This window comes from Dendropsophus ebraccatus, chromosome 2 (genome assembly GCF_027789765.1).
Source record: "Dendropsophus ebraccatus isolate aDenEbr1 chromosome 2, aDenEbr1.pat, whole genome shotgun sequence".
Classification (NCBI taxonomy): Eukaryota; Metazoa; Chordata; class Amphibia; order Anura; family Hylidae; genus Dendropsophus; species Dendropsophus ebraccatus.
Genome location: NC_091455.1, coordinates 116,071,315 through 116,143,403, shown reverse-complemented (window position 1 = coordinate 116,143,403; position 72,089 = coordinate 116,071,315). Strand labels below are relative to the sequence as shown.

Sequence of the window (72,089 nt, the reverse complement as noted above, 5' to 3'; positions counted from 1 at the left end):
GGACGTGAAAATGAAAAAAATGGTATTTTTTATTTTCACGGCACATGTTCTACACATGTGCCCATCACTAGTGGGGTCCATATGCTCACTGCACCCCTTGTTAGATTCCTTATGGGGTGTAGTTTCCAGAATTGGGTCACTTGTGGGGGGTTTCTACTGTTCTGGCAGCACAGGAGCTTTGTAATTGCGACATGGCCTCCATCCCCCATTCCAGCCTCTAAATGGCGCTCTGTCCTTTTGGTGACTTGCCCTGTGCCCATATGGCAAATTATGTCCACATGTGGGGTATTTTCGTACTCAGGGGAAACTACCCTACACGTTTTGTGTTCATTTTCTTTTTTAACCCCTTGTGGAAATGGAAAAAAATCAAGGCTAGACCAACATTTAGTGTAATTTTTTTTTAATTTTTACTCTAAATCATTGATCTTGTCTTGATTTTTTCATTTTCACAAGGGGTTAAAAGATAAAAAAAAACACAATGTGTAGAACAATTTCCCCTGAGTACGGAAATACCCCACATGTGGACATAAAGCGCCATGCGGGTGCAGGGTAAGCCTCCAAAGGGAAGGTGCGCCATTTGGTTTTTGAAGGCTGGATTTGGATGGAATGGATTTCGAGGGGCCATGTTGCATTCAAAAGGCCCCTGTGTTGCCAAGACAGTTAAACCCCCCACAAGTGACCCTATTATGGAAACTACACCCCTCAAGGACTGTAACAAGGGGTGTAGTCAGCATATGGACCCCACTGGTGACGGGCACAAATGTGGAACAATGTGGCGTGAAAATGAAATATTAGATTTTTTACACTATAATGTTGGTCTAGCCTTGAATTTATCATTTTCACAAGGGGTTAAAAGAGAAAAAAAAACACAAAATGTGTAGAGCAATTTCCCCCCGAGTCCGTAAATACCCCACATGTGGACATAAAGCGCCATGTGGGTGCAGGGCAAGCCTCTGAAGGGAAGGAGCGCCATTTGGATTTTAGAGGTTGGATTTGGCTAGAATGGATGATGAACGCCATGTCGCATTTACAGAGCCCTTGTGCTGCCAAAACACTGTAAACCCCCCACAAGTGACCCCATTCTGGAAACTACACCCCTCAAGGAATCTAACAAGGGGTGCAGTGAGGATATGGACCCCTGGATGACGGGCACATTTGTGCCATGAAAGTGAAAAAATGAAAATTTTCACTTTCACGTCACATTTTTCCACATTTGTGCCCGTCACCAGTGGGGTCCATATGCTCACTGCACCCCTTGTTAGATTCCTTGAGGGGTGTAGTTTCCAGAATGGGGTCACTTGTGGGGGGTTTCCAGTGTCTTGGCAGCACGAGGGCTCTGTAAATGCGACATGGCCCTTGAGATCCATTCCATCCAAATCCAGCTTCCAAAAGCCAATTGGCGCTCCTTCCCTTTGGAGGCTCGTCCTGCGCCCGCTTGGCACTTTATGTCCACATGTGGGGTATTTCTGTACTCGGGAGAAACTGCGCTACATGTTTTGTGTTTTTTTTTTCCTTTTATCCCTTTGTGAAAATGAAAAATTGAAGGCTAGAACAACATTTTAGTGTAAAAAATACTTTAGTCTTTTTTCAAGCCATATTGTTTGGAAAATCTGTGAAGCAACTGTGGGGTCCAAATGCTCACCGCACCCCTTGTTACATTCCTTGAGGGGTGTAGTTTTCTAAATGGTGTCCCTTTAGGGGTGTTTTTTAGGTTTTGGCACCCAGAGCCTCTGCCAACCTGAAGTGGTACAGTCAAAAATGACCAAAAATAACGGAGCCATTGAAATTCACTAGGCGCTCCCTTATATCTGAGGCTTGTGGTTGCGTCAAATAGCGCAATAGGGCCACATATGGGGTATTTCTATAAACTGCAGAAACGGGGCAATCAATATTGGGGTGCATTTCTCTGGTAATAAGCTTATAATTATGAAAAATATTGGATTACAATAAAATCTCTGCACAGAAAATTAAAATTTTCAAATTTCTTACACACTTAGCTTTTATTTCTGTGACTCCCCTAAAGGGTTAAAAAACTTTCTGGATGTGCTTTTGCAGAGTTTAGGGGGTGCAGTTTCTGAAATGGGGTGCTTCGTGGGGCTTTCTAACACACAGTCCCCTCAAATACACTTTAATTAAACCTGAACAGTTCCCTAAAAATATCTGATTTTGAAATTTTACTGAAAATTTGGAAATTTGCTGCTAATGTTTTAAGCTTTCTATTGTCTATAAAAAATGAAATATAGTTTAATAAATGCCGCCAACATAAAGTAGACATGTTGCTAATGCTATTTAATATATAATTTATGTGGTATAACCATTTTCTGTATAAGCAGAAAAGTTTTAAAGTTGGAAAAATGCATTTTTTCACAATTTTTCACGCTATTTTGGGTTTTTTCATAAAGATTCGTTATAAGTATCGACTCCAATTTACAAGAAATGTGAAGTACAATATGTCACGAAAAAACTATCTCAGAATCAGCCGGATAGGTAAAAGCATCCCGAAGTTATTAAGGAATAAAGTGACACTGGTCAAATTCATAAAATTTGCTCCGGTCCTTAAGGCCATTTCAGGCCCGGTCCTTAAGGGGTTAAGGAATGGGTGAGTGCAGGGGGCTAGCTTTGTTGGTTACATATCACTTGGAGCGCGAAGAATGACTTGTAAGTGAATAAGATTGAGCTAGATAGTTCTGTGACCCTATACAATATAGTGCCTTATAAAGCGGCACTACCAGCAGGTTGAGCAGTTACGGGCAGCTTCCTGCACACGTGCCGTTACAAGCGGCCTAGCTATGCATATATGAATATGCTTAGTGGGCAGGCCGGGAGGGGGCAGGCTAGGTGGGCCGAGCAGGTGCTCTGGGAGCATGGGGAACGCCCCATGCCCATATTTATTGTATGTTAAATGATTACTATTAAAGTCTATGACACTTCGCTGCGACAATACAGTGCCATAGCCATGAAAAACATAACTAGCTGCTGTGACACAGAATTAATAGACCATGCTTACCTGTACATGCACTCCTAATTGCTCTGCCAATCACTGGCTGCGGTGGGACAGTACAATGTCTGTTTTAGAAGCAATATGGGAATTTGCAAAAATGTAGTCAAATATGTAACTTAAAATATGAAATCTGGTATGAAAAAAAAACCATAATTTTACGTAAAATCTAAAGTATAATTAGATTGAAAATGTATTCATTGCATCTTTTTAATGGACCAGTTTACATAAATTTCCTCTTCTTCTTAATAATCAATTGCATGGTCATTTCACTGTGAGATTAAAAAAATTATTGTTATTCTGAGTTAGGGATGCTTTCAGGAATACATGGAATTGCTACTTTGAAATTGATGCTGCTGCCTGGGTAGTAAAATTTATATGCTAAAATTTCACTTTTAGGGTACAAACACACACGGCATATACACTGCGTATTTACTGCTGCGATACGCAGCAAATACGCACCAGATACGCAGCAGATTAGATCTAAATAACTGAACACAGCATCAAATCTGCACCATCAAATCTGCTGCGTATTTGCTGCGTATCTGCTGTGTGTGTTTGTACCCTTAAATGTATTTGTAATGTTCTAATATGTTTAAAGTGTTTCTGTTCATGTCCCAGCAGACATAAAACAAAGATTTTCGTACTTGCCTGAAAACATAAATTGATGAGAAGCAACTTAAACTGGTAAAAAAAAAATCTACAAATGTGATTAAAGAACATTAGGGTCCATTTACACAGTAAGATTATTTTACAGATTATCTGCCAAAGATTTGAAGCCAAAGCCAGGAATGGATTAGAAAAGAGGAGAAATCTCAGACTTTCCTTTATGACCTGATCTCTGTTTATAGTCTGTTTTTGGCTTTGGCTTCAAATCTTTGGCAGACCATCCTTCTGTGTAAATGGACCCTTAATAGTAAATTAAACGGGTATTGAGGTAAGGTGAAACTACTGCACTATATAAATAAAGTATTTAATATTATTATAAAGGAATTATTCATAACAATAACAATAAAATAACAATAAAACAATATTTGATTTTAATCTCCTGAATCTGTATAGATTTATTGAAAAGGAAAAAAGAGTTACATACTTAGAATGACATAAGTCCATTCAGTTCAACTTATCCTGCAGTGTTGATACAGAATCAAAAGACTCTTTGAGGCAGAACAAACTTTATCCAGTGGATATGCCATAAGTAAGTGTGTAAGTGTACACCAATTTAATCCAATGAGTAAAATCAATTTAAATCTAATCAGTTAAAAAATGCATATTTTAGACCATATTTAAAGGACAACTCCGGCGAAAAAATTTTTTGGCTTATTTAACACACATTACAAAGTTATATAACTTTGTAATGTGGTTAAATACCCGGTCTGGCCTCCTTCCCCCACTTTCCGACCCCCGACCCACCACCCCGGAAGTTAAAGAATATATACATTACCTATTAAGGTCGTCACGGTCCTCTTCTCTGGTGTCGAGTGACGTCAGAGCTGGGGGACGGTCCGGGTCTTTTTCCTCTTCGGCGTCTTCATTGAGAGTGAATGGGAGAGAAAAGGCTGCTGGTGCACATGCGCACCAGCAGCCTTTTCATTGGCTGGAGTGCATCACATGGCTTCCAGCTTGCTCAGCCCTGATTGGCTGAGCTTGCTGGAAGCCATGTGATGCGCTCCAGCCAATGAAAAGGCTGCCGGTGCGCAAGCGCGCTGGCAGCCTTTTCTCTCTCATGGACCCGGAAGAAGGAGACATCGCTGGACAGCGGACGCAGGTGACGGTGAGGCGGACGGCGGGCGAATGGAGTGGCGATCGTCACCGGAGGGATGGTGAGTATGGTGTCTGTGTGTGTCTGTGTTTTTTTTTGGGGGGGGGTCCCGCCAGAGTTGTCCTTTAATAGATGGTATAGCCAAGTAGAAACAACAAAAAACAATAAAAACATAAACAAAAAACTACAACTACAACAAACTACTCTTCATTCTGTAACAGAATTCCTGTTCCTGCTTACAAACAGCTCTACCTAGGAATTCAACCAGCTCTATCAACCCCCCATTGTGAAACGGATCATAATCAAGAAAGTGTGGTGTAGTAGGGAGATTGAGATGGCTTATTTTCTGGCTAGGGTGTCTTGTAGGCAGGAACAGGAAGTTCTTTACAGGATGTACACCAGACAGGAAGTTGTGCTGCAGACAACAGAGCAGACGGTTTGTATGAAAAGCAGGCAGGAACTATGAAAGACTACAGAAAGATATTAAAATAACCTTCTTTACCAATATATGTTTATTATAGTGCTTGAAAAAGCACTATATTATGATCCGTATTTGTCTTCTTCTGCTTCTTCTTCTTCCAGCCATTCTTCTGCGATTAATACCGCCCAAACCACTTTGTGCACAGACTGCATTTCGAAGCCCTCGGCGGTGACAGGTGTGCTATCTATTTCTGGTTTCGATTGGATTTGTCGTTTTAAGACCCCTAATTTCCCATAGGAAATAATAGTCCATTGGAAATAATGGCCACACTGTAAATGCTAACAGCCAATCACAGCACATATGCAAATAGCTGAAGTATAGCAGCCAATAGAAATTCAAGTCTTGTCAGTCAATGTATCACAACGTCCACACAGTCACATGTCCACTATTGGACAATAAAAGATGTAGAAGTTGGAAGGTCCTCAAAGATTTTGTCTCACTGACATGAGCAAGATTGTCATGGTAACCGAGCAAAGATCTTTACCATTATAAGTTCAGTCAGTAAAGTAGCAAAGCTGAGCCAGCCCGACACCCGCACTACGTAGCAGAGCTGAGGCATCCGTGTAGCAGAGCCGACACCCGCAATACGTAGCAAAGCTGAGCCAGCCGTGTAGCAGAGCCGACAGCCGCACTACGTACTTAAAGGGACGGTACCCAAATTGCTCTTAAACGGACGGCACCCAAGTCGCTCTTAAAGGGATGGTACCCAAGTCACTCTTAAAGGGATGGTACCCAAGTCACTCTTAAAGGGCCAGTACCTAAGTCACTCTTAAAGGGACGGTACCCAAATCGCTCTTAAAGGGACGCTACCCAAGTCGCTCCTAAAGGGACGGTACCCAAGTCGCTCTTAAAGGGACTGTACCAAAGTCACTTTTAAAGGTACTGTACCAAAGTCACTCCTAAATGGAGGGTATTAAGGGTTAAAGTTTCTCTTAAAGGGAAGTCACTGTTAAAACCGCGCTTTTTTCAAGCACTATGTATTTCCCTGGAAATGCAAATCTAGTTAACCATGATGACAGGAAACCCACCAATTTTTGTTAAGTGAAGTCTTTAACCCTCATGTTCTGGTACAAATACAGCCAACTACTCTATTCATCAGAGCCTCCAGTCAAACCTTGTACTACACAACCCCACAATATAGCATTCAGGGTCAGACACTCCCATCACATTCAAGTGCACTGTACTGTCAACCTCATCCAAACACAAGATGAACATGTACAGAGACATACACCAATGCTTTCCTTAGTAGCAGTGGCGTAGCTACCATAGAGGCAGGGAAGGCGGTTGCTCTGGGGCCCGTGGAGGGAGGGGGCCCAGGGAAGATAAGAGCCTCCTGTGTCCTTTTGCTTAACCCCTTATGTACTGCAGTGTGTAAGTGACCCAGTGTTCTCTTACATGCTGCAAAACAAAAAAAGGGTTAATAAAGAAGACAACTAGCTCTCTGCCTGACTACTCTGATAACCTCTGTTCTCTGAGCTCCTGCAGAGGTTAGGGGTTATCAGTGCAGGAGTAGTGAAGGAGAGAGATAATTGTCTTCTGTGTTAACCCTTTTTTGTGTGGCAGCATGTAAGAGAACACTGGATCACTTACTCACAACATATATATATTAGTGTGTAGGGGAGGGGGGCCCCATACAATTTTTTGCTATGGGGCCCCATGAATCCTAGCTATGCCCCTGCTTAGTAGCCTACAACAGTTACACATATTGAACTATTTACATGTAAATGCAGAGATATAAAACCAATAAACTTGTAAAAATAACTCCCAAGGGTGGTAGCATAGATTCTTCAGCAAGAAGATAGAGCAGCAAGCATAATTGCTGAAGTACTTATTTTACAATATAAATACATATATACAGCATTTTAGGTTGTTAGCTTTGGGTTAGGGTTAGCTCAATCTATTCAGGTCCTCTCAGTTACTGCTACATCCACACCAACTCACAAGACAGGAATTGCACAAGAGCATATATTATTTTTCTTAACAACACATTTCTAAATAAGCTACTTACGTTGGTTTATGCCCCACTCAAAAACCAAATAGAGCAGTAGCAAGCCACAGAGACCTAAAGTCCTAAATCAATAATTATGTAGAAACTGGCAGCATTCCAAATAATATCAAAGGAAGACAATCTCGGTGTGAGCGAATAAAGAATTTCTTTCTTTAATAAAATTTGGAGTATTGCCAATTTCAACAATAATTTATGAAGAGAAACATGGTGAGCAACTTTGATAAAGTAGTCATACTTGAAAAGCACACCCCATTTTCTAATCCAAACACGAATATTCATTGTGTTGGAAAATTAAATATGACATTTGGACTGGTATCTTTTCAGTGTAATTACACCAGAAAACAGGCACAATATCACTGATAAATCTGTAAAGCAGATGAAAGCACCCTAGGACTATACTGAGACTTTTGTAGTATTACTGATTCATTTCTAACTAATTGATGTCAGCTATAGTCAACCCATCTGTAAGAAGACAAAAATTCTCAATGTAGTCCTAGCTTAAATGTTGGGCAGGATTTATGAGCTATTTTCACACAAAAAAATAAATAAATAAAAAAATCGGTAAACCCAACCTAATGGCCTAAAAAACATCCCTGCTCTGTATTTGTTTTTCACTTCTTAAAGCTGGGTTGTCATGGAGCAGTGACACAAAACACAAAGGTGTCCAATACCAAAATGCTATACAAATCATTGCAGTTTTTAACCCCTAGACGACCCAGGACGTAGAGTTACGTCATGGAAGTCTGTCACCAGACGACCCTGGACGTAACTGTACGTCCTGGGTGGTTCTCCCGCTATGAAGCGCGCTCCGGAGCGGAGCGCACTTCATAGGAGGTGGGGGCTGGCTGCAGTGAGCAGCCGGGACCTCACCGGTAATGACACGCTGCAGCGATCGCGCTGCCGCGTTTCATTAACCCCTTAAACTCCGTGCGGTCCAATCGGCGATCTGCTACACTGAGCCTGCACAGGCAGGCTCAATGAGCAGATCGCCGATAACACTGATCAATGCTGTGCCTATGGCATAGCAATGGTCAGTGTAGAAATCAAACTAGTGTATGTAAAAGTCCCCCAAAGGGACTTCAAATGTGTAAAAAAAAAAAAAGTTCAAAACACTGTTACACTACCCCAAAACCCCTCCCCCAATAAAAGTTGAAATAACCCCCCCTATCCCATTATATAAATAAAACATATAAAAATAAATAAATAGATAAATATATAATATACCGTAGAGTGCGTAATTGTCCGATCTATTAAAATATAACAAGCGTCATTGCGAACGGCGTACACGAAAAGAGGGGAAAAAGTGCGCAGATTACCGATTTTATGTTACATTATATATTTAAAAAAATCAATAAAAAGTGATCAAAACGTCCGATCTTCACAAATATGGTATTAATAAAAACTAGAGATCATGGCGGAAAAAATGACACCCCATACAGCCCCATAGGTGAAAAAATAAAACTGTTATAAGTGTCACAATAGGCCCATTTTATTAATATTTAATTGCAAAAAAAAAAGGATTTCATAAAAAAATATGTATATAACATGAGAGAATCTGTGTAACCTGCATATGGTTGTGTTCAGACTGACCTATAGAATAATAGTGTCATGTCGCGGTTACCATATAGTGCATTACATAGACACAGGAACCCCCCAAACGTTACCATATTGCATTCTTTTTTACGATTTCACCTATTTATATCTTCATAAATAATATATTTGGAATTCCATCATACATGTTATGGTAAAATGAATGACGCCATTACAAAGTACAACTATTCCTGTAACAAACAAGCACTTACATGGCTTGTAGATAGAAAACTGAGAGTGCTAGAGCTCTTAGAAGGGGAGGAGGGAAAAATGAAAACACTAAGATCAAAATTTGCGCGGTCCACTGGGTCATTTTGGGCCTGGTCCTCAAAGGGTTAAATTCACTCATTGAGCAGTTTGATGCCATGGCCACCAGACAGCCTAAACATGGCCTGCTAAAGGAAGGTCAGTGTGTGCACCTGCACCAGCAGATTTCCTGCATCTCAGTGAATTGCTACATTTCAGCTAGTTGATAGTTTCCTTGTATGAATGTGTATTTAGCCCATGTATAGCAAAGTATAACAAAGCCAGACTCTTGGGCTCACCTTGCTTTTAAAGACACACTTAATACAAAAACAATTAGGGCTCTCAGTCAGCTAGCTAGTACATCAGTACCCTGTAAGTCAAAAATTAGTCATAGAATTACAAAAAAAAAAAAAAAATAGACATTCGGCATAAAACATAACATTTATTGGAACAATAAAAAAGGACCCAACACTATACCTTGCATGAAAATGGAGACACCACTACTGGTTACTGTACAAATAGTACAAGGGGAAATAAATAAATAGTGGAAGGGGAAGGGCAGGAAAGTGCACTCAATGCTTTTATTGATACACTGTCCCTGCCTACACTGTCCCTTCTTAGAAAGGTGGCCCTAACCACGGTGGTGTTCCCTTTCTAATCAAGGATAAAATAATAAACACCAGGTGTCACACACAACAAATGAAAATCCTACCTGCAACTTAAACTATTTACATAAAATGTCTGATCAGAAAATTCCAAAGGCTACTATTGTTCCAACGCATTTCCACCATCTAATAAATGGGGAACCATAAGAAACTGATCATTCAATATCATAGGTTTTACATTAGTTATAGACAATGTAATAGGCTTGCGGGGTAAGACTCTACAAACCCCCAGATTATAGACCATCCATCTTGTGATCCTTGTGTTGAATTGTGTTGTTGTGATAAATATACAGAGTGTAAAAAGGTAGTAAATTCTAAGATTGATAATGTGGAGCTGTATATAGATACTCAATGATATATATATATATATATATATATATATATATATATATATATATATATATATGCAGTGGTATCTCCATTTCAGGAAGTGAAGTGATTTACCTAACATGAGATCTCACCCATCAGAAAAGATAAACACAATGGGTGATTCTACATAGCTCTAATGATACAGCCCTCGATATAATGAACCAACCACAAAACAGAAATGTGTACCTTATATATACATTATAAGAAGCGCTTTCCTCCATTCCTTCATTGATGACAGAGACGCTGACATACTTCTGCCAGAAACTGGAAGAGGAGAATTGAGCTTATTCCTAGTTCTGAAACGAATCATGCACTCCTCCCCAATGTCTAGAAGCGGTCAAGTAACTGGACAGTATAAATGAGTTGGTCACCAGCTCCTCCTTAAAGTGACACTGTCACCCACTTTTTGCATTTTGACTGCTCTCCTCAGGTGTAAAGGGTAAATGTTACAGCTTTCATTACTTGTTTTATATTATACGTCATGGTGCTTGTTCTGGTAAAAAGTGGTATTTATCATCTGTGGATTGGGATATGTGGACGGGGCTTCGCGGCCTACGCGGCCCACATCGCCCCGCCCCATCCGTGACATCAGCACCACATAGACCCCACCCCTCAACAGACATTGCAAGGGCCAGCCTAAAGATCTAGGCCCCTCCCCCCTAGATTGACCCACACCAATGGCCACTGAGGGGGCGGGGCTATGTGGTGATGATGTCATGGATGGGGACGGGTCTAAGTGGCGCTAGGGGCGGAGTGATGTGGCGCTTAGGCAGCGAAGCCCCGCCCACATATCCCAATCCACAGTTGATAAAAAGCACTTTTTACCAGAACAAGCACCATGACGTATAATAAAAAATAAGTAATGAAAGCTGTAACATTTACCCTTTACACCTGTGGAGAGCAGTGAAAATGCAAAAAAGGGGCGACAGTGTCACTTTAACTAAATAAAGCGGGCATAGAACTATTGCAGAAAACCCAATAAGATGTCAATCTGTTCACACAGACTGGTTGCAAACAGGGCGCATTTATACCATGTTGCTATACTGACTATGAAACACAGTCATATAATGCACCTAGAGAAGCCAGTTGCCAGGCAACTGGATGCGCAAGCGCATTCCATATTGGTAAAATATCAGTTTAAACCAAGGACACTAATAAATGAAATAGAATATATTAAAAGATACATTGGACCGCAAAGTTACAACAGGATGACACAGAGTAGAGACTTACAGAATCACTGTTTAACTTATTAGCCAGATTTAACATGTGCGATTTTTTTGCTTCTGTACAAAAAAATTGCGCAGCAGTACTCCACTCCTACCCTGACATAGTTTTTAGCCAAGTTCTGTTAACCAAAAACATTGTGCAAAAACATTCAAGAGCAGATTATTGCAAATGCAAAAAGGACTGAGATTGAGAAGAGTCTGGAGGAAATCCACTGGATAACCAGTATTAACCCCTTAAAGACAGAGGCTGAAATGGCCTTAATGACAGAGACAATTTTTATGAATATGACCAGTGTCACTTTATTCATTAATAACTTCGGGATGCTTTTACCTATCCGGCTGATTCTGAGATTGTTTTCTCGTAACATATTGTACTTTACATTTCTGGTAAATTGGAGTCGATACTTATAACGAATCTTTATGAAAAAAACCCAAATAATGTGAAAAATTGTGAAAAAATGCATTTTTCCAAATTTGAAACTTTTTTGCTTATACAGAAAGTGGTTATACCACATAAATTATATATTAAATAGCATTAGCAACATGTCTACTTTATGTTGGCAGCATTTATTAAACGATCTTTCATTTTTTTTAGACAATAGGAAGCTTAAAACATAAGCAGAAAATATCCAAATTTTCAGTAAAATTTCAAAATCAGATATTTTTAGGGACCTGTTCAGGTTTAAAGTGTATTTGAGGGGCCTGTATGTTAGAAAGCCCCACAAAGCACCCGATTTCAGAAACTGCACCCCCCAAAATCTGCAAAAGCACATCCAGAAAGTTTTTTAACCCTTTAGGAGAGTCACAGAAATAAAAGCTAAGTGTGTAAGAAATTAGAACATTTTAATTTTCTGTGCAGAGATTTTATTGTAATCCAGTATCTTTCATAATGATCAACCTATTAGCAGAGAAATGCACCCCAATATTGATTGCCCCGTTTCTGCAGTTTATAGAAATACCCCATATGTGGCCCTAATGCATTGTTTGACGGAACCACAAGCCTCAGATACAAAGGAGCGCCTAGTGAATTTCAATGGCTCCGTTATATTTGGTCATTTCTGACTGTACCACTTCAGGTTGGCAGAGGCTCTGGGGTGCCAAAACGTTAAAAACACCCCTAAAGGGACACCATTTAGAAAACTGCACCCCTCAAGGAATGTAACAAGGGGTGCAGTGAGCATCTGGACCCCACAGGTGCTTCACAGATTTTCCCAACAATATGGCGTGAAAAAAGAAAAAATAATTTTTTACACTAAAACGTTGTTCTAGCCTTCAATTTTTCATTTTCACAAAGGGATGAAAGGAAAAAAGCCCACAAAATATGTAGCGCAGTTTCTCCTGAGTACAGAAATACCCAACATGTGGACATAAAGCGCAATTTGGGTGCAGGGCGAGCCTCCAAAGGGAAGGAGCTGGATTTCACTGGAATGGATTTCAAGGGCCATGTCGCATTTACAGAGCCCTCGTGCTGCCAAAACACTGGAAACCCCCCAAAAGTGACGCCATTATGAAAACTACACCCCTCAAGGAATCTAACAAGGGGTGCAGTGAGGATATGGACCCCACTGGTGATGGGCACAAATGTAGAAAAATGTGACGTGAAAGTGAAAATTTTCATTTTTTCACTTTCACGACACATATGTACCCGTCATCCAGGGGTCCATATCCTCACTGCACCCCTTGTTAGATTCCTTGAGGGGTGTAGTTTTCATAATGGGGTCACTTGTGGGGGGTTTCCAGTGTTTTGGCAGCACAGGGGCTCTGTAAATGCGACATGGCGTTCATCATCCATTCTGGCCAAATCCAACCTCCAAAATCCAAATGGCGCTCCTTCCCTTTGGAGGCTTGCCCTGAGCCCACATGGCGCTTTATGTAAACATGTGGGGTATTTACGGACTCGGGGGAAATTGCTCTACACATTTTGTGGCTTTTTTTTTCTTTTAACCCTTTGTGAAAATGAAAAATTCAAGGCTAGACCAACATTAGGCTAGGTTCACACTATGTAACTGTGCGGCTGTATTTTTTATGCGGCTGTAAATGTGCGGATGAAACTACGGCCGTGGGAAAAAATAGACATGCGGCTGAAAACATACGGTCATTTACTTGGAAATCTAGTTCAACTAAAAATAACAAATAAAATCTTAAGAAAGTGATGCAAACACCTCTGGATGCATCTGGGAAAGCAGGGAAACAGTTTACATGAATCGCTATTACCGGGGTTTGCGATCCTCTGCAGTATGCCGATGCCGATGCCTCTCATGTTTAATATATTAAATTAATAAAACACATTTTCGTTGTAATAAAGTCCCTTTCATTGTTCAATAATTAAATTTAAACGATTCCATCATTTTGCAATTAAATATACTGTTAAAATAAATATATATATAAATAAATGTATATTTAAATATATATTTATTTTTTGACAGTATATTTAATTGCACAATGATGGATTTGTTTAAATTAAATTATTGAACAACGAAACTGATTTTATTTCAACGGAAATGTGTTTTATTAATTAAATATTAATTAGTACAGGAAGCTCCAGTAAGCCGTTAATTCATATTGCCGGCAATAGAGCATTCTGTACTAATCATCACTTTACTTTAATTAAAACATCAAATGTTTCTTCTAATTATGTTATCACAATAGCATTATTAGAAAAAACATTTTGAATTATATGTGCGCTCAGCTGATTGGCTGATCGGCTGAGCGTACATATAATTAGCGGGTCCGCAGCACAGTGACTTCATTGTGCTGCGGACCAGCGAAGAGGACACATCGGGGTGAGTATAGAGCTCTCCCCACCCCTTCCCCAGCACTGCACCCCTCCCAGCAAGTAAGGGGGGTCACTTAACCCCTTCCTTGCTGGAATGGGTGCAGTCTGACATCAGTCTGGCCCCCAAGGGGTTAAGGGGGATACAATACATCCTCCCTTAACCCCTTGGGGGCCAGACTGTAAGCAGCGATCTGTAAAGATGCTGCATACTGTAAGGAGCACAACACCGCTCACAATGATGGGTGTTGTGCTCCTGTTTGTGTGTTTTTTGTGTTTCTCCCTTTTTGTTTTTCAGATATCGGTATCCTGGGGATTACGTCGGATTCCGTGGACTACGTCGATGACCAGCAGTTGTTTGTTGTTTTTTTTTAATAAAATGGTCAATGAGGGGTGTGGGGGTGTTTTTATTTGAATTGTTTTTTTTTTAAATAAATAAATAATTTTAAAAAACCGCATAGGGTCCCCCCTATTTTTATAACCAGCCGGGTTAAAAACCAAACGACAGCAGCCTGGTAACACCAGGGTGGGAAGAGCCATTGGTTTAGGCCCTCCCCAGCCTAAATCTTACCAGCCTGCTGCCGCCCGGTCCAGGAGCGCCAATTTTGACGCCCCGGGACCACTGGCACCCGGCTCTTCCCAGTACCCCTGGTGGCATTGGGTACTGGGGTAATAATGGGGGGTTAGTGTTAGCCATTTTATACCGGCTAACACTAGGCCCCAACTTAGTAATGGATTCCGTCTATTAGACGGCTTCCACTACTAAGTCTATAAAGTAAAGAAATAAAGACAAGACACAAGTTAAAAATTTTTTTATTCAAATAAAAACACCCCCACACCCCTCATTAACCATTTTATTAAAAAAAAAAAAAAAACAACCGCTGGTCATCGACGTAGTCCACGGAATCCGACGTAATCCCCAGGATACCGATATCTGAAAAACAAAAAGGGAGAAACACACAAAAAACACACAAACAGGAGCACAACACCCATCATTGTGAGCGGTGTTGTGCTCCTTACAGTATGCAGCATCTTTACAGATCGCTGCTTACAGTCTGGCCCCCAAGGGGTTAAGGGAGGATGTATTGTATCCCCCTTAACCCCTTGGGGGCCAGACTGATGTCAGACTGCACCCATCCCAGCAAGGAAGGGGTTAAGTGACCCCCTTCCTTGCTGGGAGGGGTGCAGTGCTGGGGAGGGGGTGGGGAGAGCTCTATACTCACCCCGATGTTGTCTCTTCGCTGGTCCGCAGCACAATGAAGGACCGGCTCTTTATATGTGCGCTCAGCCGATCAGCCAATCAGCTGAGCGCACATATAATTCAAAATGTTTCTTCTAATAATGCTATTGTGATAACATAATTAGAAGAAACATTTGATGTTTTCATTAAAGTAAAGTGATGATTAGTACAGAAAGCTCTATTGCCGGCAATATGAATTAACGGCTTACTGGAGCTTCCTGTACTAATTAATATTTAATTAATAAAACACATTTTCGTTGAAATAAAATCAGTTTCGTTGTTCAATAATTTAATTCTAACGAATCCATTATTGTGCAATTAAATATACTGTCAAAAAATAAATATATATATAAATATACATTTATTTATATATATATTTAAGTATATTTAATTGCACAATGATGGATTCGTCAGAATTAAATTATTGAACAACGAAAGGGACTTTATTACAAAGAAAATGTGTTTTATTAATTTAATATATTAATTATTAGAGGCATCGGCATTCGGCATCATTGCCGGCTATTTTTGAAGTACTCCGTACGGACCGCCTGTCAGTCCACGGCCGCATTTCCAGCCGCAAACAATGGTCTTGTTCATTTTTTACGGGTCCGTTTACGATAGGGCCGTAGATTCATACATAGTGTGCACTGTGCAGCCGTATATCGTATACTTTCCAGCGTACGCATAAACCACCAAAAATACCGCCGCACAATTACAGCCGCAAATACAGCCGCACAGTTACATAGTGTGAACCTAGCCTTATAGTGTAAAAAATGTAATATTCACGCAATATTCATTTTCACGCCACATTGTTCCACATTTGTACCCGTCACCAGTGGGGTCCATATGCTCACTGCACCCCTTGTTACATTCCCTGAGGGGTGTAGTTTCCATAATGGGGTCACTTGTGGGGGGTTCAACTGTCTTGGCAACACAGGGGCCTTTTAAATGGGGTATATGGGCCAGTTCTCTAGAATTGATCTGAACCAAATTATACCTCCCAGCAAGGTGTGGGTCGAACACACAATTTTTTTTTTTTTATTAATGTGGGGGGCCCAGACACTTTGGTTGTATGGGGCCCCGAAATTCCTGATGGCGGCCCTGAATATGACATAAATAAACAATTATGTGAAGAGCAGTTCATATTCTCTGTTTAGTCCATTGGGTTCCAGTGTACCCAGGGTGTGGATCTAGTAGGCTTCACATTCTTTGAGTCTCTGGATCCTATTGCCTCCTCGGCGAGCCAAGATATTTGGAACCGTAATTGTGAGATGTTATGTCTTGCCGTAATGAGGTGGGCTGGTATGGGTAGAAGTGTCCTGGCGCACCTAATGGTTCCCTAATGTGTTATGTGGTTTCCCCTTCGTATCCAAGGCCGCAAGGGCACTTGATGTTGTAGATGACATATGTACTGTCACACATGAAATAACCCTTAATGGAGAATTGTTTGCCTGAGTGGGGGTGAGTGGCATAAGGGCCTTTGGTGACATTGGAACACTGATGACAATGTAGACAAGGGAATGTGCCCTTCTTCTGAGGTGTAAGAAGAGTTTGTCTGGCAATTTTGGTTGTTGGAACGATATCTGCCCTGATCAGGTGGTCATTGGGAAAGAATCCCCCAATATCGTTAGAAGCTGTTCTGTATGAGTGGTGAGAATGGGTGGTACTCATGACCGTATTTACCACTAGGCACCCGTGGTCCGGTGCCTAGGGCAGCACATTTCATGGGGGGCAGCCCCAGGAATCAGGGAAAAAAACAATTTTTTTTTTTTTAGTCTCCCACCTTCCATTCAGACTTGCCAGTAAATCTGGTGTCTTTTCGGGGATAAATATATTGCTATTAGCCAAACATCCCTATTACACTGCAAAACAAGGATTTATAGGGCTGAACAAAAGATGTGATCAACCGATGTGCGGCCCATGATAATTGGCCAATGTAAAAGGGCCCTTAGTTGATATCTTGACAGGGGCAGGTGAATGACTTGTCTCAGCAAGTTTGCATTCAAATCCCAGTATTTGTTTGGTTGGGAAAGCACCAATGCTAACCCTCTGTCTCAGAACCCTAGTTGGCCCACCATTAATGACGGGGAGGAGAATGAGAGGATGGGTACGCTGCTAGTGGACTACCGTCAAAATGGTTGCACCATCAATGCAAGGTAGCACATTGAACTTTTAGACCAATTGAAGGCAGCTCAGAAGGCCAAAAGGCGCAAAACTGTCCAAAGAAACCTTGTTACTGCAAGACAGCACCTCCGCTCACACTGCTCAAGCGACCACGGTGGAGCTAGACTTCCAGTTGTTTGACCACCCACCTTATTCACCAGATCTAGCTCCCTCCGACTATGATCTGTTTCCAAACCTGAAGAAACACCTCAAGGGTACCAAAATTCACACCATTTCTGTTGCAATGGCTGCACAACCGAAATCCTTCTTTTTGCAAGGTTTACTGAACTTGGATGATAGGAAGATGGTGATGTAGGCTGCAGGGGTTGGTTACAGGTGATGACAGCACTCAGGGGCAGTGCTGTATTTCATACCCATGATCCAGCTAAGCTTCCTGAGACAACACAGGGTCATGAGTAATGTCACGGAATGTAAGGTAAGGAATGGAAGACACCAGACAAGTGCTGCCCTGGTACTGGCACCCACCCGAGCTGTCCTTGCCTACTTGCTCTGACTGCCCTAGATAGCAGCGGACAACTGGGTTGTGTTCCCTAACTTAATCAAAGTGTTACACAAAACGAAGACAGGGCGAAAAAACACAATAAGGGGGGGGTCAGTGGTCGAAGTAAAAAAAAAACAGCCGGTCAGCGAAGTACAGAAACAGAGTCCAGAGAATAGTCGAAGTTCAAGCCAGAAATCAGTTTGCCAACAGAATCAGTCAGAACAGATGCTAGGTCAAGAAAACACTAATGAGGCTCTATCGCAGGCAAGGTACTGAGACAGGGGAGGAGACTTATGGGGCCCGGAGTCCCAGCCCCATGGCGTGATTGGGGCTAAAGCTCCAGGTCCTGCCCAGATACTGACAGCTGACTATTGAGTCAGCCATCAGTCAATATTCAATGAACTCACTACATCTGATCTGCCAGGGAGTAAAGCACTGACCACTGCTACAACCAGGAATAGCAGAGCAAAGCAAAACATAACATGCAGTCTGGCTGCCATGGATGCCGAGCCAAACGCATGGCCCGAGTCCTAACAAGTAATCTTGGGACAGAGGAAGGATCCAGGGAGGTGTTGAGACAATACCACATTAAAAAAGACTATACAACTTCATGTCATGGGAATTTCAAGTGAAAACTTGCTAAAGCCAGTATAATTTGTGATAACACTATATAAGTAAGTTATGTTTTTTTAACCCCTTAGTGACCGCCATGCTGCCTTTTCACGGCGGCCACTAATGGGCTTTATTCCGATGCGTACACCTTCCAGACTCTTTCCGACTTTGGAGCTGTTTCTGGTTTACGCATTAATCAGTCTAAGTCGGAAACCCTCTACTGTAATGTGCCTCTCCCGCAACAGCAACTTATCCAGCTGAACTTTGGTTTCAGGCCCCAATCCAAATCTCTTCCCTACCTTGGGATTAAACTTACCCCCTCTCTGTCCTCTCTTTATTCTTCTAACTATCCTTCTCTTCTTGCTGCAATCCGGTCTGACCTACGTCGGTGGAGTGTCCCACACCTGTCATGGTTTGGCAGGATAAATGCGGTCAGGATGGTGATACTGGCCAGGATCTTGTATTATTTTAGATGCCTGCCAATACCCCTGGTGCGTTCTGATCTAGATAGCTTGCAACGTGATGTACTAAAATTCATCTGGAACAGGAAACACCCCCGTATTTCACGTAAGATCATGTTAATTCATAAACGGGCTGGTGGCCTGTCAGTGCCCCACTTTGGCCATTATTATATGGCTGCTCGTATGGCCCAATTTCTATTGGTACACTCTACTGATCATCAACCCCAATGGGTGAGTCTGGAATTTGACCAAGTGAGACCCTACATCCTTGCCGCCCTGATGTGGTCCCACTTGCCCTCCCTACCTCGACTACATGCATCTGCCCAGATTGTGATGTATTCTCTAGCTTTGTGGCGTAGAGTCCGTTTTAAGAAAAATCTGCAATCCTATTTTTCCCCCCTGTTACCAATTCTGGGAAACCCCCTGTTTACTCCTGGCCTCTCCCCTATCCATTTTCATTGGTGGTCCTCTAAGAACCTCACTAGACTTCATGACTTTTTGGGCCGCAAACACCTACTTACCTTAGATGCCTTTACTAGACAATATGAGCCCCCGGCAGCTGAATATTTTCGCACACAGCAAATTTTTTCTTTCCTTAAATCATATTGCCTGTTGGGTACTGACTGTACACCCACTGATTTTGAACGATTGGCCCTCTATACCCCTGATAGGAAGGGTATGCTATCCTTACTGTACTCCTTGTTGGCAGCCCCACTTGGGGATTAGAAACTTCCATACATGGTCCAATGGGAGTCTGATCTCCACATCACTCTAACTCCACTACAGTGGCGGATGAGTAGTGAGGTTCTCAGCAAGGGGAGCTGGCAGGTATCTCTGACTGAAACAGCTCTGAAAGTATTACATCGGGCCTATTATGTCCCAGCCAGATTACATGCCATATACCCTGAGGTCTCCCCACTTTGCTTTAGGGGCTGCTCGAGCCACCGGGTCGATGCACCATATCTGGTGGTCCTGTCCTGTAGTCCAGACCTTCTGGACGGCGGTGGTTCATATGATTACGAGCATCTTGGGCCGAGCATACCCTAAGACTCCCCAAGCATGTCTTTTTGGGGTCAAACCCTCTAGACTCCCCTTGAGCTTTCAAATTAGCACAACATATGTTGCTTGCTGTTAGAATCCATATTGCATCAAATTGGAAGCAATCTTCCCTGCAGTTGGATAAGGTGGTAGACCGTATTAACAATATCCTATTATCCGAAAAGATTTCAGCTGTCAGGGGGAACTCTGTGGCGGCATTCGAGAGGCTCTGGGCGCCCTGGTATACGTCTGCTCATGTAGCGGACCTATCGTATTATATCACTATATGTATTACCTCATGAAACTACTCTGTCTCCTCTCTTCCTAATCTGTGTTGTTGTATTGTGTTACATGTTGGGCTCATGATATGTATAATTTAAACCTGATTGTCAGATTGCGCTCTGACACATTTATTTGACTGTTTATTCATACAGGCCATGTTTAGGCCAAATTTTTGTACTTTGCATTCTTCTGCACTATAATAAACTTAATTTTTTTGACACTAAAAAGTCAAGTGCCCTGGATTACCTGTAACCACTCCGCATTACTTGCAACCACCCCAGAATACCTGTAACCACCCCACAATACCTGTAACCACCCCAGATTACCTGTAACCACTCTGCATTGCCTGTAACCACCCCAGATTACCTGTAACCACCCCGCATTACCTGTAACCACCTCGCATTACTTGTAACCTCCCCGCATTACCTGTAACCACCCAAGATTACCTGTAACCACCCCGCATTACCTGTAACCACCCCAGATTACCTGTAACCACTCAGATCACCCGTAACCACCCCAGATTGCCACAGGCTGCCCATAACCACTATAGATTGCCACAGATTGCCCGTAACCACCCCAGATTGCCCGTAACCACTCCAGATTGCCTGTCACTCCTCCCCCAGATTGCCCATCACCACCCCAGTTTGCCTGTGACCCCCCCAGATTGTCCATCACCACCCCATATAGCCAGTAAACACCCCCAGATTGTCCGTTACCACCCCATATAGCCAGTAAACACCCCCAGATAGCCAGTAAACACCCCCAGATAACCAGTAAACACCCCCAGATAGCCAGTAAACACCCCTAGATTGCCCATAACCACCCCAGATTGCCCATGACCACCCCAGATAGCAAGTAAACACCCCAGATTGCCACAGACTGCTCGTACCACCCCAGATTGCTCGTCACCACCCCAGATTGCCTGTCACCACCCCAGATAGCAAGTAAACACTCCAAGGTTGCCCGTCACCACCCCAGATTACCTGTGATCTCATTTAAAAAAAATTTTTAGCAACTGTGCTATTCTAATAACCGATACTAGCTGTGGTTTTGCTCCAGCAAAATGACGCTCCTTTCCTTCGGAGCCCTACTGTGTGCCCATACAGTGGTTTATGCCCACATATGGGGTACCGTTGTACTCAGGAGAACTTGCTTTACAAATTTTGCGGGGCATTTTCTCTCCTGTTTCTGGTGAAATCGAGAAATTTTAAACTAAACAAACTAAATAATTTTTTTTCATTTTCATTTCTAATTTTGAATCCATTCCTCTAATACCTGTGGGGTCAAAATGCTCACTGCACCCCGAGATGACTTCTTTAAGGGGTGCACTTTCCAAAATTAGATGACTTTTGGGGGGTTTCTCTTCTGCAGACATTACAGGGGCTCTGCAAACGCACCTGGCGCTCAGAAACTTCTTCAGAAAAATCTGCACTGAAAATGTTAATTGGCGCTCCCTTCCTTCTGAGCCCTGATGTGTGCCCATACAGTGGTTTATGCCCACATATGGGGTACTGTTGTACTCAGGAAAACCTGTGTTACAGATTTTGGGGTGCATTTTCTCTCCCTTTCCTTGTGAAGTTGAGAACTTTCAAACTAAACAAACATATTAATGGAAAAATTCTAGTTTTTAATTTTTACTGTCTAATTTTGAATACGTTCCTCTAATACCTGTGGGGTCAAAATGCTCACTGCACCCCAAGATGACCCCAAGATTGCTGATGTGTGCCCATACAGTGGTTTATGCCTACATATGGGGCAACGTTCTACTCGGGAGAACCTGCGTTACAGATTTTGTGGTGCCTTTACTTACCTGTGGGGTCAAAATGCTCACTGCACATCTTTGAGGTTAACTTTCCAAAATAGGGTGACCTTTGGGGGGATTTCACTTCGCTGGCACTACAGGGGCACTGCAAACGCACCTGGAGCCTGAAAACTTGTACAGCAAAATCTGCACTGAAAATGCTAATTGCCGCTCCTTCCGTTCTGAGCCCTGCTGTGTGCCCATACAGTGGTTTACGCCCACATATGGGGTACCGTTGTACTCAGGAGAACCTGCGTTACAAATTTTGGGGTGCTTTTTCTCTCCTGTTTCTTGTTAAAATTAGATACTTTAATCTGTACGAACATATTATTTGAAAATTTCTATTTTCCATTTTTTCCGGCCTAATTGTGAATACTTTCCTCCAGCTCCTGTAGGGTCAAAGTGATCATTATACCCCTAGATTAATTCCTTAGGGTGTGTATTTTCCAAAATGGGGTCACTTATGGGGGTTTCAAGTATACAAGCCTCCTAAACCCACTTAAAAGAGAACTTGTCCCTAAAACAATCAGTTTTTGAAATTTCATGAAAATTTTATAATTTGCTGATACATTTCTAAGCCCCGTAACACCCAAGAGAAGTTAAATATGTTTACGAAATGAAGCCAGAATAAAGAGGACATATTGGTAATGTGACCTAGTAACTAATTTATGTGATATGACTTTCTTTTTTTAGAAGCAGAGAATTTCAAAGTTTGTAAAGTTTTAAAAAATTTTCATGATATTTTAATGTTTTTCACAAAAGACACAAAAGATAGTCACCAAATTTTGCCACTAACACAAAGTACCATATGTTTAAAAAAAAACAATCTCAGAATCGCTAGCATATGTTAAAGCATCACTGAGCTATAAGCGCATAAAGTGAGACAGGTCAGATTGTGAAAAATGAGCCTGGTAATTAAGGCCCAAAGGTCCCTAAGGAGTTAATACAATTTCATGATGCCAGAACACCCCTCTAAGTTACTATCATGTTAAAAGCAAAGTAAAAGAATTATGAAAAATAGCATTCAAAAACCACCCAGTAAATGCAAAAATAGAAGCAAGACTTCCAAAAAGGAGTTGAAGTTACAAAATAAAATAGAGAAATTTAAATTCACTCAATAGCCAGAAAACATTGTAAATTTGTAAGGGACTTTACAACTTTTTCTCTATTGAATTCTTCATCACGTGATAGAGGAGAGGGAGAGATAAAGGCCAGGCAGGCAAAGAGATGATGAGGTGTTCACCTTTAAGCCCCTTGGGCTTTATGCATATCACCCAAGTGGGTATCAAGTCTTTAAACGGCTAGATGCTGATATTTCTGGTGGAGAAATAAAGGCTGCAAGCCAGCTAGGATAGTCTGAAGGGGATTCTCCTACGTAGGGGCCCGTAGAGAAATGTCAAGACCAGGTGCAAAGTGTCCATCACATGGTACATGCTTTTGTGGGTGGGGTTTTCTGGTCTATTTAAAGTGGCTGGCCATTTTATAAAAAAATGTTTTGTGTGTAGTATTAGTAAGTGTTTTCACATTACTTACTGACAGCAGCTCCTTGTATACCTCATAGAGCTAAAATCAGATTGCCCTCCTCCAGGTTGTGCTGTCCTTTTCTGTAGTGAGGCTGTCCATAAGATGGCCGACATGAAGAAGCATGTGACCATGCCCCGCCTCCAGTGTCCTCCATAGGCATATACAGGCTGAGTCATGGAAACTGGGGGACGAGGCAAGGTCACATGCTCCTCCATGTCAGCCATCTTATGGACAGACTCACCATAGAGCAGGACACCCAGCCTGGAGGAGGGGTACACAGGGAGCTGCTGTCAGTATATACAGTGAGTACACTTACTAATACTGTACACTGAACAAAAGGGCCAACCCCATTAAGTGTTTCCTAATTGACGAGGCGTTCGTTTCCATTTTTGGCAGTTGGATGGCCCATTCAGCTCAACTATCAGATAACAGTAAAAAATGGATATGTGTGTGTTTATTCATTGGTGATTTTCTTCCTTTTCTTGGATGCTTAAAAGAATAAAAGAAGGTTCTGCTACAGATGCCACCATCAGCTGTCTGTGCTAGGCACTCAGGGTTGAAGAGAGTCCAAGTGCTGCCACTGCCACCTCCAGGTGTCTGTTCTAGGCCCCTTGGGTTTGAAAAGAGCCAGAGTGCTGTCGCTGCCAACTCTGGGTGTTTTTTCTAGGTCCCGGAGGATCAAAGAGAGTACCAGTGCTGCTGCTACCACCTCCAGGTCTATGTTCTAGGCCCCTCAAGGTCAAAAAGAGTTGGAGTGCTGCCGCTGCCACATCCAGGTGTCTGTTCTAAGTCCCTCAGGGTCAAAGAGAGTTCAAGTGCTGTCGCTGCCACCTCCTGGTCTATGTTCTAGGCCCCTGAGGGTCGAATAGAGTCCGAGTACTGCCACTTCCACCTTCAGATCTCTTGGTCAAAGAGAGCCCGAGTGTTGAAGCTGCCACCACCAGGTGTCTGTTATAGACCCTCTCTGGGTCTATAAAAGTGCCACTGCTGGTGCTGCCACTTCCAGGTGTGTGTTCTAGGGCCTTCTAGGTCTAAGAGATTGCCCCTGAAGGTGCCACATTAGAATGCCTACTGCTGTCCTGGGAGAAAGCGTTGCTGATCCACTGGTGTCCATTAATGCCATTGGAAAGAAAATTTTCGCCACTGATGCACCAACGTTCAATGCTGTCCAGGGAGAAAAGGTAAGCATACACTGCTGACCCACCAACATCCTTTGCTGTCCTAGGAGAAAACTTGATTTGATGATACTGATCCACCAATGTCCACTGCTCTCCTGGGAAAAAGCATAATTTTACGCTGATGATCCGCCAATGTCCACTGCTATCCTGGGGGGAAATTAATTTAACACTACCAATGCACCAATGTTCCACTGCTGTCTAGAGCAAAAACTGATGGTTTTCAAAATTTGACATTTTCCAATTTTTGGCACTTTTACAACAGCTGTTATACAAAACATTTCTCTGTAATAGTCCCACTATTGTGTCTACAATGGTTTGCCTATTTTATTGCAGTTCATTTTTATTCGATTCACGAATGTTCGCAATTTGGACCGAATATTCCCACGTTTCTGATTGATTCGCTTATCTCTTATTACAACCATCCAAATAATGAAAATAGTCATTACTGATGAGCTACTTTTGTAAAATATGGCTGTTTTTTCCAAATCTCTCCTTTAGTATATTTTCACATTTTATAATATACAATATACAAAAGAAAGCGCTCAAAACACAAAAAAGAAAGTTATACCACTCCAACCCACATCCTCCCCCCTAGAAAAAAAAAGGAAAAACCCCTCCCCCCACCCCTCCTCTTCTTCAATCCAACCTATGTAGCCATTATCATTTTATACTCAGTGGATTCCCTATATTGACACCACAAAGACCAGGTATTCCAAAACTTATTGTTATTTTATTGTACACAAAGCAGAATAAATAATAGATAGAGATTGACGCAAAGGACCCACTCCCTGTATAACCATTCAAAATTTGTGAGAGGTCTATCAAATCTACTAGCGATAGGTAAAGTACATAGAAAATGATTTCGCTGGTAACATTGCCAAAAACCCAGTGGGCAAGAGTCCGTTATACCATTCAGATGAGTCATTGTAAGCCAATGCCCATCCTTCAGAAAAGCATTAGCTTGTCCTACATTTGCCAAATGCCACCTACGGAACACTGAATCCTTGATTTCTTGAATAAAATCAGGGTTTCCCTAAATTGGGAAAAGGGGGGAAGGGTGAGGGGCTAAATGGCCTCTGGATAACTGTTTAACACATAACTTAAGAGTAGGGGTGATTGTCGGGTGAAAAGAACTATACTTAGTAGCCTTAGGGATCCATGCCACTTATGTCAAATCCAATCCCAAGCTATTCTTTCCGATAATTTACCCTCCTGATGGTGATGCCAATCTATCACTCTAGTCAAGTGTGTAGCTACATAGTATAGATAAACATTTGGTTTCCCAAGACCACCTGCTCCCTTAGGTCGAGATATTATACTTCGAGCCAGTCTAGAAACTCTATGGGGGACATTTATCATCCCAAAAAGGTGTATTTTTTGTCGGAAAATGGGCAGAGGCATCTGGCCATTTTCTGTACGCTTCTCCGGGGTGGGAGGAAGGCGGTGTGGAGGGGGTGGAACAGGTGGAGCGGACCCTAAGTCCTCTTAATTTATCATTTTTCTCGCCGAAAAATTACAAGGAAACCTACGCCAGCTCTGAGATGGCGTAGGTTTCCTCGGCGCACACACTGGTACACACAGGCCCTATGTTTCCAAATAAATAACAATAAACAGCCCCTATGTTTCCAAATAAATTTAGTAAACACAGAGGAAATGGATCTAAAAGAAGAGGGAATCGAAATTGGTAAAGCTTGAAACATAAGCAGTATCCTAGGTAAAACATTCAATTTAATTAGCAAGCACCTTCCAAACCAAGAAAAAGTCCCCTTATGCCATTTGTCCAAATCTTTTGAAACTGTTTCAACCAAAGGTTGTACAATTGTGCTGTTTTAGGTGTCAAATATACCCTCAAATGTTTCAAAGAAACCGAGTTCCATTTGAACTGAAAAGAATAAGACAAAGTTTGCACCACGTGAGAAGAGATTGAAATATTAAGAGCTTCAGACTTTTGAAAGTTTATTTTATAATTGGAGAGCTCCTTATATATATGGCCATTTTATTTTATCTATTCACACACTTTTATTTTTTCTCAAAATTATGGTGGTATTTAGCTTTTATTTTACAGTGTCTCAACATAGCCTAATAGACAAATGTATTTGCCTCCACATGTAAAGACTTGTAATGACTTATTTAGATAGTTGAAATCATAATAACAAATTTTAAGGAGCATTGGTATGAGTAAATGCAATTGCTTCATGGTCTTGCAATTTATAAAAGTATTGCCACCTAAAACCATCCAGTAGCATGCACTATTTTTTATTTTAATTCTGCACTTTTACTTTGTGTCTACAATTTCAACTGCATTATCATATCAGATAATTGCCACATGTAAAGACAGGTCGTACACCTCCTTCATGATCAGGAACTAGAGCTGAACAAGCACTGAATCATGTGCATTTTTAATGTATGTAAAGTCTCATCTAATGGAAAGGAATTGTTATCGTACACATGAATAACAACACTTTCAAAACTGTGAATGATGATGGCAGTTTTCTGAATCAAGCATTCAAATCATTCGGGCCACTATTACAATAGTGTGAAATAAACCACACTTATAAACAAAATACACACAAATAAAACCATCTTTTGCCAATATGTAGTTAATTATACTATGTGACAGGAATATCAAGGCAGAGCCAAAAATGTGGTCTGGGCTTCCTATATTAGGTCTCACATCACTGCTGTGTGCATGAACCATATGGAGAGGCAACAGTCCCGATTGGGCAGGGCAATCCTGAATAAAATAAATAGTTCGCAAAACAAGTATTTAGGGGGCATTCCGGTAAGGTAAGGCTTAGGCTATGTGCAAATCATTATAGTTTGCCTCTATTTCAGAGACACTCCTGGTTTTGATAAAAATACTGACAAAAATGAGGGCCAGAATATGTTGTGTGCACATTACCTTACTTGTTCTGAATATGAAGATATAATGTGTTGCTAAGTATGCATACAGACAGGACCAGTTACAATTATAGTTACTTGCACAGCACCATATCCTATTCAAGCAAGCTGAGCAGTTCTTGCAGGAGTTATCAGAAGTTCTTTTAGTACATCAGAGCTGTTACTGGGGTGAAAAAGGGGTGCCAAAATAATCCTGTCCATGGCTCAGTGCTAAAGCCAGACTGAAAATGGAGTTCCTGTCATACAGTACTATGTAGGCACAGTTTATGTCACTGCATGGTGCCTCTGTACTGTGAGCAGTACTGTGGAGACATAAACTTTTCAGGAAAACCTCCATAATATGGAACTTTTTTAATTTGATTCTATATAGAATTGGAGGCAGATGGAGGTACAGTAGGGCACCATACAATTCCATGGATGCCATTTTACAGCTCTTTTTTACAAATTGGATTCCCTATGAATCTGAGTTCCTGGCATACTACATCAGTGATTATATTATGGATGTATTCTATCCTAGAAGTATTGTTCCGTATGGAGGATATCTCACAAATTTAGTTCCGCACTGAGCATGAAACAGTGGCAAATGGAGTGCTTATGGCCCTGTAATACAAAGCAGCATGTATGCTGCCATATAGCCTCACCCAGATGGCTTTAATGTTTGGGGTCTATTTGCTGTAAAAAAAATAAAAAAAAAGATTGGTAGTCACGTACCTGGTTTCCTGCAAAAGATGACGATAAATAGGACCCCAGTGTGGCGCAACGGAGGCAAAAGGGACGGGCGAGTTAACTTGCTTTTTTCTCACCCACCCCTGCCTGTCTGCCTGCCGTTTTTACAGTTGGTGGGACTTCCTCTTTAAATAAATTAATCATATCTCCCTTTAAATGTCTCTTCTCCAGACTGAATACATTTAATTACTTAAATATTTTCTTATAACTAAGATGCTCCATTCCCCTTATTAGTTTAGTTCTGCCCCTTTGTATCTTTGACCAGTTCCAAAGTATCCATTTGATAAATCGGGGCCCAAAACTAAACAAAACAAATATTATATCCCTGTCCGAGAGTCCATGCCTGTTTTAATGCATGACAATATCCTGCTGGCCTTAGAAGCAGCTGACTGACATTGTGTGCTGTTCTGTAGTCTATTATCTACAAGTACACCCAGATCCTTCTCCATCAGTGAGTCTCCCAGAGTAACTCCCCCCAGGACATATGATGCATGTGGGTTATTAGTACCCAGGTGCATAACTTTATATTTATCTACATTGAACCTCATTTGCCAAGTGGATGCCCTTTAAGTCCAATAAGTCAATTGTAATGTCCTGGTACCCTCTATCCACAGCTGTTCCCCTATCTAGGCTTCTTTTCACCATTTCATAAAAACATATTAGGTTGGTTCACCAACTTCTGTCCTTAGTAAAACCATGCTGGCTATCACTTTTAACACTATTTTCCCCCTCAAGCATTTTTCCACAATAGACATTAGGCTTACCAGTCTAAATTTACCTAGAGCCCTTTTTGAGGATGGGCACCACATTTGCGTTGTGCCAGTGCCTCAGCAATATACCAGTCACCAGAGAATCTCCATTTTTAGACCTGACCGATACTACCATACTGTGACTAGATAACACTGCCACACCAGACCTGAACAATACCCCCCTACTGTGACTGGATAACACTGCCACACCAGACCTAAACAATGCCACCATATTGTAACTGGATAACACCGCTACACCAGACCTAAACATTACCACTAGAGATGAGCAAACCTCGAGCATGATCAAGTCGATCCGAACCCGAACTTTCGGCATTTGATTAGCGGTGGCTGCTGAACTTGGATAAAGCCCTAAGGCTATGTGGAAATCATGGATATAGTCATTAGCTGTATCCATGTTTTCCAGACAACCTTAAAGCTTTATCCAAGTTCAGCAGCCCAAGCTAATCAAATACCGAATGTCCGGGTTCGGATCGACTCGAACCCGAACCCGGTTCGCTCATCTCTAATTACCACCATACTGTGACTGGATAACACCGCCACACCAGACCTGACCAATACAACCATACTATGACTGGATAACACCACCACACCAGACGTAAACAATACCACCATACTGTGACTGGATTACACCACCAGACCTAACCAATACCACCATACCGTGACTGGATAACACCACGACACCAGACGTGAACAATACCACCATACTGTGACTGGATAACAGCACCACACCAGACCTAAACAATACCACCATACTGTGACTGGATAACACCACCACACCAGACGTGAACAATACCACCATACTGTGACTGGATAACAGCGCCACACCAGACCTAAACAATACCACCATACTGTGACTGGATAACACCACCACACCAAACCTGACCAATACTACCATACTGTGTCTAGGTTAGACCACCATGCCATACCTGACCAATACTACCATACTGTGACTGGGTTACATTGCTATACCAGACCTGACCAATACCACCATACCCCAATACCCCAACCCCTACCTCCTCGAAAATACACCAGAAGTCTAAAAGGGACTAAAAAAATTGAAAAAAAAAAGTTGTTTTCTTCCTCCCCTGCTCCCTGGTGCTGCCCCCATGCAAGGTGCTGCCCTAAGCACCGTGCCTAGTGGTAAATACGGCCCTGGGTGTAGTACATCTGGTCCTGGAAATTTGCTGAGATTCCTGTTATCCTAATACCAGAGATATGACCATATTGTCTTTTCTAATCTGTTACTCACATACAGTAGTTTTAATTATGTAAGTGTACCATTCTACTGTACATACCTGATAGACTACTGTATGTTAATCATATGTTCTTCAGGAGATAGGAAGCATTACAATTATCACTAACATTTGTTCTGGGACAAAAGGCCATAATCCTCTGACTAATTCTAACTAATTGCCTGCGTCTAAGGAAGTGTTAGACAATCATTTACGCTCACATGATGTACTAACTAACACTTAAGCCAGGGCTTTTGTAGCCAATATGTCCTTGGATGCTATGACATGAGATTTAATGATGATGAAATGGAAGCAATGTTATGGTAAATGCTTCATATTTGTAATCATTCTGTAGTTAATATTTCTGTAGGGGAAGGATAAGCAGTTCAGATACAATATTGGGGGGCAGCAGACTGGAGTTTTATACAGCCCTACATGTCTATGTGCAGTTGACTGTCACTTTAAACAGAACACAGTGGTCAGGCTTTTCGTATTATGTGGACACATCTGGCAAACATTTTATATGGAGGCACAGGTGGCAAACAACTGTTGTGCTTCACAAGTGCTTGACTGATTTATTACTTATGATGTCTGACACATTGAGGTATTTTCTTTCTGAAGTTTAGTTGTGAATAAGGAAACAGACAGCAATGTGTGGCCTGACACTGCAAACAGTAGACCACCATAAAATGCTCTAACACCAATGCAATAAACAAACTTTTGCTTCCAACACCACAGAAGAAAACCTCCCTGGTAGAAAGGATATATACTGTATCTGTGTGTAATTTTCCTGTGGACTACAATACATTGAAAACACCACTTACCATCTAAGGAAAGCAGATGAGGAAGAACTGATTCCACATCTACATCTTTCACACACAACTGACTTTAACCTCCTTTTCTCTCATAAAGACCATGTATCCTTCTACTTCTACTCTTACAATCTACTTTATGGAACAGAAATGTTCTGTTTTCTCAAGCTATATATATATATATTTCCAAATATTCTGAATGAAGTTTTCAATACCATTTAACAGCCACAACCATTCTATTTTTCTCCCTTCATTTTATGTTGCTAAATGCATAAGAGAAAACTTATCCTAACAACTTTCTGCGTCCCCTTCACAGCTTTTTTTTTTTAAGTGGACAGGGCTTAACAAGAGATGCAAAAAACAAAAATTCGGTGCATACAGGGGGTGCAGGAACATAATCTATAAGAATCTATACTTACCCATCTCCATGCCCCCGCAGAGCAGCACCCGCCAGCCTCCCCTAGACAACATGGGAACTCGGAAGAAACTGGGGACCAGCAGTGGTCAGTGGTGGGGCTTTATGTTAGACTAACGTATGGGTGCCCTGGTCTCGATAAATTCCCCCATTGGCCTCACACAGGCCTTTTTCAATTCAGTATATGAACAATTACATATTAAAATCACCAGGAAACAGGGCAATATCCATTCACTCCGTGTTTTTTATATGTCTATAGAACTAATGTGGTTATGTTATAATGTAGGTGAGCAGAAATAATTATCCAATCTGTGCAATACAATTTATTGTCTTGGCCCAAAAACAGAGCCTTAGGTGTCATGTACATGGTCATATTATGGTTTTATGCAATGCCCATTTGTAATATGGTGCCCAAAGAATTATATAAATGTTAGGGTATGTTAGGGTATGTAGAACTTTCCGCTGCGGAATCCTGCCTGTCTCAGTGTGTCATAGCCCGTCTATGGGATGCTCTCTGCTCTCCGCCTGTTTTACTCAGTGTGAACATACCTTTATACTGTAACTGTGTGGTCTTCTCATTTTCTTAAAGATTCCATGAAAACAATCTTTGTATATTCCATCGAGAATATAATGCCTCATTGGGGAACTGTATGATGCACATAGAGTCCCTACAAATCTGTAATATGCACCTGTAGGGACTAGGCCCACATACACGGCAATGCCAAAGCGTAAATGATGAAATTGTATAACATAAACAGCAAGCTAAGCAATATCAAGAAAAGCTAAACCTATTTATGAGATGTTTATCCCGGAGAAGAGCTGTAAAGGCAGTATATCTATTTCTACATTTACCATTTAATGTTTGTTTTTTGCCAGTTAACCCTCTGAAATTGACCTGATGTATAACCAAGTAGTATCCATGCGTCATTTCTGCATGGAGTCAATGCTTCAGTTGCTACGGCAATTGGTTGATGACCTGTTCAGTGTGACCTTGAGGAAGCTATTATTTCACATCTATTTGTGCTGTATAAATAGAAAGTGAAATCAGCCTGTTTTTCCATACTTATTAATATGATGCTGCAGTTATAATATACCATAAAATGATTCCACAATGATATACAAAACATTGTACAGGTCATTACAATGTCTTTCTGATTCCAAATGTGACAGGCATAGTGGGGGCTGGTACAGTATGTTGCAGATGAGTGCAAACAACCGCTTCTCTTTTATTATGTTGCTTGAAGAGAGTCAGATATGGCTGGCAGTCATATAATAAGCAAGCAGCAGTTCAGAAAAAACAGTCTAGACCCATAGTAGATTCTTATCACACAAGAAGCATCACATCCCTCTGAAACCATTTGCGTTAGAGGATCAGTCTCAGGACTGGCAAACTGACTTTATTACCAAGGTTTGCTGTAGCACTATGCGGATAAGTGAATTCAGACCTCAGGAGCATTTTATGTATTCTATGCAAATGACCAACATTTAAGGTCTTCACACAGGAGCAAATGCCATCAGCTTACAAGAAGTAAGATGTCGGAGATTTGCATAGAATGTGTGAGAAGGTCTGGAGGTCTGGACTGTGGGAGAAAGTAGAGCTCTGCCTCTGATTTGGTCGCTGAGGGCGTAGATTATGTGCATACCCCTTGCACAAAACATCAATGGCATACATTGTCAAATTAAATTGGCTCAAAGTCACCAAGTAATATAAATTTTACTGAATGTCCCTAATGTCACATAAAATAAAATAAATAAATAATAATGATAATCGGCCCATATAAAAGGCCCTTAAGGTGTAATATAAAACAGTAGTAATTGTAAGGCTACCATTTTGAATAAATTTTAATCAGTTGTTTTTATGATTTTATGTATGTTTTCCTCCTGGTTTTAAAATGACCCTTAGTTGCCATTTGCCCTGTTGGCTATTAAATGTACCATTTGGCCGATATAGACATCTTAAGAAACACTGCACTAAAGAGTTTGAAGAGACGGTGTGGATTCGACACATTGAGCTCAGGTTGCCAACGAGCACCCTGATGTCTCCACTCACAGCCAGAGCCTGGCATTGGTCCTCTTTTTTATTTTTTGTTTATTTTTTTATCCATTTCCTACCTCTTTAAATTATGCCTACATTTTTATACATTTTAGTGTATTCGGATATATATGTTAATCAGTACACTTTTCTTCTATAAATCCCTTACACTAAAATCAAGACAACTAGAACCATGTTATTAAAATTTGTCAGCTATCTGTTAGTAATTTGATGACTAGATATTAACCATATAGACTGAACAGCCACGTGAAATGACATCTTTGTTAGAAACCCTCACTGATACTTTCCTCATCTTCTTCTAATCTTTTTTTTGCCTTGTATTTCTATTGTATTTGCCTTCTATTTCTCCCCATGTTTGCATGGATTTCCTCTCACACTCCAAAACATAGTGATAGGTCAATCTGGAGTTTAGATTGTGAGCCCCATTGAGACAGGGACCTATATAAGTGATCCTGAAAGCATTATATGCACTTTATTGCCTAAAGAATGACTCTGTACAGGGCATAATATTGCGATAGTAACAATGGCTGTTGTATAGATTGATATAAGCTATATAATTACATTTTGACTTAATGTTGTTGTTATGATTCATGTTTGTCTTCTTGATGGTTTTTATTTTTAGTGACATTAGGAATATACATTAAAACCTGTCATTAAAATGTAGTGTAAATGGGCCCTAAGAGTGCATAAGTGTACATGTAAATGTTTGTGTTGTGCGTTAATGGGCATGTGTGTAATATAAAGCAGTGCTGACCGGGGGGGGGGGGGGTTGTTTGGAGACTGACTACTATTTGGGGGTCTATACAGAGGGAAGGGGTATTGCTATTGGGAGGTCACTATCACTAATTATTATCTCTACTATCATGGGGGGCACTATGGAGGGTTAGTTACTGCATTTGGTCAGGGGAGTTGAATTATAAAGCATGTGAGGAATAAGCTTTATAGTGCAAAAAGCAAAAAAATCTACAGCACTTCCCACAGAGACCCTCCAGTCAACTGTCCATGTCAAGGGTCTGGGGATAGGTTAAAATGAAAACATTTCAATGTGCCATAATTTTATGTAATCCTTGATCAATACATATTTCGATACATCCATGCTTGAAAAAGACCATTAATGTCACTACGTGTGCTCTGCTCAAATAAAGTGTTTCTTTTTTCCTTACGTCCGCCTATATGAGATTTTGGACATAAGGCACATAGGCAGGGGAAATGCTGGTCACATAGCTGGTACATGTGTTTGCGTGCGGTATATACACTGCCGCTATATATGTATATGTGTGATATATATGTGTGATATATTCAGCTAATATATACCTATGTGTGCGGCATAATTGCCGCTAGTACAGTCATGGCCAAAAGTTTTGAGAATGATACAAATATTAATTTTCACAAAGTCTACTGCTTCAGTTTTTAAAATGGCAATTTGCATATACTCCAGAATGTTATAAAGAGTGATCAGCTTAACAGCAATTACTTGCAAAGTCAATATTTGCCTAGAAAATGAACTTTATTCCTCAAAACACATTTCAACATCATTTCAGCCCTGCCTTAAAAGGACCAGCTAACATCGTTTCAGTGATTGCTCCATTAACAAAGGTGTGGGTGGACAGGACAGGGCTGGAGATCAATCTGTCATGATTAAGTAAGAATGACACCACTGGACACTTTAAAAGGAGGCTGATGCTTGGCATCATTGTTTCTCTTCTGTTAACCATGGTTATCTCTAAAGAAACATGTGCAGTCATCATTGCACTGCACAAAAATGGCCTAACAGGGAAGAGTATCGCAGCTAGAAAGATTCCACCTCAGTCAACAATCTATCGCATCATCAAGAACTTCAAGGAGAGAGGTTCCATTGTTGCCAAAAAGGCTCCAGGGCGCCCAAGAAAGACCAGCAAGCGCCAGGACCGTCTCTTAAAAGTGTTTCAGCTAAGAGATCAGGCTACCAGCAGTGCAGAGCTTGCTCAGGTATGGCAGCAGGCAGGTGTGAGTGCATTTGCACGCACTGTGAGGCGGACACTCTTGGAGCAAGGCCTGGTCTTAAGGAGGGCAGCAAAGAAGCCACTTCTCTCCAGAATAAAACATCAGGGACAGATTGATATTCTGCAAAAGGTACAGGGAGTGGACTGCTGAGGACTCGGGTAAAGTCATTTTCTCTGATGAATCCCCTTTCCGATTGTTTGGGACATCTGGAAAACAGCTTATTCGGAGAAGACGAGGTGAGCGCTACCACCAGTCTTGTCTCATGCCAACTGTAAAGCATCCTGAAACCATTCATGTGTGGGGTTGCTTCTCAGCCAAGGGAATCGGCTCTCACAGTTTGCCTAAAAACACAGCCATGAATAAAGAATGGTACCAGAATGTCCTCCAAGAGCAACGTCTCCCAACCGTCCAGGAGCAGTTTGGCGATCAACAATGCCTTTTCCAGCATGATGGAGCACCTTTCCATAAAGCAAAAGTGATAACTAAATGGCTCAGGGAACAAAACATAGAGATTTTGGGTCCATGGCCTGGAAACTCCCCAGATCTTAATCCCATTAAGAACTTGTGGTCAATCATCAAGAGACCGGTGGACAAACAAAAACCAACAAATTCTGACAAAATGCAAGCATTGATTGTGCAAAAATGGACTGTTATCAGTCAGGATTTGGTCCAGAAGTTGATTGAGAGCATGCCAGGGAGAATTGCAGAGGTCCTGAAGAAGAAGGGTCAACACTGCAAATATTGACTTGCTGAATTAACTCATTCTAACTGTCAATATAAGCTTTTGTTACTCATAATATGATTGCAATTATATTTCTGTATGTGATAAAAACATCTGACAAACACACATAAAAACCAGAGGGCAGCAGATCATGTGAAAATATAATATTTGTGTCGTTCTCAAAACTTTTGGCCATGACTGTATATATGATGTGTGCAGTTGATTACTAATTATTAATGGGGTGGGGGGGGCATTTTAATTTTCAGCTCAGGCAGCAGAAAAGCTAGAATGGGCCCTGATTGTTAATATATTGTGTGTGTCGGTAACCTGAGTCATTGGTTGGGAAGGGGAGGCATTGGTTGGGAAGGGGAGGGGGGCATAATTCATTTACAGAATCAGCCCACAAGATGCAGCTGTTTTGTGTGGTTCCTGCAATGTAAACAGAACCTCCTAATGCCCCAGTGTAGGCGGCTGACACTATAGATATGTGCCCCCAGTGTAGGCGGCTGACACTATAGATATTTGCCCCCAGTGTAGGCGGCTGACACTACAGATATGTGCCCCAGTGTAGGCGGCTGACACTACAGATTTGTGCCCCCAGTGTAGGCGGCTGACACTACAGATATGTGCCCCAGTGTAGGAGGCTGACACTACAGATATGTGCCCCCAGTGTAGGCGGCTGACACTACAGATATATGCCCCCAGTGTAGGCGGCTGACACTACAGATATGTGCCCCGAGTGTAGGCGGCTGACACTACAGATATGTGCCCCCAGTGTAGGTGGCTGACACTACAGATATGTGCCCCCAGTGTAGGCGGGTGACACTACAGATATGTGCCCCCAGTGTAGGCGGCTGACACTACAGATATGTGCCCCAGTGTAGGCGGGTGACACTACAGATATGTGCCCCAGTGTAGGCGGGTGACACTATAGATATGTGCCCCCAGTGTAGGCGGGTGACACTACAGATATGTGCCCCCAGTGTAGGCGGCTGACACTACAGATATGTGCCCCGAGTGTAGGCGGCTGACACTACAGATATGTGCCCCCAGTGTAGGCGGGTGACACTACAGATATGTTCCCCCAGTGTAGGCGGCTGAAACTACAGATATGTGCCCCAGTGTAGGCGGGTGACACTATAGATATGTGCCCCCAGTGTAGGCGGGTGACACTACAGATATGTGCCCCAGTGTAGGCGGGTGACACTATAGATATGTGCCCCCAGTGTAGGCGGGTGACACTACAGATATGTGCCCCCAGTGTAGGCGGCTGACACTACAGATATGTGCCCCCAGTGTAGGCGGCTGACACTACAGATATGTGCCCCAGTGTAGGCGGGTGACACTATAGATATGTGCCCCCAGTGTAGGCGGGTGACACTACAGATATATGCCCCCAGTGTAGGCGGCTGACACTATAGATATGTGCCCCCAGTGTAGGCGGGTGACACTACAGATATGTGCCCCCAGTGTAGGCGGGTGACACTACAGATATGTGCCCCCAGTGTAGGCGGGTGACACTACAGATATGTGCCCCCAGTGTAGGCGGCTGACACTACAGATATGTGCCCCCAGTGTAGGCGGCTGACACTACAGATATGTGCCCCCACTGTAGGCGGCTGACACTACAGATATGTGCCCCCAGTGTAGGCGGGTGACACTACAGATATGTGCTCCCAGTGTAGGCGGCTGACACTACAGATATGTGCCCCCAGTGTAGGTGGGTGACACTACAGATATGTGCCCCGAGTGAGTAAACAGCAGGGACGGCCAGCAATAGCAGCTGCATCTGTGTGTCCAAGATATCACATTGCCCCTGCCAATCTTTCTGACTCATTGTGAGCGAAGTTTGGGCATCAGTGAATGGGAAGACTGATGGGAAGACTGCAGAACCCCAGCTGTCTGTCTGCATTGGAAGGCCATGCTTTATTTCTGTCCTAGTTCTACTAGCACATTGTGTTCATGACTGGTACCAGGAATAACTGATAGGAAACTGGGTCAGAAGGAGAAGAAATGGAGCCCCCCTGCAAGGCAGGGCTGGAATATGGAAGGTATAAGCTGTCAGTGGCACACAATGAGAGCAGCTCCATCCTCCCCCCTCCTCACATGATGCAGAATAGCTGCAGACCCGGCGATTTAGGATGCAGCACAGGTAACCGAGCACAGGGGGCGGGGCCCGGTGACGTCTGGGAGAGTGGGCGGGGCCAGAGCATTAATCACAGGAGCTTTAATAGTGAAGCAGCCAGTGGTGTGCACGGGCTCCATGTGAGCTGCTCCTCTCCTCCCTCCTCCTCCTCCTCTCCTCCTCCACAGCTGCCCTCCCCCCTCTTTTGTGAGGGCTGCAGATAAGAGACAGAAGGGACAGGGCTGCCAGGCGATCAGTACTATTTCACTGCACCACAAGGAGGTGAAAACAAGAGGAGGGACCGGCAGCAGCGTGCACGGAGGAAGGATGCTCAGCTGATGGCAGTGACAGCCGTCCGCATCTGTAGGGGATTGATCAGACAGCCGTGCTAGGGGGAGCGATGCGAAGCAGCAGTCTCCAGCGTGAATGAAGCCAGCGCCGACTACTGTGTAAGGTTGTCCTGTGATGGTGGCTAGTGCCAGGCCAGCTGGCATCTGAGGGGCACCCTGTGATCGTCCAGAGAGTGGAAGCCATCCGTGTCTCCTCGCCCTGTCCGCACCAGTCTCACCGTGTACACAAGAGACACCTTGGAAAATGGCCACACTGCTGCGGAAAATAGGACTCATCCGTCTTCACGACAGAGATACGGAGGACCCCAAGCATCACCACCATCACCACCGCAACCAGCAGGGATCGCTGAAGAAGGGCAAGAACAGCACCAACAAGCAGCAAGGAGGCTCGGCAGGAGGGGGCTGTGGGGGCAGCAGCAGCGGGGGCTGCTGCAGTAATAACACCACAGAGGGCATCCTCAGCCACACAGCCGACAGCAAGGCCAAGAAGAACGAGCAGTGCCACAAGGACAAGCATGGCAGCGCGGGCCAAGCCAAGGAGAAGAGCTGTGCCAAAGAGACCAGCACCCCCACCATCACCAAGGAGTCCAAACAGCCAGGTGGGGGCAGCGCGGGAGGGGGCAACAAGCAGAGCGGGGGCTCCTCGCTGCAGCCCCTCCTGCCCCCCAACAGGCAGCACTGCACCCAGGTGAGGAGCCGGCGGCTGATGAAGGAGCTGCAAGACATCCGCAAACTCAGCGACCACTTCATCTCGGTGGAGCTGGTGGATGACAGCCTCTTTGACTGGAACGTCAAGCTGCACCAGGTGGACAAGGACTCCACCCTGTGGCAGGACATGAAGGAGACCAACACGGAGTACATCCTGCTCAACCTCACCTTCCCGGACAACTTCCCCTTCTCCCCCCCATTCATGAGGGTGCTGAGCCCCAGGCTGGAGAACGGCTATGTGCTGGATGGGGGCGCTATATGCATGGAGCTGCTCACCCCCAGGGGATGGTCCAGTGCCTACACGGTGGAGGCAGTCATGAGGCAGTTCGCTGCCAGCCTAGTCAAAGGCCAGGTAAGTGTGCAGGTTCTTCCATGCCAGCTGTTTCTTTCCTGCTTATTGCCCTTGTTCTGTAATGGGCAGTGCTAGTGCTGAGCCTGTGCCCTGGTATGGGGGCATTGGTCATGGTGCAGTAGTGAGGTCAGTTCTTTTATACCCACCACCTATAGAGGGACTGCAGACTTCATTGTAAAACCATCTATACAATATGGCATCCTATACAGGTGGAAGCTGAAAGCAGCCACCACCTATGTACAGCATCCTCATCCCTATCATCCATTATCCCTTATGCCTGGTAAAGTAATGGGGGCAATGCAGGTGGGAGGCATGGGACAGAATTCCTGGGTCTTTGGGGCTGATATGATCATGGGCCCAGAGTATTGTTAGCAGATACTCATTGTGCCTCCCTAGATTGGGGGGGGGGGGGGGGTGATTAGTCAGTGACCATTTGCTGACCTCACATTTTAATTCCAGGTCTAGCCTTTGTCAGCCGCGTTCAGATCACATCTGTTTGCCGGGTTTGAGGTTATAGCGCCCAAAGGAATATTATGTAGAGCAAGGTTTGCCCTCCTCAGGGATGTTCACCAGTGGTGAGGTTTAACCCTTACTGTGCTTTATTTATGTATCTGTATGATATATATTTATATAGCTCATTGTGACAATAGGAGAGAGCCCAGGAATTAAGTACCAGCCAGTTATGACTATTCAACATACACGTCATCCTCATTAGACTAACAAGCCTGGTAATGTAAGGATGTGTGTGAATGGGATGGATACATTGTAACACCCCAAGCTGTATGAAGGGTGGCGTTACAAAGAAGGCATTAGAAAGGGAGAGCACTCCACCGTAATTGATGGTCACTGCGATAAATGGAAATTTACAATGGCTAACCCTCATTTTCTTATTAATGTTAGGACAATCGCATGAAATAGGTAACTGGGATCATTGCCTATAGATAAGCCTTTCTACCACAGGTCTGGTACCAAAGTTAGAACTCAAATACATTATGAATTGCATTTTCAGGTATATATATGTTTTATAAGTGGGATATTTGGTAGTATAGATACTAGTATAGTGCATAAAATAGTATACTGTGCTGTATCTGCAGATACTGGAATAGGTAATGGCCCCATTGTATATAACCTGATGTCTTTGTTGTGTGTACTGAATACGTCATGATGCTTTTATGTATTACCTCATTACCCCACCATCTGCTCTTCTATTTCTGCTTGTCAGTTCAGATTACACGATATTGCCTGGAAGTATAACTTGTAATATATACATAGATATGCATACTATGACAATACTAGATCTGCAGTCAGTTTGGGACAGGAACATTTAGATGTGGATGAAGTGATATAGATGATATATATTATCGAACACAGTTACCAGTTCAGTATAGAAGAAAATCCAGTCCTGTATGTAGAATTTCATGCACAGTCTAGAATACAAGCAGCTACCTAGGAAAGTAGCTGACAATAAATACATACACCCCTTTATAAGCCATCCATACCTGACCAGCCTTTTTCACACAGGGAAGACCCCATGTGAAAGAAATGATCTGCTATTATAACCAAAGGCCCCTGTGCATGCCAGCTCTGGAGAAAGATGGGGCATACCACCACGCTCATTGAAATCAATTGACATGTATTGTTTTCAGTGATTGGTGGCCTTTCATGGGCTACATCTGTGCAGTAGGGTAGCTCCTGATTGGTGAATGCCCCTGCTATTACCCTGTTGGGGAATATTACATTATCTTGACTGACATTCTCATTATAAAATTGATCTTGTCAAGACCATATTAAGAATGACTTTAGCCTAAAGCTGCCCATACACTGTGTCTTCTACACCAATAGTCACTGATATGTGTCCTTGTTATCAATGCCGTGCCTTGCCTACAGTGCCCTTGGCCAGTTTAATTGCACTTTTTTTTCTAGCATCCATCAATAGCTCCTCATGCATGATGCCATTCTTGGTCTAATGATCGCTAGGTCGGCATAACTGAAGGCAACCAGAGTCACTAACCAGGCAATTATTACAGAAGTGGAACATTTACTCTTTAAAGGGAATGGGTCATCAAAAAATGATCTCGTTTTTCGATCAAGTTTTTATGTTAAACATGTTTGGTTTTTTTTATCCTGGGTGTTGTTTACTATCTTTAACATAAAGTAATCCTGAAATCTTACAGTTTTCATTTTCAACACTAGGCCTGAAACAAAGCCGAGGCTTTATGTTCTGTCTGTGGTGATAAGAAGAGGCTGCTGTAAAGTGATCTGTACAGCCTACAGCACCAGTAGATAGATTGCACCAGTATAAGACAATAGCAGCTCCCTGGGGAATGACCTCTTCAGAGGTCACAGAGTTCTGAGTATTGATTCACATTCATTTCAAGGGGACAGGTCCTGTCTATTGATAGGGGTCATCATAAAGCACATCACTAAGTTCTGTTAAAAACAACCCTGACAAGATGGCAGCCCACATAAAAATGTACAAACAATTAAATAAAACATTAAATTCAGAACAGAAACAGATTAAAAAAAGAAAATGTTTCAGTAAGAGAAAATCTATGCCATACATTTAACCCTAAGATGCTTATATGTATACTAGTTTTGTAGTGACTGGAGGAGTTTCTACATGGGGATGTTGCTTTGGCAGCATTAAAGACCTGTTACAAATTTATCATTCTACATCCTATGGCTATGCTCTATGCCACATGTCCCTCCACATAGATTGAATGTGGCAGTAAGGCTGCATTCACACATTCTGTACATACGGTCCGTAAGCGTACTGTGTGTCATGGACTGAACTGTTGGAATGGCCTAATTAATTTTGGTGTTTGCCATGTGATAGGGAGTAGGGATGAGTGAAGTGGCCGAGGTTCGGGTTCGTATGAACCTGAACTATCGGCTTCTGATTCACTCTGTCTGTCCGCTCCGTGGAGAGGGTGAATACAACCTTGAGGACCGCCTGGAAAACTGGGATACAGACATAGCCATAGGCTGTATCCCAGGTTTCTAGGCAGTCCTCAGGCTGTATCCACCCTCTCCACGGAGCGGGCAGACAGAGGGAATCAGAAGCCGAAAGTTCAGGTTCATACGAACCCAAACCTGGGCCGGTTCCCTCATCCCTAGTGATTAGCACTAACCACTTAATGACCCAGCCAGTTTTAATTTTTGCACTTTTATTTTTTCCTGTGGTGTTTACCTAGAGACCCATATGAGCTCTTTTTGCAACACCTACTGTACTGCAAGACAGGCTACATTTTTCCATAAAATATTCTGTGATCCTTATATCACTTTTATTTTTTGGCCTATTGGGCTATTTCAGGCCTAATTTTTGTGCCATTATCTGTTCTTTCTGTTTGTACCTTGCTTGCGCATAAGCAATGTTTTGATCACTTTTCATTACAATATTTCTGGATTTGATGGGACCAAAAATCAGCAATTATGCACTTTGGTGTTATTTATTTTTTGTGCTTATGCCTTTTACCGTCTGATATTAGGTATGCAATAATTTAATAATCTGGACAATTCCACATTTGGTGATAGCAAATATGTTTTATTTTTTTGTTTATAAAATGGGAAAATATGGGTAACAAACTTTTACTATGGAAGGGAAGCTTTAATTATTAAATAAACTTTTTTTTTTTTTTTAACAGTAATTTGTCATTCCCCAAGGAACTCCTATAAACAGTGCAATGTACTGCATTGATCTATGTATTCAGTGCTCAATTACTAAGGGCTGCTGAAGCCCCTAGTAATTAATAGCCGAGTCGGGACTAGCATCATTAGGTTGCTGAGGCCCAGTAAGTATTACAGGTCTCAAGAATTCAATCTGCCACTAGACCACCACGGAGGCTTTTTTAACAGCATTTAAATGCTGCTGTCGTTTTTGACAGCCTTCATCATATTGTATGACAAGAAAACACCTGCGATCGTTATTTAACACAATGAATTAGACTCTAATTTTGAAAACAAAGAAATGTGGGAACACAGCCTTAATCAGATTATTTATGACAAAAAAGACCTGTGATGAAGCCTGGTAAAGCCAATTACGTGGCAAAGCCCAGACAGTCAATTCGGGCAAAATTGCAGAGCCCACAAAATTAATCAAGTGTGACCATAGCCTGAGGCCACGACTAGACAACATCTTTTTTTTGGATGGTTGTCATTTTGCAGCTAAATGACATCAGTTTTAAAATAAGGTACATTATGTGATTGACATTGTGTGGTCATGGCCTAAGGCTCACACATGCAGTGATGCAATGAAAAGGCAATAGGAATGCATAGTTTAATTGCAGTAATTAATCATTTTATTGCAGTGCTGCATCATTAATTTAGTTGCTGTCCAACCATCCTTCATTGTGTTAGCGCAATGAAACTCCAATGTGTGTGAACATACCCTAAAGGTGTTCCAATGTATTATGCCATAAATTTCGAAAACTCCTGTGTAGACTGAGATTAAAGCAACTCAGTAACAGAGGTATAGCAGATTACTTGCAGGAAATTCAGGCAATGCTCTTGATTGGAAAAAAAAATTGATGATGAATATTGGGTGCTTGAGATAATATTTTATATATGAGCATGTGTATAGATGGATAAATGAATAGACAGAAAGAACATTAGAACAGTACAATCATTTCCATTGTGTCAAATGCATATATACACAAATGTGAAAAAATATGAAAATGAAAAGATTAGTGTCTATGTAATAGAGACAGGATTTGGAGGTGTTTATTTATTTAAATGAACCCATGTCATTGTTGGCAGTGCCCAGTGTCTTTCCATTTCCAGCAATTATCTATTACATTCTGGCAGTGATCCTGGTGCTCTGTTACAATCACTGGAACATATTACCCCAATTCCTCTTTCACTCTGAGATCAGGTTAAGCATCTGATCTCCCGCAGTTACCTTTCATAGTGGCTATTATCTGCACAGTGGTCAAGATAATACTTTATTGTCAACATACTGGAGTAGTGACACAATGTAAATAGGGCTTTACTTTTGTGTTGCTGTTTGTAAAGCTTTTATGTTGGTGTTGTATTTTTGTGGCAATGTAGTGGTAGTGGGAGTTGGGGTTTTTACTTTTTATTTTATGTGATTATTGCTTTTCAGCAAGAAAAAATATATACTATATACAGTATACTACATAGTAAAAGCAATGCTTAGAAGACATGCTGGCTTTTAGATGCAAATATCAGTGAAAAGAAAATGACATTTAATTATTTTTCTATTTAGTTATGTAGTCCCGTTAATAGATACATGGAGCCTGACAATGGAGATTTTACCTAACTGTACACAGTTTTTTTTTTTTTTGCCCCAGTCTTTTTGTCTAACTTCGATTTCTGGGAGAAAAAGTAGTTGTCAGCTCTATTCGCTCCCGAAGGTCTAATTACACTGTAAGGCGGGATTCACACAGCGTAAAACACCGGACTTCTTTGACCCAGCCGGGTCACAGTGCGGCCAGTGTTAGTGAAGATCATCTTCATTTCTATTGAATTCGGATGCGGGCCCACCCGTGTCCGCCCACATTCCAATTCACATTGCAGACAACTGACATGTCTGTGCGGCCGCTCAAAACTAACCTTTCAGTTTTCCGCGTGGCTGGTTGGAATCCCGGCCGGAGCGTATAAGTACAACTTATGGTTTGCGTAAATCATGGCCGTTGTGGCAAATTGCAACTATTGCAGAAACCTATGGTGACATACTGGGTGAGTAATGCTTTTTTTTTTTTTTTTTTTTGGTAATTTTATGGCAATTCCTTCCCCATAGCCAATTTTTTCAGAACCCGTTCTGATTTGGCTGACGACCGATTGTCAGATAGGGCTGCACTACTGATTGAGCCTTGTGAAAGCTCTGTAAACAAAAGCTCTGTAAACAAGCATGATGTCCATGCAGCCCTTGCTGCACGATGGTCGATCTGTGCAGTAGGCCCAGTAAAGGAGCGCCGATCTGCTAGGTTTACAATTGTGATGGGGCCGTCTAATACGGCTCTAAGGGGCCTATTCCACGGAGCGATAATCGTCCGAATCGAAGCGATAATCGGCCAATCGCTCCGTGAAATAGAGAGAACGATCAGCCGATGATTGTGTATTTAGGTTCAGACCTAAAATCATCAGTGATTGGCTGAGCGGTCTATCAGTTTAGACAGCCCCGCTCCGAAGCTGCTGCGGCGCAGGACCAGGAGAGAAGGAGAAGACCTGCAGCCCGGACAGGTAATGTATGGTGCAAGGGCTTGCAAGGACATCGTTAACGGTACATCGGTAATCGGTACTGGTCGGATGGCCGGATGATCTTTAGCGCCTTAGAGTTCTGATGTGGGCGCATCCATGCATACCCGCATCAGAAATCCCCACTGCACACTTTGAAGCGAGCGACCGGAGCCGCTCGCTCCACGGTGTGCTTTGACAGGGTTTTCTGTCCTGAGGCGTAATTCATATGTCAGAGAAATGATGGCATAGTGTGTGTGTTGGGGGGGAAGGAAGGGGTGAAACCCCAACCCAACCTAGCGAATGTAGTGCATAAAAAAATCTGAATGTGGGAACATACTTTGATGATACTGGTGATATATTATTAAAATACATATAAGAATTTTATAGTGAAAAAAAAACAATAGATCTTACCAACTACTTTTTTTTTTTTTTTTTAAAAAGTAACTTCACTTTTTACATCCACCTTGGCATAAACCACACATTTTACCATTTCTTTTTTGTGTTCTGAATGAGTAATGCATATGAGATGAGAGAAGTGAGGGTAGAGATGGGGTTTGGGAAAGTATGTGACTTACGTGACTTAGCGCGTCATAACATCTTTGAGACTTTCTGTTTACCATGTGGTGCTATGGGACTGAAGGGAGGGACCACTATGGTATCTTTAAAGTCTAACTCCCCTGGCAGCAGCCAGCTTCATTATCATTTGCAAAACCTATAGCTATATAATTTAATGGCTTCTAATAATATTTTGTTGTCTCTATGGGATCCAGAATATATTCAACATAACATCAGTATTTCAGCACTATTGCATCCTTGTTTCTGTACAGTAAATATTCATGGGTGTAAATATTCTAGACAGAAAATTGAATGACACAATGGATGACAAAATAAATAGAAATACTGATGCAATGCAAATCGAATACAGATGCATCCTTGTTTTAATTTCTCTGCATAAACTTCAATGGGTGTATTCCATCCACAAAACAGATAAAAGTAGCATATGTGGCTTGTAAGTACTGTACATGTAGCTGAAGTTGTCACATAAAGAATACTCTAGTATGTAATAGGCTTATTCTCTATCCTGCATATCATTAGTTCAGACCAGAGGAAGCATGTCAGCACCTGGGCCCTACCTGAGGTGCTGACAGTGTGCTGTAGTTGGCAGTCCCCTTGTTAGGAGGTTACCTTTTGGTAATTTGTCCGTGGTTGTGGCTCAGCATTTGTGCCTTACTCTGGCACTCCTCACCACTCCTTCCTCCTCCCTCTTCTTCATGAATTATCAATGCTGCTCGGCCTTCTACTCACTCAGCTGTCAGTATCTGCCAATAGAGGACTGATCTGGCAGATACTGACTGACAGCTAAGTGAGCAGGAGGCTGGGCGACATTGATTTATTTATGAAAAAGAAGGAGGAGGAAGAAGGAGTGGTAAAGTGTGCCAGAGTGCTGCACAACTTCTCTTTGACTGATTATTACAGTAGGTTGTGCACAATCCACTCCACTGACAAATGACCAAAAGGCACCATGCTTACTAGGGTACTGCCTACTACAGCACACTGTCAGCACCTGAGGTAAAATACAGATGCTGACAGATTCCCTTTAAAGGGGTACTCCGGCCGGGGGGTATTTTGAAGCTGTGGCCGGGGTGGGAGTGGTTATGGACGGCGGAGGTAACTTACCTCCCTGTTTACAGCACGGGGTCCCGGATCGTGCCGCCCGGTACACACCTCGCAGCCGCTGAATGGCTGAGCTGCCTTGAGACGTCACGTCTCATATGGCAGCTCACACCAGGAAGCGGCTGCGAAGTCCAGCCTCGGCCGCTGAATGGCTGATCTGCCTTGAGAACGTCACGTCTCATGCGGCAGCTCACATCAGGAAGCCGCCGCGGGACGGTTGGTATGGGCGGCGCGATCCGGGACCCGGAGCTGGAACCGGGAAGGTAAGTGACCTTCGCCGTCCATTACCACCCCCTCCCCGGGTAAAAATACATGGGGCCAGAGTACCCCTTTAAGTCAATGGAAAAACAGCTGTCTTTGCACACACATCCAAGTGTGTAGGAGCGGTTATGACAACTTCTATTTGTTGTGATTTTGTTTTGCACCTGGTGATCAGAGAGACTATGCCACCTTACACAGTGAATGTTAAATGATTCACCTTCAGGCTACCTTTATTAGATACATTATTTATCTGCCTGTCTACCTTTGTTGTGCTCATTACGTTGGCTCATTTTAATAGTCTTTGGATAGAATCAACAAATCCACAGCATAGTTGTATCCTGGAGGAGTGATACTACACTGCCAAGTGAGAGAAAAATCCTTCCTGAAAACACAATGATAGAAAGTATTTTATGTAGCGAAACCCAGAAAGCTTATATTGCCATATACCATACAAGGCTGTGTTCACATCTTGTTTATTTCCTTTATAGTACATTTAACTTTGCTGCATACAAAGACGCAATCAACAATTCTAATGTATACAGCAAAAAGTATGTTTAAGTCAAATTTTATTGTTGTTTTGTTTTTTTAGATCGGGTTTACACTACGTAAAAAACAAGGCCGTATTTCACATAAACGGCCATATTTGCACAAACAACGTCCGTTTTTGGAAAATTGTTTTTGCAAATATGGCCGTTGTTATGAAATACGGCCGTGTTTTTTACGTAGTGTGAACATAGCCTCATAGTGTAAGTCAATAAAAAATGGATTCTGCTATATGGTATACAGCAGGATCTGTTTTTGCATCTGATAACATATACTGTTTGGTTTGATTTTTTTTCACTTTTAAGTGTATAAAACATATGAGTTAAATGTATACAAAAACGAATTGTGAACGCAACCTAACAGCCAAGTTGTTATTTTAAAATGTTATAGAATCTCTCTTTTCACTAGTAATAGAAAAAGATATATTGTGTGTCCAGAGCGTTGAGAAGAGGAAAATGTAGTCTTATAAATAATTTATAGCTCCAATATTACTCTTTCGTGTAATTCTACATAATGAATGTGCGTCATAGCCTTCAAGGATAATATCCTACATAGCTTAAAATGACTTACCAGTACAGTAAAACAGAAGTCTATATCTGTACAATCCTTTTTTTTCCCACAAATGTATTCAGCATAGCTTTTTGTGTCAGGTTGTGTGATTTAAAAGGGTTTAAATTTTGTAAATCCGCATAGATTTTCCTGAAGTGTGAGTGGGACCTGACCTTGAGTAGTCCACACTTGAACAGAGCTGTATGTACAGTAAATATATATATATATATATATATATATATATATATATATAATGTTCCATGGAGGTTTCCTTAATCTCGCGGCTTAAAAATCTAATTTTGACATAGGAACAAAATAAAAGTAATGCCTATTGCTTATTACACTAATATCACATGTCACTTACACTGGTAAATCACATATAGTGGTAAATGCATCTACTTTTAAATATTTTTTATTTCCTCACTAAAATATACTAAGGATTCATTTACCATTCGGAGCTTTCCTCCAGGAATATCACAGATCTCTTAGTCTAAATTATACCAATCTCTCGGGATGGTTAATTATTTTTCTGGCACATGTAAGGGATACATGGGAATTATCACCTTGGTTCATTAGCAATTGCTTTATCATCAAAGGTAATGGTTGTAAATAAGTTGTATCCAATTGTGAATACAATAACATATATATAATAAACAATAAATATGTAAAGTACCAAATGATAGTCTGTAGACAGAAACCCAGCCCAGCTTCCTTTGAGTTTTATTAGTCATAGCAGCTTGTCTGTAGACTATGTGTACTTTTGCTGTGCTACCCCCATGAAAATACTTTGGCTCTTCCAGTCATGTGATTGTGAATCACACTTTATATCTGGGATGGGGAACCTTCAGCCCTCCAGCTGTTGCAAAACTACAATTCCCTTCATGCCTGGACAGCCAAAGGACCATTTTAGCTGTTTGATTTGTGGAATAGCAATAGTGAGTTGCAGTCTATCCATCAAGATCCTTTAAAAAAAAACACATATCTAATGTTCACATACCATATCAGTCTATGGGCAACAGATGGCATCTATTTAAAGTGAACCTATACCCAGAGATTTATCAATCAAGGCTGGTGGGGCAGGGAGACTCCACCAGAGGCTGCCTCCATGACTTGTGGTTCAGGCAGCATGAAAGTGATAACAGGTTCCTTTTAATGGGTACATCATGCAAAAGCTCAAAAAGTGTCTAATAAATAGATCCCATATTGGTCTATGGGTGATAGATGCCACTGTTAAACATCCATCACAGCCTCCTCTTAAAGGGGTTGTCCAGTATTTTTTTCAATCAACTGGTGTCAGAAAGTTATATAGATTTGTAATTTACTTCAATTAAAAAATCTGCAGTCTTCCCATACTTATTAGCTACTATTAGAGATGAGCGAACCTCGAGCATGCTCGAGTCTATCCGAACCCGAGCATTCGGCATAGCGGGGGCTGCTGAAGTTGGATAAAGCTCTTAAGCTATCTGGAAAACATTAATACGTGGATATGTTTTCCACATAGCCTTAAGGCTTTATCCAAGTTCAGCAGCCCCTGCTATGCCGAATGCTCGGGTTCGGATAGACTCGAGCATGCTCAAGGTTCGCTCATCTCTAGCTACTATATGTCCTGCAGGAAGTGTTGTTTTATTTTCAGTCTGACACAGTGCTCTCTGCTGACATCTCTGGCCGAGACAAGAACTGTCCAGACCAGTAGCAAATCCCCATAGAAAACCTCTCCTGCTCTGGACAGTTCCTGTCTCAGCCAGAGATGTCAGCAGAGAGCACTGTGTCTGAATGTAAATAAAACAATACTTCCTGCAGGATATACAGCAGCTGATAAGTATGGGAAGACTTGAGATTTTTAAATAGAAGTACATTACAAATCTATATAACTTTCTGACACCAGTTGATTTTAAAGAAATTTTTTTTTCACCGGACAACCCCTTTAAGGTATGCATCTAGAGATTTTCCTAATGTATACACAATAGGGAATGGACAACTGTAATGTACACATAGCTTTACCACAATCTATATATTTAGAGTATACTGTTTATTATTCTGTACTTCTGTGCACAGGTGCCTGTTTTCATTTTTTTTCGTTCCCAGAATGAAACAGAATTTTCATTCAGTCCTGCCTTTACTCCCTGATCCCCCCCCCCCTCCCCCCCCCCCCCACACACACTTGCAGTACCTCCTTTCCCGCTCTCCTCACCTAAAAGCACTGTTGATTACTGCAGTAACAATTAGATTATCCTGTCCCCCGTATTACTGCTGAAGTCCTTTACATTGGGGGCATGGATCATAAGATGCTAACCATAAGACCAATGTACAGGATGTCATCAAAAGAGAAAATAATGAGGAATACATCATGTGATCTGAGCACGTACAGTATGTACATATACAGTTATGCTCCTTTATGCTGCTGACCGGTTCCTTTGCCACTCTTCCAGTTATCCACCCAAAGAGATCTCAGTACAGTGGGTGATGAATGGCCACTATGCAAATTGTAAGGAAAAACATGGTCACAGTGGCCAGACATCAACCTTTCAAACCGTCTGAAATGTAGAAGGGAAGTGTGTTAGCTGAACATGGTGTGAACAGAGCGTCAACACTAATTGATAGGCTTGAGGCCTTCTCTTGTGGAAGGGTACCTGAAGATATGCAATATGTTTTGTATGGTGCTGTATACAGCACATAGAAGCTTTCTATGGTATAAAATGGTGCTTTACCTTTATTCTCCAGTACCTGGCTGTATATGACTAGCATTGCTTTCTTCTGGTGTATGTGTAAGAGTGTGGGGTCTATCAGTAATACAGTAAGCTAGCATTGCCTTGTGTAATTAAGGGCTGTATAAGCCGGGATTTATGGATATTTGATCCACTCTAGTCACTAGGATTGACCTGTACCTGCCATTCACCTCTGTGCTAAGTCCACTGAGAACTATGTATGGCATAGTTATATTGTTTAATACAGCTGTTATTTATTATTATTATTATTATTATTAGTGTACCTTAAAATACATGATAACTCTCTCTATAAGATCAGTACATTTAACTTTTCTCATATTTTATAAAAACTTTGGTTATTTTGCATTGTAGTTGTGTCTTTATTTAAGGCGTAATTAAAATAATATAATGTTTTCTTAAACCAGCAAAATGTATATTTTAAATTTCTACTTTCAGACTCCACTTTTCTTTGTCCAGAGGAGAGTGCTTATATAGCAATTCTCTAATAAATTATCAGTTTACATCAGGATCAGGCATGCTGGATTTCAACATGGCTGATTATTTGTTGCAGAGGATGACAAGGCACAGCAAAAAGGGGTCTGACAGTGGCCTTTTACCATCTCCACATTAAAAAATAAAAAAAACTAGTGTGGCCAAGACAAGCATGCATGTTTATGGTGCAGGTGGATTGGATATCCATCAGCTACATAAGTACTCACAAGTAGTGATGAGTAAACTTACCGAAAGTTTGGGTTTGGCAACATTTGTCCGGACCTGGACGCTCAGTATTTGACTCCCGGCATCTGGAGGAGTTGGATGCAGCCCTAGGGCTGCCAGGAAAACATAGATAAAGCTTTGGCTGGGTTCACACACAGTATGACAGAACGGCCGGTGTCAGTGAAGTTAATTTCTTTAGAATTGGCATGCGGGCACATTCTGGTGTGCCCGCATCCCAATTACCCATAGCCGGAGCCGCACTTTAGCTTGTCTGCTCTGTCAGTCTTGTGCGGCCGCTATTCAATGATGTTTTTTCTAATTTTCCATTTTACTGTCCATATTATAAAATAATCTTAAAATTTGCAGTTTTCATTGTCACTAGGTCTAAGTTTAAGCTGAGACTTCCTGCTGTGTCTGTGGTGAGGTGAGCTGTACAGAATTACAGCAACATGTGACACCAATAGATAGAGGAGACAATAGCAGCTCCCTTTGGAATTACCTCTTCAGAGGCCACACTATGCTCAGTAATATTTCACATTCATCTCAAGGGCAAACTTTGTCTATTGTTGCCTGTGTCCATGAGTCTTGCTGTAAAACATGTCACTAAATGCTGTTAAAACAGCTCAGGCAAGATGGCAGTCCCCTCATAACAATGTACAAAAAGTGAAATGGAAAGAAAATTTGTCAGAAAATAGAAACCGATTATAATAAAAGAACAATGAACTAACTCTAATCTGTAACATAAAATCTACACAACAAATTCCCTTTAAGGTCTTTGTATTTGTACTGAGCTGAGTTCCTACCGTTGAGCCATTGTAACACATTAATTTGTTTCTTATTTAGTAATTCTGTTGTAAAATTGCTCTTGTGCTTGGTTGTATTTTCCTGTTGTTACTCTCCCAGTTGAAGGAATCAAACTCTATCACTGGCAGCCCCATATTGAATGAATAGAGAGTTGTTGTGCTTGTTTGTCTCACCTTTGTTTTCAGCCCAGAGAGTTGTATCCTTGTCTGGGAAATTGCTGAGGTTTCCAGTTGGTTAGCCCTCAAATAATTAGATGCTTATTCCCTATCCTGTGGATGATAATAATCATAGTGATATTAATAGAATCCACAGCAAAATCAATGTCAATGGCTTGACATTGACATCACTGGCTTATCGTTTCTTTAGGTCCAGACATAAAAGCACACTACCTGTAATAGCGATGTGCAGCCGTCGGCTGGTGACTGTGTAAAAAAATAAATAAACTTCTACATACCTCTCTATGCTCCGTGACGCCCTGCTAGCATTGGTCCTAGCGCTGTCCCGGTGATTAACTGAGCGACCTGTCTTCAGACATCACCAGGAGCGGACTGAAGCTAGCAGGGCATCAGGCACCGTGAAGAGGTATGTAGGAGTTTATTGTTTTTCGCAAGGGTTGCATGGACATCGCCAACAATTTCTGTGCAGCCCTTGCAGCCTGATTATTGAACAGTGTATGGGCTCAGTAAGCGCGTGCCTATCTAGGAGATCAGCGCTCACAGAAAGTCATCTGGCTGTGTAATAGAGCCCTTATACTGGCACCGGCATTAAGTCTAATGGCCCTATTCCACGGAACGATTATCGTTCGTTTTCGGACGATATCGACCGCTACGGACGATAATCGTTCCGTGGAATAGAGTGCAACGATCAGCCGACATCGTTCATGTCGGCTGATCGTTGCAGTCGCTTGTTTTTCAACATGTTGAAAAACAAGCGACTGATATAGCAGCGATCTGCTGCCGTCGCTCCGTTGAATAGGAGCATCGGCAGCAGACGCTGCTATATCCTATGGGCTGCCCGGACGATCAGCGATCCCCCGGGCAGCCCCCCCGCAGCTCCCCGCCGCCCCTCCCGCACTCACCCGCACGCTGCAGCCGCGTTGAATAGCGGCGGCAGCGAGCGGGGAACGAGGAGCAAACGAGCGCTAATAGCGCTCGTTTGCTCCTCTAAAACGACCCGTGGAATAGGGCCATAAGAGCCCTATTACACCAACAGATTATCTGACAGATTTTTTTGATCCAAAGCCAGGAGTGGACTATAAACAGACAATGGGTAATGAAAGAAAGACTGAGATTTCTCCTCTTTTCAATGCCATTCTTGGATTTGGCTTAAAGGGGGCTGTCCAGCGAAAATCTTTTTTTTTTCTTTCAAATAAACTGGTGTCAGAAAGTTATATAGATTTGTAATTTACTTCTATTTAAAAATCTCAAGTCTTACAGTACTTATTAGCTGCTGTATGTGCTGCAGGAAATGTTGTTTTATTTTCAGTCTGAGACAGTGCTCTCTGCTGACATCTCTGGCCGAGACAGGAACTGTCCAGAGCAGGAGAGGTTTTCTATAAGAATTCATAGAAAATAGAGATGAACGAACCGGGTTCGTGTTCGAGTCGATCCGAACGTTCAGTATTTGATTACCTGGGGCTGCTGAACTTGGATAAAGCTCTAAGGTTGTCTGGAAAACATGGATACAGCCAATGACTATATCCATGTTTTCCATATAGCCTTAGGGCTTTATCCAAGTTCAGCAGACACCGCTAATCAAATGCCAAACGATCGGGTTCGGATCGACTCGAGCATGCTCCAGGTTCGCTCATCTCTAATAGAAAACCGAGACAGGAACTCTATAGAGAAGGAGAGGCATTTTATGGGAATTCCTATAGAAAGCCTCTCCTGCTCTGGACAGCAAATTACAAATTGCAAATCTGACGCCAGTTGATTTGAAAGAAAAATTTTTGGGGCTGGGCAACCCCTTTAAATAATATGTTGGTGTAATAGACCCTTAGTAAATTCCCCCATAAGCCTCTGTTCCTTTTGTTTGTGGTTTATGGGGCATTTGAATCATTTTGAACCCCACATCCCACTGACCTTGTGATTTTTAAATGTGTATGTGCGTTTGTGTGAACACTTTTAATGTATATAAGTGAATGGTAATATTAACATCCTGGTGGAAATTTAATTGTGGGCTCTTTTTCATGGTGACCACTCATTGGGATAACTGCACTTGTTCTATTCTGTGTAGCTTTATCTAGAACTATTATTGAGTGACACATGCTGATTTTCAGCGGGAAGCTAAGCTCCACTTCATTACATCTGTGCGATAAAGGAGATCAAGGTTACTCATTCTGTAGGTGAAGCTGGGAGGCATTCTCCACTACTTCTCTTCTAGTTACAGACATTCAGGTATTGTTAGCCTTGCTGATAATGTGGCTTTGAAATAAAGCATTCAAACCTAGTGGAACCCTGGTGGGCTGAAGACAATTAACCCGTTCATCAATGAAAGGCCTCCAAACGCACAATGCCGAGTAGAAATGTATTCACAATCATCGATTTTCAGCCATGATTTTTATCTCAGTTGTGTAGCATCTATTATTGTTCTTTGAGTGATACAGTAAATGGTATTATCCTCTCATCTGAGACCCTGGTTTATACTAACCATTGTATGAGAGCTGTGACATATAGGAATTACTGCTAACTGGGATTCACATTGACCTATTTTACTTTAATCTAGAGATCTGCTTAGTGTAAACTAAAAGTTTTGCCTTAGATAATTACTACTTTATAGGAACTTTAGAGTATATCCCTGTACACTGCTGATATGCTCACATTTAGCTGCATTGAATAAGCATTTTTAGGGGTGGTTTTACACAGTGGTAGACACCAGTTTTACAGAGACACACTAAAGACCATGACAGTGATAACAGTACCGTTATATCCACTGACTCACAGCTGATGTCGTCTTGCATTCATTCTTTCTTCTCCACCCTGCTCGAACCCCCATTTTTTAAAGGGAATGTGTCTAAATTTTCTTTTACTGATTAGAAACAAATACGTTTTTATTTTCCGACTTATTTCACTATTTGTGCATTGTTTTGGGGGCTGCCATATTGCCTGGGCTGTTTCTTCTTGACATGCTTTACAGGAAGTCTTGTGGACATAGACGACAGTAGACAGACTCTGTCCCCTTGAGAATATTGTAAAACATCACTGAGCGCGCTCTGTAAACTTTGAAAAGGTCATTAAACAGGGAGCTTCTATTGTCTTGTACTGATGCTATCTACTGTACCTAGACGACGCTGTAATGCTGTACAGATCACTTTACAGCAGACTCCTCTTATCACCACAGACAAAACAGGAGGTGTCAGCTTAGTTTTAGTCCCAATATTTCCGGATTATTTTATAATATAGATAGAAAAATGGAAAATTAGAAAAAAGTCTCCAAAAATTTTTTTAAAACTATGTTTAACATAAAAACTGTCAGGTTAATGCATTACCTGGCTGCACTCCTGCTTGCTTCTCAGGCACCCAGTTCCCTGTTTCCCGCTCATCCGATCAGTGGGTGCAGCGGGACAGTACACTGATTGGTTGAGCAGGTGCCAGGAAGTTGGGAGCCAGAGAAGCAAGCAGGCAGGTAATGTATTAGCCGGACAGAGGTGGGTTTAGTGGGAAGGGGCTTTACATATTTTCAGCGGCATAAAATATAAGACCCATAGAAAATAACAGGACACAGGATCACAGTGGGCATTTACCTTTTACACCAAGACATCAAAATTTATTTCAATTTCTCCGGACTTGATGTGACAAAATAAATCAGCAATATTTACCGTGTGGGATTAGGAATTTGATAATTTAATAGTTCAGGCGATTCCACATGCAGCTATAGCAAGTATTTTATTATTTTTTTTTTTATATATATTTTTTAATAATTAATAGGGATTTATGCAATTAGTCCTTAACTACTAAGGGCTGCTGAAGCCCAAAGTAATGATGCGCCGAGCTGTGATCAGCATCAAAGTGTCACTGAGGCCTGTCCGGAAAAGTACAAATGAGCAGAATCTCCTGATCACATCAGGGGAGGCTGATCACCACACTCCGTGATTAATAGCATTTAAATGCTGCTGCACAAAATGCTGTTTTGACTGTGGCATTTAATTGGTTAATTAGCTGTTGCAAATGATCAGTTTGCGTCACCTAATTGCCGCAGTGCCTTACTGCTAGCCCTGTCTGTACTCTCCTAACGGTACCATGACAGGTATACCCATCATCTGTCATTAAGGGGTTAAAGTGGTATTGTTCTGTTCTTTTTAATATGTTGGGACGTGACATAGGAGAAGGTTTGGTAGGCAAGGTTTGTCTGTTTGCTGATAACACAAAAGTGTGCAATAGAGATGATATTCCCGAAAGTAATCATTTTGCTTTACTAGATACGTAGTCAAAACAATGGAAACTGCAGTTCAATGTTTCCAAATGTAAAATAATGCACTTGGGGAGTAGGAATCCTCTATCCAAGTATCATATTGGCAGTTTTGTGCTAGCCAAGACTTCAGAAGAATCACCAGTGCAACCAGTCAGTAAGGAAAGCTCATCGTATGCTGGGCTGTATACAGGGCCGGATTAAAGTGAGGACACAAGGGGCATGTGTCCAGGGGCCTCCACCACTAGGGGGCCCCCACCAGCCCAAACCCAGAAGTGGTGTCTGGGAGCCAGTCCCACGCGCAAAAAGCATGTGGAAACCCTACCTGGACACAGCACTGGCCACACTGCATGCTGTCCAGGAAGGGAGGGAGGTTTAGGGTTAATCCTGTGTAAGCATCTCCCTCCCGGCAGGCTCAGACTCCCCCCTGATGGGTCTTTGAATGGATTCTTCCTGTCAAGCTTCCGGGTGCCTGTCTCCTGCCGAGGTCCTCACTCCCCCTTGCCCCTCCCCCTCACTGAGGAGAGGACTGCATGGGACCTTAGCAAGGAAACCTGATCTCTCCAGCAGGGATGTGACATCATGGAGCATCTGTCACAGTGGCTGATAGGCTGAAGGAACAGAGAAGAGCCAGAAGAGAGAAGACCTGTCATCTGCCTAGATCAGGTGAGTATGAGGTTTTGTTTTGTATTGGCACAACAGAGCAGGGGTATATACTATAGAGGCATATATCAGAGCAGGGATATATACTATAGGGGCATATATCAGAGCAGGGGTATATACTATAGGGGCATATATCAGAGCAGGGGTATATACTATAGGGGCCGATATCAGAGCAGGGGGCATATACTATGGGGGCATATATTAGAGCCGAGGGCATATACTATGGGGGCATATATCAGAGCAGGGGTATATACTATAGGGGCATATATCAGAGCAGAGGTATATATATATATATATATATATATATATATATATATAGCCTGTGCGGCATATGACATGTAGCCTGTGTGCAGTGTATGATATATAGCCTGTGTGCAGCCTATGATATATAGCCTGTGTGAAGTGTATGAATACATAGCCTGTGTGCAGTGTATGGTATATAGCCTGTGTGCAGCCTATGATATATTGCCTGTGTGCATTGTATGGTATATAGCCTGTGTGCAGCCTATGATATATAGCCTGTGTGCAATAAATGACATATAGCCTGTGTGCAGTGTATGGTATATAGCCTGTGTGCAGCCTATGATATATTGCCTGTGTGCAGTGTATGTTATATAGCCTGTGTGCAGCCTATAATATATAGCCTGTGTGCAGTGTATGGTATATAGTCTGTGTGCAGCCTATGATATATAGCCTTTGTGCAGTGTATGGTATATAGCCTATGTGCAGTGTATGGTATATAGCCTGTGTGCAGTATATGACATGTAACCTGTGTGCAGTGTATGGTATATAGCCTGTGTGCAGTGTATGGTATATAGCCTGTGTGCAGTGTGTGGTATATAGCCTGTGTGCAGTATATGACATGTAACCTGTGTGCAGTGTATGATATATAGCGTGTGTGCAGTATATGACATGTAACCTGTGTGCAGTGTATGATATATAGCCTGTGTGCAGCATATGACATATAGCCTGTGTGCAGTGTATGATATATAGCCTGTGTGCAGCCTATGATATATAGCCTGTGTGCCGCATATGGTGTATATATAGCCTGTGTGCAGCATAAGGTATATATAGCCTGTGTGCAGCATATGACATGTAGCCTGTGTGCAGATATATATGCCATGATCCTTAGGGTATATTCACATGTACCATATCCGCTATAGATTATACACAGCCTTTAAGTACTTTCTGCTCTTTACTGCTTCAGGTAGTTTTTATGGTTGGGAACTGAAGATGGGACCTAGACTTGCAAGTCCAGGTTCTGCCTGCGATTCACAACTGCATATGCTAGCTGTGGTGGCTAACACAGTGGGCAAGAGCGCACAGAAAGTGCTAAAGTGCTCTGTTCTCGCATTGAATTAAGTGGGAACACACCGCAATGCTCACCCCTCCCCCATCCTGTCTCTAGGGACCATCACATGCAGAACATAGGAGGATGCTGAGCCATACAGCCAGGAGTGAGGAGGGGTAGGTGCTAAGTCCCCTACAGTAATCAGCCACCTGTATAGATTGCTGTATGGTTTATTTGTGGGGGAAGAAAATGGGGGGGCCCCCAACAAAATTGTTGCCCAGGGCCTCCACCAACCTTAATCCGGCCCTGGCTGTATAGCAAGAGGGATTTTGTGATCCTGCTGTATTTCTGAATGCCATTAAAGCTTAACTGTCATTTCAGGGTCATTTTTTTGAAAACATTAAATATCAACAGTACAAGCGATTTTAAGAAACTCTGTAATTGGTTTTATAAACCAAAAGAGTTTCCTTCTGTACTGAAAAAGCAATCTCCCAGCCTCCCCCTTCACTGCAGAAACAGCAGGATTTCTGTCTCCATTATGTGGCTATGGAGAGGGGAGGGGCTGTTAGGAATGACTGAGCACGGAGCAGTCCTGCACAGCACAACACCCTGCAATCTTCTCTCAGTAAGTTCATAGATAAGCACTGACCTTTCTGACCCCAGAGTCCTGCGGTTTAGGTGCCCAGACAGTCTACAAACAGCTGACCTTCATGTCACCTCTTCCTGCTCCCTCATCTCCCTCGGCCCCTCCCCCCTCCATAAGGATAGAATGGAGAGAGCAGAGCCCGTCTTCACTGGCTTCTCTGTAATGAAGACGTGTTTGCCTGATAATGCACAGATAAGAAGTCAGGGGGGGAGGCTGGGAGATTGCTTCTTGAGTACAGAAGGAGGCTTTTTTGGCTGATAAAACCTATTACAGAGTTTCTTAAAATCGCTTATACTACAGATTTCTGCAATAAAAAAAAATATGACAGTTACGCTTTAACAGCTGCAAGATGCCTCCATAATCATGCACAAAAAACAACAACAAAATCTTAATTTTGAAAATAAAAACAAACAAAAGTATTTTGTATCTGTATCTGGTTTTATTTAATGCTAAAAATAGGAACTGATACATTGGGGGACATGTATTAAAAGGCAAAAATGCCTTTTTTAGGTGCAGATTGGCCCGATTGGCGGAAAAATATTCACAAAAGGTTTTTTTACCAATACTTTATTCACATTGGATCTGCGCCACCTTCGACAGTGGGGCGGAGAGGGGGCGTTATAGGGGGGTTCGGCAGCACGCAGAGGGGGCGCGGCCTCTGCGTGCGCCTCATTTATAATTTTTCCAGACCGGCTCCGTGAGTACGGGATTTATGTAGAGGCAATGCGCCTCTACATAAATCTCCTGAGCTCCGGAGCTGCAGGGACATTCGTAAGACTTCATTAATGTCCCTGATTGTCTTTAAAGAGACTCTGTCAGCAGGTTTGGGCTCTCCTACCTCAGGGAAGCATAAAATAGTGACATAGAAGCTGAACAGAATGATGTTGTGGGGGGTTGTGGCAAGAATCCTATGCTCCTGCGTATCAGGAGAACAGCTGAACAGAATGATTTAATATATTGTTCTATTCAGAATTTCTGTCACTAGTTTATGCTAGTATGCTATGCTCTGTGACCGGTGCAGAAGTCATTTTGCAGAAAGTGAGGAGGCTGAAGTTGGACCATCACATATTGTGAATGATATGATCCAATCTTATCTATATACTGGTTTCACCTTTCCCCGTAATCCTATCTGTGATGAGACTGCTGAAAAGGTTTCTCTACAGAACATGTGAAAATATGCAGGAGACAGCACTTCCGTGGTGGTGCTCGAGGTGAAAAAACTTGCAATGGTAGAAAGAGCCCGGCACTCACCAAGTAAATTATGTTTCTTTTATTGCAGTGCAGCAAACATGTGGTACAAAAAGGACGCGTTTCGGCCAAGCATGGCCTTTATCAGCCTAAGGCTGGGTTCACACTATGTATATTTGAGGCTGTATTTGTGAGGCTGTATAGCAACCAAAACCAGGAGTGGATTGAAAACACAGAAAGGATCTGTTCACATAATGTTGTAATTGAGTGGATGGCCATCATTTAATGGCAAATATTTGCTGTTATTTTAAAACAACGGCTGTGGTATTGAAATAATGGCCGTTATTTACTGTTATATGGCGGCCATCCACTCAATTTCAACATTGTGTGAACAGATCCTTTCTGTGTTTTCAATCCACTCCTGGTTTTGGTTGCTATGAGGACCTGACATGAGGACCAAATACAGCCTCAAATATACATAGTGTGAACCCAGCCTAAAGGTGTACCTCTTGTTGGTGTACACCTTTAAGCTGATGAAGGCCATGCTTGGCCGAAACGCGTCCTTTTTGTGCCACATGTTTGCTGCACTGCAATAAAAGAAGCATCATTTACTTGGTGAGTGCCGGGCTCTTTCTACCATCTCTACAGAACATGACAGATCAGATTATTATTAGACACAGTGGCTGAAATAAAAGCTACATGATTTCAGGGTTATATTGTAATATCGATAGTAAAATGGAAATTAGAGAAAACATCAATAAAAATTCCATAAAACTATGTTTAACATAAAAACTTGATTCAAACCATAGTTCATTTTCCAATGGCACATTCCCTTTAGTACGGCTGTGAAAATTCTTTGCCTTTATTTATTACTAAAAATAGGTTAAAAGCTTAGATCCTGTTAAAAAAAAAAAATAGCAATACCACCTGGAATTACATCCATGGCCTCATTCTATTTTGTAAATGGAATAGTTTCCTATTTAACACTAAATATAAAAGAATAGAAGTAGGATAGTAAAGTGTATTGAGTATCCTTAAAAAATTCATCACCTTAATGTGTTAGAGAACTTATACTGAACCGTAATTTAATTTGTGATGCATTTCTTTCAAGCAGCCGCAAGTGTTTTAGTATGCCACTCACTTTTAGCACAGATTGAGGAGCTAGTTAGTCATTTCAAATCATGCCGAGAACATATACAGGCTCACTGCAGTGCTAATCAACAAAGAGCTTAAGCCATCAATTTTAGATGGGGGTGATTCTAGGACCCTGACATTCATAATACTCTGGCAAGTGCTTTTAGTAGGGGATGTGCTTGACATTACAGCATCACCTTGCCATCATGTGCCAATTATGGCCATGCTATTATTGAGACCTCACTGTACTGTAGTTACCACCAACAAAATAGTGTCAAATAGTTTCCCAGATGGTTATAGTAAGAGATTTATGAAAGGGTATAAATATACACCTGGTCTAAATTGCCCAATGCAACCAATTACAGCTCCTCTTATATTTTACCAGAGCTGAAAGCTGAGCTGTGATTGGTTGCTGTGGGCAGTTTACATCAGGTGTATATAATAATAATAATAATGTCCACTTTTGTGCCCTAAACAGTAGTAAATCCTACTTTGTACCCCACACATTAATAGTGCCCCCTTTTGTGCTTCTGCACAATAATTCTATACCTGCCTTTACAAAGCAAAATTGCCCTTTTTAGAGGCCTACTCCCATTAGTTGTGCCCCCCTTACTGTCCTCCTTATATGATTAGTGGACCTACGCAGTCACAGTGCCTCCACACAGTAATACTGCCCCTTTAGTGCCCTTGATAGTATCCACAGAGTAAGAGTGTCCCCCGGAATAAAAAAACAAACATTAAAACTAAAATTAGTACTTACCTAACCCCATTTCCATGCTAAGTGGTGCAGCTCAGGCTACTGCCATCTAGTGGCCTTAGGACTACATTGTAAGAAGCATGATGCAAATGTGATTACATCATTGCTTAACACTGGAGTTTGTTGAGCCTTGTAGGTTACCAGCTTGAAGTGCCAGTGGCCTATCAAAGTATATGGCTAGACAGAGAGGTAATTGTTCCCTGCTGCACCATAGTGTTTTGTTGTATCTCTGTCCAGAGGATGCAGATATAGCTGAAAGTGGCACAAGAAGGCAGCTTTCACTATTGATGTCCTACCATGAGAATAACCTACCTATGGTCTACTATAAAGTTACAATAATACCATATGCTGTTGGACTGCGCTTGGGTGACCTTTGATTACTAATTGTATTATCCTATTTTTTAATTTTGTTCATTTATTTTTCTGTAAAAGGTCTACTGGCTTGTTCACACACCATCAAAATGACATTGTGTTTTAACGGCTGTTGTTATAAAACATAACATGGTGTGTTATCATAACCTAAAATAGGTATAGGGTTTGAAAAAGAAATCAAATCAAGTCTATAAGGGATTTCTACATAAATATTGGTTGGGGTTCACTAAACAGAACCCAATGTACTAACAAAAGTCTCTTCCTCTCCCTGTTGTGAGGTGACATGAGTTGGTGCTATTAGGGAATTTAGCACTTGATTTTACCTCGATTATTTCATAGCTAATTACTGAGAATGCTGTGTAATCCTCTTACTTGGAGGTTCTAGGGTTGGTAGAAGATTCTTTTTTTTTACCTTTTTGATCACGAAAAAAAAGAGATAGACTAATAGAAACTTAAAGGAGTATTCTAGAGGTTATTTCTTTAAAAGCCAACCAGGCTTACGGTGCGGTAAAATATTGTGTCAATGTCAGCACAAAAGTCTCTCGGCCCAGCCAGTCGCAGACCACAGCAATGTCCCTCCTCAGCCATATTTGAGAATAGGCTGAAGCTTGTTTTGTCAGTACTGCGTTCAGTTCTGGTCTAGGTTGACAAAAAAGCAGCAATGTTTTAATTCTGGAAAAATCACTTGGGCACTTTTGGCTCTTATGTCAAAAATTTTGGGGAAAAAATATATATTTTGGTCTTATTGCAGACCATTTCAGTTACCATTTGGAACTCCACTTCACAAATATGTCTAATTTTATATATGTCAAGAACATTAGGATAAGCTAAGATAATGTGGATCATTTCATTATCAAATTGTGTTATTGTGTTTTGTTATACGCAATTGAATTCCACTAATGCCTAGATGCAATGTTTCAATACCAGGAATATATGGTTTGAAGCTTATTAATACTGTTCCATATTTTTTCCTATAGGGTCGTATTTGTAGGAAAGCTGGAAAATCTAAAAAGGCCTTTAGTCGCAAAGAGGCAGAAGCAACATTTAAAAGTTTGGTGAAGACCCATGAGAAGTATGGTTGGGTTACTCCTCCAGTGTCTGATGGTTGACATAAATCACCCTGAGAAATAGACTTCAAGACAGGGAGAAGGAAACCACCTCACCGAGAGAAAATGATATATATTTAAGAAACAAAAATCACTATGCCATCTCCTCAGTGCTGTACATCATACATCATTCATCTGTCTTTTTCTACTTCACCTTCAGTTTAAGAATGTGATTGACAGGAAGACTTAATTTATTTATGTTCAGAAGTGTTTACACTGGAAGAAATGGAAGAAGAAAAGTGCGTGGCACGGAATGTGATGTTGCAGTCATGCTTCAAGATTGATAATCGAACATCTTCAGGTCACTGTCCAGAGGAGTTTAAGATTGCTTCATTGTCCATCCTAGACGCATGGTTTTTTGGCTTCTTCCATTGACAGCAGCGCCAAAAAGCAACAGTGGAAGTTGTAGCCACTGATGCTCAATTAATGTAAATGTACATGAAGCCGTTAATATTTAATAGGCAAGCAGTGCATTGCAGGTACATGTTTGCTGTGCTGTTTATCTTTGTCTCTTTTCCTGGCAGGTCAACACAACATTGAAGATTTGTCTTTATGTGGAGCTGTGGTCCGCTGTGACTCAAACTTTAGACCTCATTTGTGTTCGATGTGATCTGTGTTGGATAACTGACGAAATATAACAGTGGAAAAAAAATAATAAAGAGTTATAGTGTGGAACTATTGTAAAATAAAATCATTTCAAAGGTGTTTGTAGGTTTATGTTGACAATAGCGCTCACTAATAATCAGCGGCTGGGAGGTCAGGGGCCATGTTTTGTGTCATTAGTAAAAGTCCCTTTGCCTCTTCAGATTCACTCATTAATACAGTAATTAGATGAACCCTAGCAGGAATCTTAACCTGACATTTCTATTAGCGGATAATCTTTTTTTTATACCTTCGCTGATGGTAAGGTCCAATTGTTTCTCTTATCCACTTCATGTTGTCTATTTACAGCTACAATAAACATAAAGACTTGCACTTGCACTGTCACCACAAAGTATCACATATTTATAAGTGATATAATGCTATCATTACCACTCACAGCAAATTATGTGCGATTTATAGCCAACATCAAGTAATCTAATACGTAAAGAGGGGCCCATAAGTTTAACTTAAGCTTAACTTAACCTATTACATGAGAGCAAGCAAGCGCTGACCTGTCAGGTTCCCCGCTTGCCCCTTATTCCTTGCTTGCTGCCGGCGCTACATTGTTGCCTTTTATTACATGAAGCGCAAATACGACCGATAATCGCTTCGTGTAGTATACAAATACTTGTATTCACTGTCAAATAACTCCTCCTGGAAATTTATCAGTACAATCAGCAGTGGGTAAAAGTGGGAGAGTTTTCAAACCGGTGTAAAGCAGAATTGTGTTAGTTGCCCCTAGCAACCAATCAGATTCCACTTTTTATTCCTCACAGATTATTTGAAAAATGAAAAGTGGAATCTGATTGGTTGCTAGGGGCAACTAAGACAATTCTACTTTACACCAGTTTGATTAATCTCCCCTAAAATGTGCATCATCTCACCACATCTGCAGGTTTTCTCGCCCAGGTGTACATATAAAGGAATTATCCCAGTTGTAGCAATAGTTCAGCACTGTATACCAATGTATTCAAATTTACAGCTTAAGTCTATGTTCACACTATGTAAGCTTCCGGCCGTAGCGCGTTCCGTGAATAAGCGGCCGGAGACGTACGTAGTTTGCGTATAATGGAAAGTATACGAAGTACGGCTGCACAGTTCACACTACGTACAAACTTACGCCCGGATCATACGCGGCGGCGTAAAAAATGAACCAGACCATTGTTTGCGGACGAAAATGCCGTAACTTACGCTCGTAGCGTTACATGCGGTCCCGTACGTAGTGGTAATTTCTTTATTTTTGCAGCTTTTTGTGCCGATCCAAAAGGTTCTGTGGGGTGTCCGGGGCTAGGCGAAGATTTCCAAGTAAAAGACCGCTGTCAGATCGCTACGTAGGGTGCTCGGGAAGCGTAAGTAGACTTCGGGCGTAAGTTCGCGGTCCGTACGTAGCCGGCCGCAAGTAGAGTAAATCTCCGGCCAAAGTTTACTGCGTATATGTCCGGCCGCGAAAATATACGGCCGGACATATATGCAGTGTGAACATAGCCCAAATGATGAGCCATAATGGAAATTAAAATTGCTGTCAAAACAACTAACACATTTTAGAAATTCAGTCCTATACATATCATATTGCAAATGACCATCACTATAGTAAAAAGGGTATAGGAGAAGTCTTGGGTTGAAAAAATTTTTCCCACTGGAATGGAGGACAGTGGACCCTTGTGCTGGAGCTGTTTTGAAAAAAATGTCTGACTCAGGACCTCTCCTTAAAGGACACCTGTCACCCCCCCTGCTGGGGTGACAGGCTCCCAACCCCCTGTTAGATCCCCCTATACTCACGTGATCCCACCGGGTCCCGCTTCATGAGCCAGTCGGGTCACGGAGATATCAGCGCCCGAAGCCCGGCGCGCGCGCTGACAGCAGAGTCAGATGCCCATAGAGAATGAATGGGGAGTCCGATGCTCCGTCATTCTCTATAGGCATCGGACTCATCTCTCAGCGCGCGCGCCGGGCTTCGGGCGCTGATATCTCCGTGACCCGACCAGCTTAGGAAGCGGGACCCGGCGTGATCACGTGAGTATAGGGGGATCTAACGGGGTCGGGAGCCTGTCACCGCGGCACGGGGGGTGACAGGTCCTCTTTAACCTGATTTCTAGACAGTCAGTCTGTATTCATAGCAGCAATGGTCATGCATTATGGATCTTCATTAAAGTGGGAAGTGTTGACCCCTTAGTGACAAGCCTATTTTAAGCCTTATTAAACAAGTTTGTTTTAGTTTTTTCATGGTTGCATTTCAAAAGCCATAACTTACTTATTTTGATGTTGACATATGAGGAATTGTTTTTATGACACAAGCTTTATATTTTAATGTCACCATTTTAGGGCTTATATAACTTTAATTAACATTTTTTTATCCTCTGTGTCACTAGGACTATGACAATACCAAATTTATTTAAAGAACATCAAAGAAATTTGCTTACCAAATATTTCCCAGTACATTATAATGATGGGGTTTTTTTGCCACACAGTCATGTTAAACTTGGGACTGTGAATAATTGGATCTGACAGTGTCCATTAAAAGCAGGTTTTCTTATTATATTCACATTTAAAAACTGGCTTTACTGCACACACAGTACAAATGTCGACATGTTTCAAACAAGAAAGTCCTTAGTTACGGTAGGACTAATAACTTGCTTGTTAAAAAAGTATTAGTATTTTTTACATTTGTGTCTTGTAAGCTATAATTGTTATGTGGCCTGATAGGGCCTCACAGACTTGGTGGCCTTTATTAGGTCTCTGGCCGCCATGAAGACCTATTGGCACTTTGTGGTCACATCACAGCACTGGCAATAGGGAAACAGCCTTCTTCTGAAACTGCTTAATTGTCCTGTTCTATACCTGAATGTGGCATCTAAATGGCTAAATAACTGGAATCAGAGGTTTCTTTGCATCACATCAGACTCCAACAAAGTCAGCATTAAAGCAATTATTTATAGTTACATTTCATCCAAAAAGGATTGATAAATAACTAGGTGTTAGTGACCCTTTGGCATTGCACATAAGAGCTGTGTTCACACAGCTGTGCAGAGCCCTTTGAGCAACAGACACAAACTGTACCCGATGGACCGAACTGACCGATAATGGATCTTAGGGCGGGTTCACACATACCGTATCTGTCCATTCACTTCAATGGGATGACATACAGTGGGATGCCAGTATGTCAAAGTCAGCACCCTGGGCGCTGATTTTGACATTCATCCTGCTGTGAGTATGCCATCCCATTGAAGTGAATGGGCAGGTATCCACAGCGGATTTCGCTGCAAACTCGCAGTGTAAAATCTGCTGCGGTTGTGATACGTGGGAACCCAGCCTTAAAGTGTCACTGTGGTTATAACATTCCAAATTTAAATCAGTAGATGTGAAATAAAGCAAGTATGTAATATACCTTAATTGTTTTGTTATTATGCTATAAAACAAAGCTAAACTTACCAGAAATCCAGGTCCAGTCTCCTGAAGGCAGATTTTCTGACTTGAGTTGGTTGAAAAAAACAGACTAATCACAGGAATTCTGGCCAGTACAGAGAGTCACAGCTCAGTGTGTCCATCAATCACATGACTGCCTTCTCTCTTTGAGAAAACAGGAAGTTCTGTGTTTTCCATGATAAAAAAAAAAATGAATGTAAATTGCAAACTTGCTTGATATCACATCTACTGTTGATTAGGTTTTGTAAGTTATAGCGACAGCGACACTTTAAGGTGTCTGTTGTTCTGATAGGGCGAATAGTGCAGAATGCTCTGACTTTTTTTCCAGACAAATTTGATGGCACTAATTATGGTTGTGTGGACAGAACCTAAATGAGACATCTCATAAATGTGGGAGCCAGGGATGTTCAGTAGACAGTGTACACACAAGCATAGTCTACACTTCACTGAAAATAGACACTTCTTAAAAACCTGTTTTTTTTACCATTATTAGCCATCAGCCTGCTCTGATTTATATGATATCTTGTTGACAACAATAAGAATAAATCATTGAACTACTCCATTAAACATTTAAATATTAAATATTAATGTTGAATAAAAATGTTCAGATTTTTAAACATTCTAATCACTACAGTCTAATCAGTGAAGTTTACCTTAGGTTTATATGCCAGGATTTTGCAGACACCTGACTTGTTATCCAACAATTATGATGAATGATGGCACAGAGTGTTTACTTAAATGGGCACTGTCGTTATAACTTTCAAACTCTAAATCAACAGGGGATGTGATATAAAGCAAGTTTGTAATTTACATAAATTAGTTTTTTTTATATCATGCTGTAAAACAAAGTTATACTTACATGTATTCAGATCCAGTCTCCTAAAGGCAGGTTTTAAGTCTTGTGCTGATTAATATAAAAAAAGAGACAAAATGGAGGAAGTTCCGGTCATCTGCGCTCACAGAGAAGTCAGTCATGTGATTGACAGACACATTAAGCTGTGACACTCTGTACTGGCTGGGACTTCCTACATTTGGTCTCTTTTTTGTAACTTATAATGACAGCGGCCATTTAAGTATTTCATTAAATCTTTGGTAATACTAATTTCACTGTTCTAACAGATTGACTACCAACACCCATATTTATATACAGTTTGGCCTCCCATTCCCCCTTGCAGAAATAGCACCACTTCTGATCAGGGCTGGATCTAGTACTACAGCCAATTTGAATAGAATTGAGCTGCAACACCAGACACAGCCCAAGAACAAAAGTAAACTTTTAAGGAAAACATGTTAAATACATTTTTCAAAAGTTGCTAAATCTAATATATATATATATATATATATATATATATATATATATATATGCGCAAGTGTTTCAGTCCCATTGCCACAGGCATATAAATCTAGCACCTACCAATGCAGTCTGCAGTTTCACAAACATTTGTGAAAGAATGGGTCATTCTAACGAGCTCACTAAATTCCAGCTTGCTACTGTAGGATGCCACTACTGCAACAATTTTCTTTGCTCCTAGATGATCCACAATAAAGGGAATATGTAATCAGGAAACCACTTATTGTTTAAATAGTGTTTTTATGTTAAACATTTTTTAAAGAATGTTTGATGACTTAATGTTCCATTTTTCTATCTATAGTATAAAATAATCCTAACGTCTTGCAATTTTCGTTCTCACCACTGGGGCAACACGTGACACCAGATAGAGGAGACAATAGCAGCTCCCTGTGGAATGACCTTTTCAAAGGTTACAGAGTACATTCAGTAATGTTTTACATTCATCTCAAGGAGACAGACTGTCTATTGACATCTATGTCCATGAATCTTGCTGTTAGATATGTCACTAAATACTGTTAAGAACAGCCCAGGCAAGATGGCAGTCCCATAAAAATGTACAAAAAGTTAAATAAAAATGTTACAGTCCCAAAATAGAAACTGATTAGAATGAAATAAATTTTAGTGTCTGACTCTAATCAGTAAATATAGGTGACACATTCCCATTCAACCATCTGCTGTAACTACAGAAGTTCAAGTGTTTTGGCATTAAGATCAATACAATACACTGTACCATTATACATCATCAAGCACTAGATGAAGCGGTGCAAAGCATGCTGCCACTGTATTCTGGAGCAGTGGAAATATTTTCTATGAAGTGATAAATCACGTTTCTCTATCTGGCAGTCTGATGGATGGATTTCGTGAATACAAGCAGAACATTGCCAACTTTGATGTTTGGTGGCCATGTTTTTGGACGATTGTATGCTTTCAACTTTGTGCTAACAGGGTTAGGCCTTTTTTCTGCTCCAAAATGACTGTGCATCAGTGCAAAGGCTAAGTCCATGAAGATATGGTTGGGTTAGTTTGGTGTGGAAGAACTTGAATGACCTGCAAAGAGGCCTGAGCCCTAACTCATTAAACACCTTTGGGTTGAACTGGAATAGAAATTCACGCCATCTTTCTTAAGATCAGTGTCTGACCTCACAAATGCTCTTCTGGATGAATAGGCAAAAATTCTCTCCAAAACCTTGTAGAAAAGTTTTCAATAAAAGTGGAAGCTGTTATAATTTCAGTTGAGGAACCAATGCCATGTTAACCCATACCATGTTATGGATTTTAAATGGGGTGTCCTAAAAGCTGTAGGCGTAACATGTAGGCATCCCAAAACATTTTGTCATATACAGTATATATATATATATATATATATATATATATATGCAGTACACAAGCTACCTATAAAAAATTTTTTTAATGTTAACTTGTTTCTCACAATTGTAGCGTGAGTGTTAGTGATTATCAACATATATGGAGCTGACAATACACTCTATAGATATTTTCTGCCAAATTAACAACCCCCCATTAGGTACAGCTGGGTAAAGTGCACAGCTGTGTGCTTTACTCCCTGGCTTGTTGCTGACTCCCACTTTTTGCA

The 72,089-nt window shown here is 41.7% G+C and overlaps 1 protein-coding gene across 1 annotated transcript; it reads left to right on the top strand.

The window, feature by feature from the left end:
• The first annotated feature begins 38,793 nt into the window (after window positions 1–38,793).
• On the top strand, window positions 38,794–65,778 carry UBE2QL1 (ubiquitin conjugating enzyme E2 QL1). The gene is made up of 2 exons (XM_069960260.1): window positions 38,794–40,067; window positions 64,954–65,778. The coding sequence occupies exons 1-2, from the start codon at window positions 39,252–39,254 to the stop codon at window positions 65,083–65,085; spliced, it is 948 nt and encodes a 315-aa protein (XP_069816361.1). The 5' UTR covers window positions 38,794–39,251; the 3' UTR covers window positions 65,086–65,778.
• The last annotated feature ends 6,311 nt before the right edge of the window (window positions 65,779–72,089 follow it).

Bases quoted from the DNA above. Each gene is read 5' to 3' on its own strand.
- UBE2QL1 (XM_069960260.1), top strand. From the start codon at position 39,252: ATGGCCACACTGCTGCGGAAAATAGGACTCATCCGTCTTCACGACAGA. The intron at 40,068-64,953 runs GTAAGTGTGCAG...TTTTTCCTATAG, and splicing joins CCAGCCTAGTCAAAGGCCAG to GGTCGTATTTGTAGGAAAGC.